At 33.4% G+C, this 62,095-nt stretch overlaps 6 protein-coding genes, 1 non-coding gene and 1 pseudogene across 10 annotated transcripts; 3 read left to right on the forward strand and 5 right to left on the reverse strand.

Annotated features, from left to right (window-relative positions):
* Nucleotides 1-539: 539 nt before the first annotated feature.
* On the reverse strand, nt 540-1,752 carry LOC110669721 (protein PLANT CADMIUM RESISTANCE 2). 2 transcript variants are annotated; one of them, XM_021831484.2, is made up of 4 exons: nt 1,466-1,752; nt 1,301-1,372; nt 1,007-1,219; nt 540-863 (listed from the first exon to the last, which is right to left on the reverse strand). In XM_021831484.2, the coding sequence occupies exons 1-4, from the start codon at nt 1,680-1,682 to the stop codon at nt 775-777; spliced, it is 591 nt and encodes a 196-aa protein (XP_021687176.2). In that variant the 5' UTR covers nt 1,683-1,752; the 3' UTR covers nt 540-774. The 2 variants fall into 2 exon arrangements, with proteins under 2 accessions (XP_021687176.2, XP_057992262.1); XM_058136279.1 differs by having other exon boundaries at nt 540-1,219.
* Nucleotides 1,753-3,052: 1,300 nt separating this feature from the next.
* Nucleotides 3,053-7,486, reverse strand: LOC110669753 (endoglucanase 8). Its single transcript, XM_021831522.2, has 7 exons — nt 7,218-7,486; nt 6,589-6,996; nt 5,649-5,741; nt 5,380-5,541; nt 4,145-4,256; nt 3,578-3,741; nt 3,053-3,467 (listed from the first exon to the last, which is right to left on the reverse strand). The coding sequence occupies exons 1-7, from the start codon at nt 7,446-7,448 to the stop codon at nt 3,144-3,146; spliced, it is 1,494 nt and encodes a 497-aa protein (XP_021687214.2). The 5' UTR covers nt 7,449-7,486; the 3' UTR covers nt 3,053-3,143.
* A 7,020-nt stretch (nt 7,487-14,506) lies between these two features.
* Nucleotides 14,507-15,567, forward strand: LOC110669739 (21 kDa protein). The gene has a single exon (XM_021831501.2). It carries the CDS (start codon nt 14,522-14,524, stop codon nt 15,218-15,220), a length of 699 nt encoding a protein of 232 aa, XP_021687193.2. The 5' UTR covers nt 14,507-14,521; the 3' UTR covers nt 15,221-15,567.
* Nucleotides 15,568-26,931: 11,364 nt separating this feature from the next.
* On the reverse strand, nt 26,932-32,670 carry LOC110669740 (GPI mannosyltransferase 2-like; annotated as a pseudogene).
* A 45-nt stretch (nt 32,671-32,715) lies between these two features.
* TRNAV-AAC (transfer RNA valine (anticodon AAC)) lies at nt 32,716-32,789 on the forward strand. The gene has a single exon. It is a non-coding gene; the product is annotated as a tRNA-Val (tRNA).
* A 1,973-nt stretch (nt 32,790-34,762) lies between these two features.
* Nucleotides 34,763-36,908, forward strand: LOC110669737 (pectinesterase). The gene is made up of 2 exons (XM_021831500.2): nt 34,763-35,689; nt 35,990-36,908. Exons 1-2 carry the CDS (start codon nt 34,816-34,818, stop codon nt 36,679-36,681), a joined length of 1,566 nt encoding a protein of 521 aa, XP_021687192.2. The 5' UTR covers nt 34,763-34,815; the 3' UTR covers nt 36,682-36,908.
* Nucleotides 36,909-38,870: 1,962 nt separating this feature from the next.
* LOC110669754 (phosphoglucomutase, cytoplasmic) lies at nt 38,871-47,195 on the reverse strand. 3 transcript variants are annotated; one of them, XM_021831524.2, is made up of 19 exons: nt 46,976-47,165; nt 46,774-46,865; nt 45,927-46,008; nt 45,170-45,225; nt 44,327-44,440; nt 44,111-44,173; nt 43,767-43,883; nt 43,545-43,645; nt 42,639-42,698; nt 42,434-42,533; nt 42,169-42,326; nt 41,993-42,088; nt 41,094-41,157; nt 40,918-40,999; nt 40,642-40,817; nt 40,466-40,542; nt 39,720-39,852; nt 39,291-39,407; nt 38,871-39,212 (listed from the first exon to the last, which is right to left on the reverse strand). In XM_021831524.2, exons 2-19 carry the CDS (start codon nt 46,852-46,854, stop codon nt 39,141-39,143), a joined length of 1,749 nt encoding a protein of 582 aa, XP_021687216.2. In that variant the 5' UTR covers nt 46,855-46,865; nt 46,976-47,165; the 3' UTR covers nt 38,871-39,140. The 3 variants fall into 3 exon arrangements, with proteins under 3 accessions (XP_021687216.2, XP_021687215.2, XP_057992026.1); XM_021831523.2 differs by having other exon boundaries at nt 46,774-47,195; XM_058136043.1 differs by lacking the exon at nt 38,871-39,212 and having other exon boundaries at nt 39,320-39,645; nt 39,684-39,852; nt 46,774-47,195.
* Nucleotides 47,196-48,468: 1,273 nt separating this feature from the next.
* Nucleotides 48,469-53,513, reverse strand: LOC110669755 (cysteine-rich receptor-like protein kinase 43). The gene is made up of 6 exons (XM_021831526.2): nt 53,242-53,513; nt 52,990-53,129; nt 52,383-52,593; nt 50,648-50,882; nt 50,381-50,531; nt 48,469-49,060 (listed from the first exon to the last, which is right to left on the reverse strand). Exons 1-6 carry the CDS (start codon nt 53,303-53,305, stop codon nt 48,611-48,613), a joined length of 1,251 nt encoding a protein of 416 aa, XP_021687218.2. The 5' UTR covers nt 53,306-53,513; the 3' UTR covers nt 48,469-48,610.
* Nucleotides 53,514-62,095: the final 8,582 nt, after the last annotated feature.

Raw genomic sequence — 62,095 nt, forward strand, 5'->3', positions numbered from 1 at the left:
TATTCAGATATATTTATTTTTTTTTTAAATATATTTCCTATTAATTTTGCCACACAAATTCTTCCAAAACTAAAAAAAAAAAAAAAAAAAAAGCCTTCACAACATTTTCCTAAAATTTTCTTCTTCATTTTAATATTCATTGATGGAAATACATTTTGTTTTATTCCTTTCGGATGATTTGGTAAGTTATTGATGAAATTATCTTTAGATCTAACATGCTCTCCCCTCGAAGGCAGGGCATGTGGCATTTTGTCTTGGACATTCAGCTTTGTGCAATGGGGGCCAAAAGCCCAAAACTAATCTTGGAAGCACCTACAACCATATACGAGTTGGCTGAAGGGTGCCATTGGGCATACCCGCCATCTCATAGCTTTAAGGCCTTGTTTGTTTTAAAATAACTTTCTTAATTGGATTATAATAAATAAATTACTTTCTGTACAGTTCAAGAAAGCGAGAGCATGAAAAATTAAGACACGCAATCAAATAAACGATAAAATACAAAGATGACCATGTCCCATTATAAAAAAAGAACAGGAAGTAAACATTGATCTTTCTTGGCTTTATTATTGAAATATGCCATGAGCCATTGATATATAAAACTGGTCAAATCAAACCTGCTAATATTAAGTAAACTACCAAATTGACTATTGATAATTTGATGATATTAAAAACATTAATAAATAAATAAAGACTTTTGAATATGATCATAATCGTAACAAGATCGTCACAACCCACGACGCTTAATAAAAGAAATAATTTAGTAAATAATCCATTCTATCGGCTCATTGCTCCTTCAAACACTGGTGCCGTCGAAGTTGCCATTGCTACTCCGCGATTTTGTCTCTCTACATTTCCCTGCCAACCTATCAAACACCCACCATATAAAAGTCCATCAACAATAACTTATATTCATCAAAAATTAAAAAAAAAAAGGCATATTTTTCGAAAGGGTCGTTTAATTTTGATGTATGAATGATAAAAAGGGAAGAAAGATTGAAGAAGTCACCGATGGACATATCAAATCCACGACTTTCAAGTTCCTTGTATTCTTGACAGAGGGCGCAAGCCTCGCAGCAGCAATGCACCAAGCAATCGTTACAAGGGCTCTCCGGAAGCATGTATTGCTGCCTTATTTTAGAGCGGTAGAGATAGGAATAAATGCAACCACACCCAGTCAACGATGCAAGCAGCCCAAAAATTGCCCCACTCGTTGCACAAGCTGAAACAAATAAATCAAATTACTGATTAATTACAACAAATTAAGATCAAGATCAATTAATCTTGCTAATTAATTACTCACCCGTGGTTCCTTTGTCTACGATTTCAGCAATCCGTCCAAAGGTGATGCAGGGGCACCAAAATGTTAAGCAGCCTGCAATATATTTAGGTTTTATAAGATGCATTATCATATTATATATAATAGAGAAGATGTTTATTAAATTCTGAAAGTTATGAATAAACTTACAAATTTTGCAATCGGAGCAGCAATCAAAGAGGCCTGAGGACCAAGCTTCATCATGATGTCCATGGAGGTGATGATCATGGAGCGGAAACTGAGGATTCTCATTGTAGTACTGGGGAGAAGGGCTCACAGGAATACCAGTTGCGGGAGCAGGCTGAAATACGGGTGTAGATGATGAGTTTGAGTTCTTGGCGTAAGGGTCTTGGTTTTGTGGGTACATTGTGAAGTGTATGATAAAAGACAGATGAAAGCAATAGATACCAAGAAATTGATGAGATTAAGGGATAAATTAAATAGGATTTTGTGGTTTATGAATGTATATATACAAGAAGAAATAGAAAATTCTTGATAATAAAGCCGCCATAACTTATTGTTTTTTGAGAATAAAAGCCACCATGACCTAGTCTAAACGTAAATGCATTAATTTAATTCATAGGACGCGGAATGAAATAGTGGAAATGTCAAAGACTTTCCGAATTAGGAGAGAGTTTAAGACACGTTGACCACAAGATCACACGGTAAGAAAGAATCAGTTGGCCATGCATCAATATATAAAATACAGATCCTTTATTAGACAAAAGAAGTTTCACATTGTGATAATTATGACAAACTTACACCTCAGTGACTAAAATAATATTGAATTTTGCAATTTGTTTTCAATATTATACATTTTTTATTTTATCATTTTTAACTTAATATATTAATATTATTATAAATTTTAGCCAATTTTTTATCTTCTTGGTAGCAAGCCTCAACATTCAACGATACATTTTATATTAAAATATGAAAAAAATTCTTTTCCCGACTCAATTAATCGTGAGTTCAAAGTATAACATATGAGATTATATGCAAAACAAGTGAGACTAATATGTTTTTGTCTTGAATTTATTATGAATTTAATTTAAATAATTTTTTTTTCTTAAAATATATTTTAAAAAGAAAATATATTTGATAAAAAATTATTTAAATTTAATTTATTATAAATATAAAATACAAACATACAACAATTTTCCCGCATTTCACTTTGATAAATTTCCAACGTTTTGGTCAAGCAATTTTGTACCATTATATTATATATAGAGTGGCCGAAAGACAAATTTTATCAAGTTCACCCATTATCCCTATATGTATATATATATTATAATCTTGAAGCTAGGTAATGTTACAAATTTTTACTTTTGATGATTTTAATTTAATTAATTTCAAATTAATTAAATAATAATTTATTACTTTAATTAATAAAAAATTTAATAAAATTTTCGTAAATATATTTATATAATATTAAAATTATATTTTAAAAATAACAACAATTATTTAGTAAAACTTAATTAATATATTAAATAATATTATAAAAATTAAATTCCCGCAAACCTTGAAGCTTGTTAAATATTCTGGATGTGTGTGTGCGCGCCAAGACTAAGTAAATGGCAGAGCTCATGGCGAACCCACCAATTCAATCGTATATGTGAGTGATGCCATATCACACATGCGCATGGTATACCAAAATCCCCCATTATTCAGTTCAATTATTGCCATTCACAGAAGCTCAAAATTAAAAAGAAAAAAAAAAAAAAGGATAAAAGAGAGGAATTTGGTTGAGCAAGGCAACTTTCATTTCTTTTGACAATAATAGGGCTAAGTAGGGTGACCAATTCGCGCACCACTTACAATATGATGAAAATCAAGAGTGGGCTGAAAAGTAAGCGAGAAGGCCCACCAATGGTGCATTGATGTAAGTTGTGGGTTCTGATTCTTGAAAAAAGGGCCTGGAATCTGGAAAAGCATCTGAGACATTTGGCCCACCTACTACCGCTCCTACGTGCACATTAGGATTTGGATTTGGACTTAAGAAATAGCGAGACCCTGCTTTACACCCTATATGGGCCGGGTGGGCCTGCACTGATGGTAAGGAGCTGCCCCTGTGGTGTATCCTCTGTGGGTAGCGTTCCCCATATCCAACCATGTACGACATCCTCATTGGATTATCTCCAAGAATGTAGTCCACCTGGTAGGACCCATAAATCAATGTTATTTCCAAAATACCCCCCTGTCCTCTGCTCACGTGATTAGCAGTCTTTCCTTTTCATATTATTTATAATGAATAATTATTGTTACCTGACGTTGAGCCAATTGCTTGAGAAGTGCAGGGGAGGCTGTGGTCTCACCACATGGCACGACCTTATTGGCGTGGCTTAGATAATTGGAATAAGCTAGCAGCAAGAAAGACAGTGACGTTACATGCTGCATGTTACTCCCTCCAGCCTTGAAGATCAGCCCACCTTTTCCAACCAATAAAAAACAAGCTTATCATTCTAATCGACGTTAATTAATTGAAAAAAAAAAAAAATCGCAAACCTGGTTGTTTTAGCCGCATAATTGCATTTTAAGAATATTCTAAAACCCAGTTAAAACTAATCCAAATATAAATAGCCCAAAAATCCCCCTCTCTCTCTCTCTCTCTCTTTATTTTATTTTATTTTTTTTTAAAAAAAGCACAATAATTCCCCGACTGTTCCATAGTTGACAAACTTTGGTAGTCACGTGCTTCTTACAATAATGAAATGCTTTTTCTCTGGAAAGCAAACGGCTCATTTGCATATATGTGTTGAGATTTAGCTGTCAAAATGATTAGGAATTTAAATTATAATGTGTGCACATATAAAATAGGGAAAGGGCAAATACCTGGAGAATATTGAACTTGAGGATGAGAAATTCCAGGCAATAAAGAACAAATGAAGTCATCTGCATTTCGCTTGAAAGATTCGAAATAGTCTGCTTTTCCCATCAACACTTCCTGTAAATTAAGTGGAAAAATACCATAAACAATTAATGCAAGTATTCACCACTTTGTCTTATATGGTTGGTTTCAATGGACATATACTTCCATCTCCTTTGCTTGCAGAAGAATTCATTCATGCACTCCAGAGTTATATTATAAATTTGTTCAAGGTGACCAATATTTTGCGGGAACAACAAATTCAGAAGGGAAATGAATTAAACTAAAAAGCTGGTAATGGGGAAGTCAGGATCACTTTCAAGAAAAGTAAATAAAACATAGAAAGGACACCGGTCAGGGCATGGGAATGGGAAGAACGGGAACGCAAGCCCCAGCCTTTGGGCACATGCAGCTCAGTGATATAGGGACCCCACGCAATGTCGTCAGATCTAAAATGAAGGATGAATAGACTTTAAGGGCACTCCCACGTTGTCACCTTTTTAGATAATTGGTTCTGAAATGAAGGGACGGGACAACTCTCAAATCTCATCCTTGCCCTTCTAAAATTCCCGGCTTTTTTGACTTTGTGTAATCCACCTTTAACTTTAGGGCAATGTCCAGATTGTATCCAAAGAAAATTTTGCCCTCACATGATATCATAAAAACCGAATTTATGCTAATCAGGTGCAATCATCAAAATTCTTTTTCTTTTTTGTCATTATCATCTGGACTATTTTAATTTTCCATTTGATCTAAATAGTAGGGTCATAAGCATCACGTCTACACGCATAACCAGGATTCAATTTTTTCATAAGCCCTTTTCCCCTTGATGAAGGCTTTATCTAGACCTTTAAACTATTGCATTTGATCTAAACAGATGGGTCCAGCATTGTCTATATAGGACCCCACTGCCACAATGCCCCACCTTCAATCATGTGCTCTACTTATTCCTCACCACGTGATACCCATAAATTTTCTACTTGAGGATAAAAAAAACCAATCAGTCCTACATAGCAAACAAATACCACGGGACGGGAGGAACAATAGTGCTAAGACAAGACAAAAGGTTCTGGTAAGCAACGACACATACAAAGGAACAACATAAATTACTCATATATAAGATCTTAATTATATAACCAGCATTTTATGAAATGCAAATCAAGTAATTAAGATGTTAATTAAGGTTTTTTTTTTTTTTTACCTTGGAAATGAGGACGTTAATTCCAGCATGCTTGTTATCCCAGCCAAACTCATTGATGGTATCTCCAGCATGCAGTACCACCTCGTTTTTCACTATATACTCTCTGTATTGGCGCCTGCGTGAAGCCTTGTGCAACCATGCTGCTCCCCAAAGCAACTCGTCCTACAAAAATATCATATTCCAAAAAAAATATATATATATATTCCACAATCAGTGAAATACTGAAATGCTCCATTTTTATGCTCATCTAACGGCAGCGGCGTTTTTACCTGGTAGCCGTTGACGTCGCAGTAAAAGGGGCACACCGCAGAATGCAGGCTGCTGCTGTACGCACCCCGGTGTGTATCAGCAAACTCGAACACCTACAAAAGTGACCATTTCACACACCAACGGTCAATTTATCGCGATATTTTCAAATTATATGTAGGAAAAGATATCTATGATAATCATCCTTATTATTAGCTCGCTATAACAAGGCCTAGGGACGATTTAATGGGGAATGGAAAACTTGCCATTTGATTCTCTAAATGTAAGAAATTAATAATTTATGCATGATCTAACGGTTTATAGCTAGCTTCATGCCACTAACTAATCATTGAGCAAATAACTTCAATGCTGACAGAAACATAGTAATTCAGTATATGCCCACCCCACACCTCAATTTAAGACAAATTCTTGTTCACATAAATTTTCTTAAATTCCTCGTCGTCCAACTTACCTCACTTGAATGTGCAAATAATTGCTATTTTCAGTTTCAAAGAAATAATTCCATTCCTAGAAAAGGTAAAAGAAAAAGAATGACAATGGTAAAGCGCTTTTTACATTGCTTTTTGTAATGGTATTATTTAATTTAATGGTATTTTTTATATAAATATTTTGAGAAGAATATTTTATAAATATTTTAAAATAAACTAAAATTAAAGATTTTTTTTTTTAGAATTATGGAAAATCGAACATGGGTCCCAAATTTAATACACATGTATGTGTGTATATATATATATATATATATATATATATATATATATATATATATATATATATATATATATATCCCAAAATTACGTTTGCAGCTGCAATTTTTTAAGTAAGGACATCTAGCACCGTAAATTTATTAGTGCGAAGTGATTTGTCCTTCTATTTTCTATAGGACATACGAGACTGTCTGCTGAAAACTAAAAAGAGAAACGATTCAGTGTGACAGCGACGTACCCTAACGGCTCGATCGAGAAGCAATCTTGAGTATGCAGGTTCACGTGATCTAAACACAATGGAAGCAGCGGCCAGTGCAGCTGCAGTTTCACCAGCCACGTCGGAACCAGGGTGGGAACCGTCGATTTTATATACCGTTCGAATCGTATCCATGTCCTCTGGCCTCTCCCAGCAGTTATGATCAGAATAGGCGTCGCCCACCTGAACAAAAACGACGCCGGGCACTGTCGTTGCCTTTAACAGATAATCAGTAGCCCATTTTACGGCCTTAACGGCGTTCTTCAGCTCAGGTCCCATGTTCCTTCCGAAGTCGATTATGCCCCACGACAGTAGCGTCGTCGTAAATGCCATTGGGAACCCAAACTTTATGTTGTCTCCTGCGTCGTAATATCCTCCCGTTAAATCTTTCTGCAACAACAAAAAAAAATATGATAAATGAAAATGCCAATAGATAAAGAAACTAAGTACTGCTGAAACAAGAAAGATTTTTCTAAAAACAGTTCCCTGTTTACATTTTCAAAGCTTCTTTTGAGAATGAGAGAATGCTAGTAGTTGTCCCAGGCTAAAATTATAGTGCAACCGGTGCAAAAACAGTGCAACGATGCTGATGAGAAATGAGTGAAGATTACCCCGACGGAGAAGCCATCGTGCAAGGCAGAATCGCGGCGCCATTTGACGCGTTGATCTGGAGGGAGCCTGCCGGAGCGCTGGCCTTCGAAGAAAAGAATGCTCTTTCGAAGAGCATCTTGATAATCATGGCCACCGCATGAAATTGGATTGACAAAGAGGAGTAACAGAAGAGAAACGGCGACGCCAATCGCCGGAAAACTTCCCAACAATGAGTGGGATTTTGGCGCCATTTTTTATTCCTGTTGTGGGTGGAGCAAAGTAGGAAGGAACTCTGTCGTGGATTTTATAACTAGAAAAAGCGTCATTGGATTCCAGAGAATGGACCAGTTAAACTCAACCACGTGGAAGAACATTACTGGATAAAACCCATATACCGATGCAAAACATGCTTGACCGGGTCCATTCGGCATTGACCGGTTTTGCTGGGCAGGAATTAGGATAATCCGTATAGAAAAACCCATGGGTAAATATGAAGAATGCCGTTGGGATACAGTAATGCGGTCACATGGATATGGAACAACGAGAGAAATGGATGGTCCACCGATCTCTTAATGGTTGACACGTGGAAGATGGGAAGGCGGGTCCCAGAAGCCACAAATGAGAAGGTAAATAGCAGAACATACATAGGTTGACGGATGGGATATGGGGGCGATGGCGAGGCAACGATTCTAAAGCGTCGGATAAGTTGACTGTTTTGGAGGTGTTGGGACTTGGAACTATGCAACATGTGAGTTTCTGTTTGGGTAGGTGGAAATTTATTACAGAATTGAGATGAAATTTCTTTTACGGAGGAAGAAGAAGAATTAATCAGTGATGTGAGGCAAGTAGGAGGTGCACTTAGATTTTGTGGTCCTATGGCACCCACGTCCATTGCCTTGCAAATCAACTAATGTCATGTATAATCTCCTTGTATATTGGCATACTTTCACGACCAAAATATTTTATTAAGTTTTAATTTCTAATAGAAAAATTCTCTTAATTTTAGTTTGATAAACATTAAAACCCTTAGGACTTATGCTTTCATTAAAATTGAGATAAGATGAGAAGGGAAGAAAGGGTATCCATGCAAGTATTGATGGAAACGAGCCCTAAAAAGAAGGGCATCCATGTAAGTATAAGTCTTTATGAGTGAAATTTATTGTATTGAACGCCATGCTCACTACCATCATCCCTCTATTTCTCTTGAAAAAAAAAAAAAAATCCAACATCCCAAACCCCACTAGAGGAACGTTGAGTGAAGCCGAGATAAACACAAGGCAAATTCCAAAATGAATGATATCTCCTTTTTGATGTCGGATTCAAATTCTTTGAAGTCATTGCGGTAGGTTTCGATCATGAATTCGAATGTCATAGCTAAGGTCGATTATAGTTAAAGAATAAAGAGAAATGGGAGTGTGCAGAAGAGGAGTGGAAGAAAGGGTGAAAGGGAATCGGGTGGGTTATGAGAAGCGGAGATAAAAAGAAAGAGGAGAGAAGGCGGGAGTGGAGCCAAGATTTGAAGTCGGAGGAGGGATCAAACAAATTTTCATTTTTCTCATTTTAGAGGAAAAAATATTGTGTACAATAATAAATTATTTATTAAAAAAAATATAATAATACGCATAAATTTTCAATCTATAACAATAATTGAGTTTGAGAAATAAAATAATTTCATAAATTATAAATTTTTTTTATAATTTTAAATTTACAAATTGTCTTAGATGAATTTTATTTTTTTGAAATGTTGCATGATCACTTATTATAAATGCTATTAAAGATATTTTTGTCAATACATGTAATTAAAAAAAAATTAATAATTAATTTTTATTCTATTTTACAATCCATCTTCATAGTTTTCATTATAAAAAATATTTTTTTAACGCTTGCAGTTACAATAAATAATATCAATACAAATTTTACAAACAAGTAAACTAACAGTTATATTAAATTTTTCTTTATTAAAACTTTTTCTTCTTTAAAAAATTGAGTGGGTCAAATTTACCCACTCACATGCATTTATTTTTATTATTATTACTATCAAAATATTTATTTTTTTGATTAAACTTAATAGAATCAATTGACTCGATTCATAAAGATGCAGCTCTGCTGCTACTGAAAGAGAAGATAGGTAGGCACATAGCATATTTTTATTAGAGAATAAAAAAGTAATTTTAATTTTTTTTAGAAAAAATGATGCCAAGCAAAATAATTATAGGTTATAAGAGTTTTTATATTCATCAAATTAAAATTTAAGTATTATATATATGCTGTTACGCACCTAAGCTCGCAAAAGGCATGCAATTTATATATATTATTTTAAAATAATAGATTGTTTTACAGAGGAATCAAATCCTGATTTTAATATCAGAGAATGATCATTCCAAATAAATGCTAGAGAGATACTCAACACTTAGATATTTGTGATATTTAGACTTAAAAAGCATTTTACTTGACAATTTTTTGAATGTTAAATATCATTAAATTATTTATGCTTATTTTTTTTTTATTAATTTTAACTAAATTTAAACTCAAGACTCTTCATATAATATTAAAAGGGGTCATCATATATGAATGAAAACGAGGGATTCGAGCGATTATATTGATGGAAACAAGCCCAGAAAAGAAGGAACTGGGAAGGGAGATACATATATTAGATAAGTGAAGTGCAGGAGTTAGGCTATGTGGTCCCTGTTGTGTGGATAACAAATCACATCCCCAAGGTTGCATCGGTGCTGTGGATGGAATGAGATGAATAATTCAGTTTATCTTGATTCTTTTGGAGGCCAGAAATCAGAAATTATATAGATCGATCCTAACAGTCATCAATATTGTATCTGTAAACAACCCCAACCCCCAACTCCCATCTACCCCTCTCCCTCCTCCCCCCCAACATGAAATTCTTGAATATCTCTCTTCATTATTGGAGTGTTGGGTGCAATTCATTTCAAATAATTGCCCACTTGCTCATTCCTCAAATGTTTTCATCATTTCAAATAATTATGTTCAGAGGATAAAGTCTTATCAGTGTATGCTTGTGATATTAGCTAACTCATTTGGATTTGCAGTGGAGGATCTTTTCTGAGATAGAGCAGTAAGAGTGCCATAAATATAACCCTTAAATTTGGTAGTCCAGTAAGGGAAGAAACTGAATCTTCCATGCCAAATAATTTACAGTAAAGGGAACAAAATTTGCAATATTATTTATAAACTTGTTAGGGAAATAGATAATACACTTTTCTACGTACATATGTAAAGGAAAAAATTGAAAGGAGAACGGGCAGGAAACGCACTTGCCAGCCGGCCCCCACCCTCGTAAATTATAAGGATGATCATATGAGGATTGAACAATCTGAGATGTGGTTAAGCAATAAAAGACAAAGTATGTGCAGATGCTGGACCTCTTTGAGTTGCTCAATTTGGCCATTTCTTTTCTCTACTTCATTCCAACTTGAACTACTTGCTTCTATCGTTGTTCTTAGTGTGTTTCATCACAAATGTTATCCAGTTATATCCTGCATGCTCGTGAATCTTACCCATTTTATATTAAAAATTGAGTGGAGCCTATTTGCTTGTATCCTGATCAGGATCATTCCAAACTGTGAGCAAGTTTATTCGAAAATATTTATAAATAAAAAAAAATAAAAAAAATATTCGCATATGAAATCTTAGTATGATATATATATCTTTATTTTGTTGATTAAGGGAAAAAGCATTACTTGATATATGCATGGTTATAACTGTACAAATAAAACACAAGAACAATGGAATGGAGTGCATTAAGCTGCAGAAAATTCAGCAAAAAAAAAAAAATCTAGGGTCCAACAGAAAGAATCCAACCATGCTGTTCTGCTCAAAACCAATATTGGGGATGCCAATTTCTTGAGCCTTGTGTTTCTTGGAATCAACCTCACTTCAAAGTAGAAATTTATATTTCCTATGAGCTTATAATTACTCTGGAAAATCTTGCAAATTATTAGAGTCTTTAGTGTTTTTCAATTAGCACAGGGCTATTTCTCGTTGTTGCTTCATCTTAAAAACAAGAAATATAGGTCTACCGTACCAGTAATTGGTAAGGAGAGAAAGGCAAGCAAGAGATTGAGATTTGAGAAGTTTGAGGTGGAGAATCATTTCTTGGGCTAAAAACCTTGCAATCTGCCAATTTAGGGCTCATTTTAACTAGGCTGGAAGGGAGTCCATGCCCATGGACACGAATGTTGGCCTTGTCCATCACCAGATTCAGGAATCGACTGAACCACAGAGAATTAATCAAGGCCTCAAGTTTTTTTAAGAGTATTTGGGAGATGGTAATCATATATTGTGGGATTTGAACTGCAACTTTTGTTGGTAGTTAGTAGTACATATATGGCATATATATGAGCTCTTATGAGAGTAATAATATATGGTACCAGACCAATTTTAATATTATCATCTTAAACTATATATATATTAACCATGTAGTATCTCTACTCGCTTACATGAATGTGATTAATCCACGCTTATATTAGGAGTGATATCTAACTAAAGTCCTCCCATAAACAAGGACAAACACAGAATTAAATGTAGAAGAAGTCAAAATTTAAATATTAATTTACTTTCACTATTATATATAATATATAATAAAGAGTATTTTATTCCTTTTATGTCACAAAAGTATCTATAAGTGAATTTATATTAAATTTGTTAATAATTTCTTATTTTAATATATAGTAGCAATAAGTTAGATATAAATTTATTTTCAATTGGCAAAATGCATTAATTCTGACTTATGGACTCATTTCCTTTAAATATAAAATTGAACTAAGAATGAATGATGCACACATCTCTTTAGAATCTAAAGTTGAACAAAAAATAAATAATTTTATGGTATGATCATTTAACTTATTATTCAATTTTTGCAATCGAGAGTCAATCACAATATTAAATATATTAACTTTATAATGATGCTCTAATAATGAGTTAAAATATTATAGAAATACCAAATTGAGGTCTTAATTGGTATTACCGGCAAAATTATATAATAAAATTGAGATATATACAATGATTTTATTGTAATTATTAATTATAGTGAATTTTAAGTGAATTTTACTATTATTAATGATTATAATTAAAATAGACACAGTTCATCAAATGAAGTTAAACAGTAGCAACAAGTATAAATGTGAGAAACATACATTGTATTGGAATTTTAGTTTGAAATTTTTAACTATTTGGGCAATTCACATGAGCAATTAATGATTGAGCTCATTATACCATAAACAAGGAAAACATTACAAAAGCATATGCATACACACACATCATTTGAAATAGCTGGTTAGTGGAATAAAAGTAAAACCCTAAAACAGTACTGTGCTTCTGAACTATGAAAATGATTTAGTTAGCTACCACATAAGCCTTTCAGTGATTTTATGTTCCTTGCATTAGAACCTCCATCCCCATTAAATTAAATAAGGTGGATGTTAACATTCTTAAAATATTATTAACGTGGGACCTTTGCCCTCATTCACGGAGTCGAATTCGCGTCCTCTTTCTCTATTTCCATTATGACAGTGATGTTTTGTCTGTGGGGAAAATGATGAAGAAAAACTTATGTTATCTTACATTTTTATGACACGATCCCTTTGATGTTGAAATTTGTCCTTGGTTTTCCTTTTTCAAAACTTAATCTCAGCCACTAGATTCTACATCATGAACAACTCTCTGCCCCACCCCCTCCATCACCTTATCCAATGGTTTCTGCTTTTATTACATGATGATTATGTTCCCTAATAGTCTCCATGCAGGCAAATCAAGCCCCTGAGAGTCAATTGCGCCGATGAGTCCGTCAATCTACTTTATGTTTTTGGGTTTTTCAAACAATTTGGTTCAACCATGAATTATTCCCTTTTAGAAATCTGCCAACTAAAACATATAATTGCGTTTCATGTGTTTAGCAGAGAAAGTCAAATCACTCCATGTGTAGTTCACTACTACTCTAGCTGCCTTCAACGTCCGAAATCCATTTTTAGTGTGATCCTCTTCTATATTTCATCTGTAGTTCTTGCTAAATATTTCCTGTCTTTCATTCACTCCTTTACGATCTTATCACAAAATGTGAAAAATTTTTCATCGTGTAATCAATATTTGCTCTTTTGTGTGATACATGTTGGGATAAATCTTTCTTCATCATAATTTTTCGTAAACTTCAGAAATACGAAAGCAGAAGCCTTTGCCTTTTTCTTTTTCTTTTTCTTTCAACTGGGTCAAACGGATCTGTTGTAGAGGTTGCATTTCTGCTTTAGGTGTTCCAAAAAAACACTGTTTTTGGGCTTCTCTTTTTTATCTTTAAACCCTAAAAGCATATTCATTTCCACAGTTAGCTGACAGATTCCGTTAACAAACTCAAAGAACTGGCATTCAAAGCAGAAAAATATGAGTATCCGATCCAAAAACTAGAGAGAATGGTGAATGGGAGCCCAAAACTAAAAGTAGCACTAGCAATGCTTCACAACTAGTTATAGTGAGAAAAGGTCCCAAATTAAATACCTAACCAACCACAACCGCTTAAACAAAGGCCCCTCGGCCACACCGGCTAGTGCCCATTAGTGCCATCGATGCTTGCATCTTATATCTAGTAAGAAGGCTGCACGCGACATTGGCTGTGGCACTTAAATGAATCGATCTCTAGTATTAGTAAGTCTAAAATACATTCTTTTAATCTATATATGAAAAATTATCTGAATATTGCTGACCATAAAATTTGAATACAGGATAATAAATTGACAAACAGTTGATTACTGCTTGTGCATGTAGATATAGTCATATAGTAGCTAGGAGTGGGTATCCATTGTTGCTTGGACATAGACTTGTAAAAGCAATTAGTTATGTTCCATGCAAGGCAACGGCCGCATTTTCAAAAGCTACTGGGAAATATATAGCCGCTTAATAATTAAAAATTTTAAATTATTAATTTAATTACACTTTATCAAAATAATAAAATTTAATTTCTCCATTATTCACTTGCCTCATTCCTCCCTGCATGCCCCATTTCTTGCCTTAAGTTTTGCCATAAAATAATCCCCCACCATAATTTCCTGTAAATTAACTAAATTACCATAACACCCCTTTATTATTAAACTATGGCCATAATTCCTCGAATCAAACTGATGAAATCACAGTATTAATTTAAAAAAAAAAAAAAATCACAGTGTTACTTGTTTTATTATTGAAAGGGTAAGTTTAACTTCTAATAGCGGTAATCATGTAATTTATGGAAGGGCGTTGGGCATAAAAGTATTTTCACTGAGACACCTGCTGCTCCTTAAATAGGCTTCAACCTCTGACGCCAATGCCAACAAAGCCACTCGCTGAGCTCAGGTTATCCTCAAAATACAATAACAAAAGCGTGGCGAAAATGAAAACACATACGCAACGGCCTCTTCTTCTCTCCCTCCTCTTCGCCACCTTACTCCTCCACCTCCAACAAATCGCCACCGTAGCTTCCCCCAGCCCCGCCTCTGAATCTAACAGCACCGATTACATCCGTACAAGCTGCAGCGCAACATTGTATCCTGAAATATGCTTCACTTCCCTTTCCCGCTATGCCACTGCTATCCAGCAAAATCCGGCCCGTCTAGCTCGAGTCGCCATAGGCGTAACCCTTTCGAGAGCCAGACGCATGACCACCTACGTCTCTAACCTCTCCCGCCAATCAGACTACGGCTCCGACCATCGCGCAGCCGCCGCCCTACACGACTGCTTCTCCAACTTCGGCGACGCTGTAGACGAGATTCGAGGCTCGCTCAAGCAAATGCGGCAGCTCGGAGCAGCGGGATCGTCGGCAGAGGCACTGAGGTTCCAAATGAGCAACGTGCAAACGTGGATGAGCGCTGCTTTGACGGACGAAGAAACGTGTACGGACGGGTTTGAGGATGTTCCGGAAGGGCCGGTGAAATCTGAGGTGTGTTACCGAGCGGCGAAAGTGAAAAAGTTTACAAGTAACGCGCTGGCTCTGGTTAATAGTTATGCTGAGAAAGGAATTCCTTGAGTAGTTTGATGAGTGGCTTTGTTTTCCAATGGTAGATACAGATTAGGAGTGTCAAGTACGTGAGTGAGCGTAATGTGTATGTAGTCGATTTTGCACTTGCTGTTTGGTGTGGTAGTGGTAGTTAGTTCATTCTTCCCTCACTGATGAAAATGAAGGGAAGGCTTTTTTTTTATTATTATTTTTTCTCGACTTGTAACAGAGTTTGATCAGTTGATTAAACTCAGAGTTTAACTTGATGCGTAGAAATTCAGAGTGGGTAAATTTCAAAATCTCCTCCAATTTATTCATTTATTTTTGAAATTATATTATCCTTTAAGTTGAGGCATGAATGAACATTGCTTTTCTAATTCTTCGCACAATAATGATGATTTATTTGACTAATCTAGACGAATAGATTGTGTTTTATGTTACTGTCAAGTCAATAAACATAATAAAGAAAGTTCAAAATTGAAAACAAACAAACATACTGTAGAGCTCTGTTTGATTGCCAAGAAAACACAAAAAAAGGTTTTGGGAGAGGAAATCCAAACAAATTTAATTGTTGATGGCTAACCACAATCACTCAACCAAACATACAGGTTGATGCTTGACAAACAACTATAAGTGTAAAAAGGATAAAAATAATTATACATAGAGATAATCAATTCGATTGTTGTGATCGGACTCTATTACATATTTTTTATGGGATTCTCTTATCTCTTTCTTCGAGTTCGAGTTATAGAAGGACAGAAAGAAACTTCTCAACTTGTGTTGTCTCTTTCAATTAATATGGCATGTAATATGTTTCAGAATTATAAGTCATTATCATTACCTTTTATAGACAACATGTTGGGGGGTTTAATTTTAATTTAAATACATGAGCTTTCGTTTTCCATAAAAAAATTTAAAGACAAGAAGGATCCCTCAGGGAGATTGCAGCAAGCGAATAATTATAAATTTTAGGAGAACATATTGTCCTTTAGCTAATGTAATCTAATCTAAATAAGAACGAAAACAATACAAGAAAATGGGAAACCAACAAACGAATTATTAAAGGGATTAGCTGGCGAATATATTGGACGAAACAGATGGAGAAGTTTATTCATATAAAATTGAAGGGTGCATGTGAACATAAAGGCCAACCACACGTTGCTAAATAAATGGTTTTGGCATCAACAAATTTTTCGGCATGGAGTTTTGGATTTATGCAAAGGAGAAATCAGAGATGAGAGCAGCCCGTGAATGAAAAGACTAGAAGAGTTATTTGAGGACAAAATAGAAAGGGCACTTGTCATTCTGCATTCCATTGCATGGCTGGCAGAAGCAGACAATTGAGACCCTAATAACATGTTACTGGTTTCTTAGGGTTCACGAGATGCAATCTTATTCTATTTTGCTTCTAATTGGGTCCCCAAGTAGTAACTCCTAGACAAATACTTCCTACCTTTGGGATTCTTGTTGCCGTTGGAATACACCCATTATAGGGTCAAGACTTATTATAGAGAGGTTTGGAAAGTGACAGCTTCCCTACAAGCTGCCTTTAATATTGAATGCATTCTTGGCTTATATTAAGGCCCATTTTCATGTGCCTGTCTATATTGCAAGTTGTAATTATGATTAAGCTGGCTCTTGAAATGGGAAAATTATAGAATGAACTGTCATATAGATAACAGGTACATTTCAATTATTGATTATATTAAAATGCATATTTTTTGAGTAGAGAAATTGAGTGAATATTTGAATGAGTGAAAGACTCAAACATAGATCTACTAGGTAAATAATATGTCTTCAACTACTGTATCAAACTAAGATAGGCTATAATAAAATCCTCCTTCAACATTCATAATCAACTGTGAAAATAGTAAAATTGGGCAAGGCTGGAGAACACAAAGACATAGAAGCATATGTGAATTCAAATTTTTTTTCTTTAGCTTTTGATAGGCAAAAAATACCCATACAAACTACAGTGTAGACACCATATTTTGGCCGACCTTCGAAGTCAAGGATCCTTTAAAATTGAAACTTTATCATCCGTTCTCGACCGATGTCCCGATCATAGATAGCTTTTCCGAACTTACCAATTGCTCATCTTAGAAACAAATCGATCTCACGTCCAAGTTAGATTGTTTTCCGATCTCTTAGTCTTTGTCAGATGAGTTCGAGTAAATATCGGGTCTCCGGACCATCCAATCTTGCCTACAAATGTTTTTCGATATCTCTATGTACAAATTTCGCAGAATTTTATTTGACTAATGTTGTGATCGGGTTTCTCGCTTGAATGTTCCAGATATTCCTTAAAATGAAGTTAAGGCTTTCTATCCAGTCTAATAATGGTTCCGATCTTAAAAATTCAAGTCAGTGTCAAATTTTTACAATTCTAATATTCTAAAGTTTCATCAGGTATTTAGTCATAGCTCCGTCCGATCTCATATTCTCGTATAATATTTTTCCGATCTGATGTCTTTCGATTAATAGTCGTTCTTAAGTTTAATTCAATTAAGTACTCAAACAGTTTGGTTTGGACGCTTTCCGATCTCATCAAGAAATTGAACAAAAAAACTTCAATTCATTTCAAAATAAAAATGTACAAGTCATTCGGCAGGAGGGTCTCCCCCAACCTGCTCTCCGAATACATTATCAGTTCTCTCATCCTCTCTCTCTCTCTCAGGCTCCTCCTCGCACTCTTCCTCACCCCTAGGGACAAGATCCACCATCCAGGAGAAGTCTTCCTCAGGATAGCGCCTTACAAGCTCGGCTAGAAGATCGCTATGCGCATTCATATAAGCATTAGCTTCCTTCATCATGGCCTCTTCTTCTTTCACTCTGATCTCCTCGGTAAGGCGAGTGACATCGGCAGTTCGGCAGGCCCGAGCTTCCTCAAGTTCTCGCTCCAGTTCGGCTATCCTATCCTCATAAGATTTCGTCTGATCCTCAATCTTGACAATGTAGTCTTGAGCAGACGAAAGTTGGGATTTGGCAAAAGCCGCGTCCTGGACCGCCTTCAGAATTTCTTATCTCAAGAGATGAGCCTTTTCTCTGATTAGATGTTGATTCACAAGACTCTCTATGCTCAAGCTCATTATCTGAGCCAGGAGATCGTTAATTCTATCTGGAGTCAGCCTATTTCAATTGTCCTGGAAGCAGATGGTGGTTCCCAAAACTTTGACCAGGCTAGGATTCCCCCGAACCGAGCAATTATTCTCTAGCGATTGGATGAGGACCTGGACACCAAGAGAGAGGGTCCTCACAGCAGGTTGGGAAGACCCTCTCTCAGCACTTGAAGAGACCGACGGAGGTGGCTGTTCATTCTGTCGAGGAGGGAAGGAGCGATCTCTATCTCTGGGATCAGCTGTCCCGAAGGTCGGGACGAAGAGCAGCAATCTTCATTTCTAGCACATTCCGGGCGACCTGTAATACCCCTCACCCGTCTACAGTGTAGCCGAGCAAGGCATGTCACACGGAGTGTCAGAGCACCTGATCTTATCTGATTTCATTATAGTTCTAGATTTACTTGTTTGAAAACTTTATCTGAGGTTTAGGCTATTTTTACTGTTTATGAAAATCTGACTAATTTGGAAGATTCAAAAATTTTAATGATAATCTAGCAGAGTGCCGGCAATAATTTAGACTAACAGTTCTCCTGAACGTGCAGAAAATAATTTCAATATATACTCAAATTCATAACTCAGATTGTCTTAAAGCATTCTCATCAGTTTCTCAAACTCAATCTCATTCAGAATCATTATGATTACATAATCAACTCAGATATCATAATTTTTATATTTCATTAACGTATATAATTTGCCAATTAAGTACATAAATTTGTCAAGAGGATATACAAATGAAATTATAGTTACTAATTCACATTACAATAGAAGCAGTTATTATAATGTACAGATTAGAAAACATGCTTAAAATGAGCCCTATCTACATGCATTACTGAGGAGGTGACAATCTTGAACTCTTCTGACACTTCTGTAGATCTGGACTCCAAAAATCTCAGTCGACTGGTTTTACCTTCAGTACCAAAAATCTGGACTACATGCATTACTGGTTTTACCTTCAGTACCTGCGCGAGGAAGCAATTCCATCGCGCTAAGCATTTCTGCTTAGTGGTGCAATAGTATAACAAGAAATAATATATACAAATAAAGAAAGAAATAAATCATAATTCAGATATCCAGGAATTCATTATTCTAACTGTATTATATTTTAAGTCTCTACTGTTCTGCAAATTGTATCTTTGTTATGTTTCTATTGCTAATCTTTTTTACTCATTTCATTCAATGCTTAATTTAATTGTACTGAAATTTTCGTATACTTAACTTAATTTAACTGCCTGAATTAAATAATGTTTTAATTGACTGCCCGTGTAGCCTATACGCTGACCAGACTGGATAAACGGATATACTAGCACTGGGTACCTAGTACCTCGGGCCGTCACACCATCAGTCACAAAGTGTCTCTTGGTGTGCAAACAGTGTGGCTAAAAAGCCATAAAATCAATAAGGCATTAAGCTGAGTATAATAACACAATTCGTATAGCCGTAAGCTATTAAAGTCACAGTGCGGAATAATAAGCCGTAAAACACAGTATGGCATGAAGCCATTTACAGAACAGCTGTCAGAATCCTATTGGCATGCCAACCTATCCAAACTAGTCAACTAGGCAAATTAAGGCATATTACAAGATTAAATATTTATTTCTTTATTTTTAGGGTTTACTGGTCATTATACAATTCACTGGTCAATGAAAATGTTGACCTTTTTAGATATCATGGATAAGTTGATTCTAGTATCAATATGTCACAATTTATAATTCAATATGCTGTCAATATAATGCAATTTACCCTTTTCACAAGTTGGCATTCATTGCCAAATTACTTCAAGCATCATTTTATGTAATTGTTAAATTCTCAATTTTTGTGTGCTAGATTGGTCTAGCTTAAAGTCCTATTTCTCTTGGTTTTTAGCTTCTAGTTAAAGAAGCAAAATTATAACTCTATGTGTTATTGCACTCTGGGTAAAATTTTAAGTCATTCTGAGTTGTATAGACCAAGATATGGTCAATTTATTAAAGCTGGACAGATTGTACATTTAGTGCAAAATTTGGTCAATTTTAGGTCACTTTTAGTTCTGGCAGTTTCGGTACCCGAACTTGTGCAAGCTATTTGACTTGGTTCTGGCCATTTCTGGGCTTTGGTGTCTTCATAAGAATTATGGCTCTATGTTTTATTGCACTCTGGATAAAATTTCAGGTCATTCTGAGCTGTATAAACCAAGATATGGTCAATTTAGTAAAACTGGACAGATTGCACCTTTAGTGCAAAATTTGATCAATTTTAAGTCACTTTTAGTTCTGGCAGTTTTGATACCCAAACTTGTGCAAGCTATTTGACTTGGTTCTGACCATTTCTGAGCTTTGATGTCTTCATAAGAATTATAGCTCTATGTCTTATTGCACTCTAGGCAAAATTTTAGGTCATTCTGAGTTGTATAGACCAAGATATGGTCAATTTACTAAAGCTGGACAGATTGCACTTTTAGTGCAAAATTTGATCAATTTTAGGTCACTTTTAGTTCTGGTAGTTTTGGTACCCGAACTTGTGCAAGCTATTTGACTTGGTTCTGGCCATTTCTGGGCTTTGGTGTCTTCATAAGAATTGTAGCTCTATGTCTAAGCTATCCATGGTAAAAATTTCAGATCAATTGGACCTGTTTTGCGTGAGTTATGGTCATCCTAATGACTACTGTTCATATGGTCAAAAATCTGGGTTTGCAAGGTTGCCATTTCGGATTTGGTCATTTTTAAGGTCAGTTTCTAGGCAGAATTTTGACAATATTTCTACATAAAAGTTAGCCTATTTGGTGTTTAGTTTCACCCTCCATTGGCCTCATACCAATTGGATTCACAGTTTTGCACTTATGACCTAATTTAGGTGCTGCCAACATACACAACCTGCATTTGAACATCACACTTTCAATTTTGACAATCCTCCTCCTCCCCATACTTCAACATTTAATCATGGCACTTCTATATATATTGTACACAATTTCAGCAAGCATTTTGGGCAGAACACTCAAGTGCTCAATGTACACAATACACCATTAATGTTTAACATTTACTTCAACCCAAATTCAATGTACAACAACATATATATCACACATACACTTTCATGGCAATTACACAAATTGCCCACCATTCAACACCATCATATTTCAATGATAAATTTCATAAACTCACACACGATATTTAAGGCTGCCTAACATGGCAGTTTACTAAAGCATCAAAGTCCTACTATTAAACCCTTAATTCAAGCACTAACATACACATACTTGGATATTAACTTACCACAACTTCCATTCGAGTTAATCAACCTTAATTCCCATCTATTAAATATAAGAATAAGTCACTAACCATGCATTTTCATGGCTGCCAAAACTAAGGTTCACCAATACTCAATCATTTTCTCAATTTTTCTTAGCAATTCAACTTACTCAAAGCTCAACACAAGGATTAGTGAAGGAAAATGGGAAGATTAAGCACTAACCTTTATTTGGAGCTTGCTAAACCTCACCAAAACTTTTCCTTTTTGCTGCCTATGTGTTGCCCATGATGTGTAGACTAACTTTAATGAAGAACTCTTGAAGAAACTAGGGCTTGATCATGGAGGATTGGAGCTTCATGCATGAATGGCCATGGAGTTTTATGGGAGAGCATTTTCGGCCATGGATGAAGAATTGAAGGAAATGAAATGAGTTAGTGGAGAAATCTGTCCACTTTTTTATGCCCCATTATCTTTAGGTTAATTAATATATATTATGCTCCACTAACCTTAGGTTAATTAGTTTAATAATCCACTTTTAATTATTCCAAATTATACCACTCATTTTTCCTTAATTGCATTTCATGTATAATTTCATTTTTCATGAAATTTTCAAAATTTAATACTATATATTTTTAATGGACATTTAGGTCAAAAGTCCACTCTAGGTGTCGAATGACAAAAATGCCCTTCTTCGGGTTAAATTCGGACTTTTTTGATACTACCGATTTACTCATTGTACCGCCGATTTCTTTAATTTTCGTTTTTCGTTTTATTGACTCACTAAATTTTCTTTGATATTTCCAATGTCAATTACACCTCAGTACACCTTTAATTAGGTCTCAAAAATATTTTTCGGGGTTTCTCACAGTCCAGGGCTAGTCAACGATCCTCGCCGTAACTTCTCGGTGCGGTCACCCATCGCTACGGGTTCGGCTCATTTAACTTAGTCACATTTTATCTCTTTTATTTTTCCTTAATTTTTCTCATCACATATTTAATTATCTTATACTTTCTCACAGTCAATTAAGTGTAATTCTAGATATTTCGACTTTTCGGGGTAGGCATCAGCCGTCGGAACAGTAGGATGTACGGATTAGGAAATTGAGGATGTTACACGACCTTCCTTTTTCACTTGCGACTCTCCTTCGCGCCCTCGCCTCCAGCCATATCTGCATAAAAAACAAGTTAGTAAGATTACCTAAGTCAGGAGGCTAAAGATTTAGGTTATACCGATCCCTGGACCAAGGTCAGAGAGCTGCAGCTCATAATCCTCATTGGCGATATCTACATTAGCCATCACTTCAGTTCGGCCATAACTGTATCTAGACATGAATATTTGCGAGTAGCCGCCTGATCTTTCAATTCCTTTACCACGACATCTTCGTCTCTATTTAGGGCGATCTTCTTTGGGACTGAAGGGACCAGGTACTGCCAACTGCATGGAATACCCTCAAAGCCATTCGGGATATTACTCCTCAAAAGAACTGGTTCTTCCAATTCTTCAACGAAGAAGGGAGATCGGTAAAAAGCCCACAATGTGGCTTGGCTTGGAAAAACCAATACTCGTCGTCCTTTCTTCGGGAAAGCCTATGCAGCTCGGCAAAGACCTTAACCGTGGGCTCCAGTCTCTTGACTCGGCAAAGGCCTCTGAAGGCTACTAAAGTCAGCCAAGAGTTCAGATGCACTTGAGTGCTGAGACATGGTGAAACTTTAGGACGGCCTTGTAAAATCCATCCAAGGGAAAACGAAGCCCGACCTTCAACTGCTCCTCATATACTATGATGAGATCGCCTTCTTCAAAGAAGTGATCGGCCCGAAGATCACCATGGCATCTGATCAGCTCAAAAGAGTCGATCCGCAGATTGTACTCTTGACTTATGGATTGGAGATTGGTTTCTCTTAGGACTGACGACAGCTCATCAACTGGCAAGTTTTCCTTTCTCGAAAACGTTCCTCGCTTTGGTCTGGTAGCCGAACAAGTAACCGGAATGATGGTTGTGCTGCATTGTTTGCCTGGTCTAATCGCGTCGCCTTCTTCCGAAGTCCATAAAATATTGACGGAAGGTGGGCTCGCAGCTCTCTGACCCTCGGTACCACTCATTTTCAAAAAACAAAAAGGAAATTAACCGAGAAAAGATCAGAACCCTTACCGGAGTATAAATCGGTGCCTGAGAACTTTAAAAAGCAAGAGGAAGTGCTAAGATTGCTAGGAGGAGGTCTGAAAATGACATAAGAAAATAAATGACTCACCTTTCCCCTATTTATACCCGTTTAAGCATTAAATGCTCACGAAGTCCCAAGCGATGCATCGGTTAGCGGAACCAGGCTACCTCCTTGACACGTCGTAAGAATGTTCCAGAAATGTAGTAAAAACTCGGATAAATGAGAGCGGTCAACTGAGGTCATCGGATTGAACAAATTTCCAAACATACGGATCGACGAATAGCGATTCGTCTAGGGATCAGATCGGGTACACTTATCAGATATCAGAAAAATAACCAATGCAATAACAAAACAAAACATTCAAATAAAATTTTCATTTCATTTCTAAAAGATCGGATTACATCATTTGGGCGATCTCAAAAGATCTAATTACTTCAGTTGGGCGATCTCAAAAGATTGGATTACATCTTTTAGGCGATCTTAAAAAGATCAGAAATGAGAGAGATTGGGAAATAAGAGGGGACCCGATGCAAGAGATAGAGATCAGAATAATGACCCCAAAAGGGATGGTCATGATGGGAAGATCGGAAGAAACAGGAGACGACCTATAGAGATCAGAGAGCGCAAGGGGTTAAATAACTTCCGGTCAGAATTTTCAATTAACTCTCTTCATCGTCAAATCCGAGTTAGTTAAAGCGTTGCAGGCATGATCAGATCCTCAGCACACATCTCATTTGCAAGGACGCCCTCCTAGCCGCCAGACGCCAAAACAGTTAAAGTAGCCCTGTACATCTCGATCTCTACCATTGATCATAATCGTAAGGATGGATTAGAAGCCCTCGGATCAAAAAGCAGATGACAGATTCGACGCTTTTTATTCCTAGCATTTGGATCCATTTCATAAGGAGAGCCCCTCGACCGTTGGATTAAGGGGAGAAATGACAGGTATTCTGAATGGAATCCTGACTCTCCATTTTGATTGTCTTTAATTCTCAGACATCAGATTATGTCCTTTTGAATCTTAGCCTTCCGTCTCCCCCTGATAAGATCCTGACCCTTCATTTTGGACACCCGTTCCCTATAAATACTTGCATGCAACACTGTAAAAAAAGAAGAAGGTGGTATTATCGTGGAAAGACTCTGGACTTTGATTCAGTCTTCCTACTTGTCATTCGGAGCTTTCAAAGTGTTGAGAAACTTTAGAAACGAGTTTTCTGAAGTATTTCATCAAAAGAAGCTCTAAATCCTGAGATTTTTCATTTTCAGTTCCTGTGAACCACCCTTTGAAACCATCTTCACTCTGCCTCATTCCCACCGCTCTAGTATCCATGCATTACCTTCCGAGTTCAACTTTGTTCTGACCTATTCCCATTACTTCGGGTAAGTTCGAGTCCTGCGGCCGTCAGCTTTCACTTCTGCAAGATTTATGGATACCGGAGTCAGCTCACTTGTCTCCTCAACTTTCCACAGATAAGCGTCTAAACTATCATTTTGTTGAAAACCCTTGGTTTGTTTTCTTCAATTTTCTTTTAAAGTTTCTTTTATATCCAGTCGCATTAAGTCTCAGAATAGGTTATCTAGGCGCAAAGTTATTTCCTGTGCCTTCTTTTTCTATTCATTCGCAAATTCCATTTAAAATCACTTAGTTTTCATTCCTTTCGAAAGTAGACATTCAAGTCATAGGCGACTTGTAAATACTCAAAAGAATATAGGCAGGGGTACTTTAACATAAGAATTTTGGTTTGAATAAATGAAAAATGATAAAAGAAGATAGGTGTAGCAAAGGTCAGATAGGTTGGAAACGAGATTAGGTCAAATAAACAAGTTATCAGATCGAGCCTTGGAACGAACCCAGGGGATAAGATAATAGATTGGGAATTAAGATAAGTTCGGATCCCGGGCGAGCGACTAAGAAGAGATCGGATGTCACAAATCAAAGAGTTTGGATAAAGCGATCATGCGGAAGATCGGCAAGAAGTTCGGTCTTTCGTCCACCATCTAGTCATAAGGTACCGTAGGCTAAGAAAAGCTTTACACGGGTTTCTTGCGCCTACAGTACTTCATTCCCATATGAAAAGGGGTCAAGAAGGACCCTTTACCAGAATCCTTAGTTCAAAGTTCTTATAAAACGCCATTCTAATAAACACATTAAAGAGATCGGGAGAGAGTTTTTACCCGAACTCAGTCTAATTTTTAACGTAACATATTAAGAGATCGGGGGAGAGTTCTTACTCGAGCTCAGCCTAATTTTTAAACGTAATTTATTAAAGAGATCAGGGTAGAGTTCTTACCTGAACTCAGTCTAATTTTTAACGCAACACATTAAGAGATCGGGGGAGAGTTCTTACCCGAGCTCAGCCTAATTTTTAAACATAATATACAAAAGAGATTAGGGGAGAGTTCTTACCCGAGCTCAACCTAATTTTTAACGCAACACATTAAGAGATCGGAGGAGAGTTCTTACCCGAGCTCAGCTTAATTTTTAAACGCAATATATTAAAGAGATCGGGGGAGAGTTCTTACCCGAATTCTCAACTTAAATTCTTAATACTAAGAGATCGAGGGAAAGTCCTTAACCGAGTTCTCAACTTAAATTTCAAATACACTAAGACATTGGGGAGAGTTCTTACCCGAATTCTCGGTCAAAATTTTAATAAAATATGTGGAGATCGGGGGAGAGTTCTTACCCAAAATCTTCCGCTTAAATTTTAACATAATACATTAAGAGATCGGGAGAGAGTTCTTACCCAAATTCTCTTAGCTTAAATCCAAACTAAAAAAATCACAACTTCAATAGTCGAATTAACCCCCAACAAAATTCATTACATAACACTTATTCACTGAAGGGTCATCTCATGCCCTCGTGCTCTTGAGCACCCCTAAATAATGAAATATCAAATATTCCTTTTATTCGCACAAAGGATTAACATCATCATTCTAACCCCCAAAATATCAAGTTATAAAGAGCATAATATTAAATCTGCTTACCCTCGTTAAGGGACGAAGTAAGGTGCCTAACACCTTCCCCACCCGTATACGGACCCTGAACCTAGAATCTCTGTTTTCAAAGTGGATTTTAATTTAAAAAACAATGATTTTCTTTAATTCCTCTCAAAATTAAAGTGGCGATTCCTTATTTTTCCCACTTCGGTGAGAATTTGTCCGACGACCGTAAAACCCTTGCAACATACAGTGAATCGAAAGTTATACTAACAGTAATATAATTAAGATCTAGAGATATAAATGGAAAATTTAACAATTTATTTCTTGATTTGTTTTATTAAAAATTTTAACATTCATGATGGTTGATGAGAATACAAGATAATACAAAATGTGATGGCCATTTCATGGATTGTATCCGAACAGTCCATTAGCTTTGGAACAGGGCAAAGATTTCATCAGTAAGAGAAACTCTAATCTTGCTCAAAAGGACAATGCACTGAAGTTTTTTCAAGTGAAAGGATAAAAATTTGAAAATAGTAGACCGCCGAGAAGGATGTAAGGTGTAGAATATGCCCATGTCATGTACCCCCATCTCTTACTAGTACCATGGGACATCATGGCTATATATGATGCAAACTAATATAGGGGAGGACTTGCAGACAATCGTGTAGTGACCTGCAAATTATCAAAGCACCAAACACAATAAGATGACAAAAGAAAACTTTATCCATCTTTTCGTGGTGAAAATTAAGCAAAGAGTATCTAGTTGTTGGAAATTCCAGATAAATCAAACTACAACCAGATAAATGTGTTACTTGATCTGTCATCCAAACCAATGTAGACCTAGTATATATATTAATTTACAAATTCAAACAATGTTGAAAGCAAAATCAGCTGCTCTAGTGGACCATACATATTGGTTTTTAAATCTCAACGAACTTTTAAATTGTCAAACTTTATTTTGATTCTCCAAATTGGAAAATTATATTTCTGTTATCTAAACTCATGAGATTTGAATCAAAAGGCATAATATTAAGTTCTGTAGTTCATTCTTAAAAAGTGACATATAGCGAGGAAATCACAAATTCATTTTCTCATCACTCATGGAAGGTTATAAAAGTGATGCATGAGCATCCCAAGTCCTATTCAGTTTAGGATTTTATTTTCTTTTCCTTCTTTACTAAAGATTTTTGTCCATTAAGGCTTTATTAATTAGGATTAGTTTTCAGTATTTGAATAGGATGTCCTACCTATCATACATAAGGTTGTTGGTTAACATCATCATCATTTTTTTTTTGTACTCAGAATTTTATTAAGAGATAAACCCTAATTATTTTTTCTTTGTTGCAACCACAATCAACCTTATTTTAGCCCTAATTGTTCACATCTAATTGTCTAAAATCTACTGCTATGTCAAAATGGAATAAGAGTTGAAAATCCTGCATTCCCACAAGAATTTTTGGCTAGGAAACTATGGTCGGCAGAGGTAGAGGCAACCAACCCCTGAAGTTGGCTGAGATACGGAGAATGATGGGGGACTTGACTTAGGAACTAGAGGGAGCTTGAATGGAGTATCTTGAAGGCGACCATGATCCCCTTAAGATTCAAGATCTTAAGATTGAGAATGTGAACCCTTTTAATGAAATTGGACCTGCAGATTGAGCAGCAAGAAGCCGATTGGAAGAGTGGTGCCCTGGATTTGAATGGAGTTGTAAAAGTTGAAGTAGCTGATTTCATGCAAAGTTACATGCGAAGGATTATTTTGATTTAAAAGCCGGTTTGGAGAATTACTTCGAATGGAAGCCCATGGTAGAAAATTCAATGATGCTATTTGTAAAGCTTAAAAAATGAAGGGCACTAAACTTCAATGGTGGAAGAGATTGAAGAGCAACATGCATGAAAAAAACAAGCTTAAGGTTAACACTTGGGAGCATTTGGAAACTAAGCTATGAAAGCAATTTTTACCTGTTGTTTATATAATGAAACTATATTAGGAGTTCCATTATTTAAAGCAAAATAGCAAGTCTGTTAAGGATTACATTGCGACTGCGGAGTTCAACAACCTGGCAATTTGGGTCGGACTATCCTAGAGTAACCAACAAATTACTTCTCATTATCTTGCTGGTTTGAATCATTCTATGAGAGATGATTAATTTGTTTGTACAACATAGAGGATGCTCACGAATATGCTTTAGCAGTTGAAAAGCGAGTTTCAAGCCATGGTGCTAGAAAGCTCTTATATGGCACCAATTGATAAAACAATTCTAGAGCAAGAAGTAGTTATCAAACGACGCAATAAAAATATTAAGGGGATTATGTAACCAACAAAAATAATGGGGTGTGAACAATATTGAAAAGAGTGATAAAGGCAATAGTATACAACTCAACTCAACTAAGCCTTTATCCAAAAAATTTGGGGTATAAAGGCAATAGTATAATGGACAAAATAAATTTGGTTCTTCCATAACTAAGGAGGCAGCAATACCTAAATTTGATGTTTTACGTTTTTACTCATGGAGAGAAATGACATACTTCTTTTGCTTTCTCACAACAAAGAGTGAACCTAGTGGAATTCAAGAGTTGGAACTAGTTTGTAATGACTTTGATGAGGAGATAGAGGGAGTTGATGTTCACCTTGCAGAAGGTCGTTAGCGGTGCGAAGAGTGATGAAAACAACAAACAATAATGAATAGGATGATTAGTTTTTAATTCTTTGGATAAGATTTATCCTACAAAGTATAAATAAGGTTGTTGGTAAAGATCAATAGTTCTTTTAAAAAAAAGAAAAAAATTTATCAAGAGCTTTTATGTAAACCCTAATTATCTTTTCTTTATTCCAACCATAATCAACCATATTTCAACCCTCATTGTTGAAATTGAATTGTCTTAAACTCTTTTGCTGCATCAAAAAGTTAAGAGAATGAAACATTAAGCTATAGGCCTCTAATTTACCACCTTCTAGAGGTATTAATGATTGAACAAATTGAATTTACTAAAACTAATTTACTGCTACTCCCACAGCTTTAAAACAAAAATGCATAAGCTCCCAATGTCAGCAGACTTATGACAACAAGTTCGACAAAAAACTATTATCACTTGCAAACTACATTTTACCTTCACAAGATCTGCAATAGGATCAACCAATAACAAAATTCCCAAAATGATAAAAGTTCATTACTTTTAAAATTAAGTAAGTTCAGTTCAGCATGTTGAGAAATATGCTGCCACTTAACAAGGATGAGTCTAACCTGCACATGCATGGCAAGAAATGCAGTGGCTGCCATGAATCCCAAGTGCAAAGTGCATGGAATGATAAAGGCATGGAAGCATTCTAGTTTCTGGAATGACATGTTCTTTTTGGAGTGCAGGATAATCATCCCCTTCAATCATCTGTTTCCTTTGCCTAAGATTATGATTTTCTGTAACAAGCACATGGATTGCTTTGAAAATATCTGTTGAAACATGTTTACATCCAATTCACTAAAACTGATAATTCTGTTGGGAAGTCAATACACAGCAAAGGGTAAGCATGCTTATTAAATCACTACATTGAATTCCATATTGGCAATGCATACGACATGGATGCAAACATATATATATACACATATATGCACTGATGCAGGCAAGAATATAGGCAATACAATGATCTATGAAGCTCTATAAAACAACTCTTAAAAAAATGGATAATTCAAACATTGATTTCAACAAGAAGCATTTACAATTCATATATTATTATTACAGGAATTTAAGGCAGTTAATATTGATCAAACAATCATTTACAAGTTTTCATTTTGTACTTTGAGTCATATAATTTACATGTATTAGTCTGTACCTTGCATTTTAGTAGAGAATTTATCCTCTGAGTTAGTAACGTTTTGTCCTGGAACTGTATCTGGAGAAGAAAATGAATCTACAGACCTCTTTTGGCTATTAGGAGCTTGAAAACCCAAAGAGAAAAATATCTCAGGTTGTGACCTCTCATAGTGGAGAACGGAGACAATCGCCAAAGACAGTATTGGGGATGCGAGCAGAAATCTGGCAATTGTTCCAACTGAAAATATTTCAACAAAACTACTTTCCTAGGATCAAAAGACCCACAAATGTTAGAAAACAAATTGAGAATTCAAACATATTAATGGAGGTATGAACCAAAGTCAAACCATGCACAAATATGAAATGAAGTACACAATCTCAAATCATATCAAAACCTATGGAAACTTGAGAATACTAATGGATAAAATCATTTTATATAAGAAGATAATCAAACATGCTAGCTATCAGCTATGGAATAACAAAATCTTGATAAGGTTAAAAAAAAAAAATCTTGATAAGGTTAAAAAAAAACTAGCTTCATTAGGAATGAAAATTTAAAACCATTCCAGTTGTCAAAAGGTAAAATGAAATCTGACATACTCGATTTTTAGCATACTACAAAAAGACTAACATTGCTATTATGTTATAGGAAAATAAAAGGACAAGGGACTATTATTGGGAGTTCAAGATGAATGTACCAATAGTTACTCTGAAAAAAATTGCACAGCATATGTATTTTGGATTTGCACCAAGGCCTCATTTCATCCAGGTCACATCCATGACAAATATTGTAGTAGCCATATGCTTGAAAAGCAATAAAGGGAAGAAAAATACATATACAACGAAATGCTCCAACTATAAAAACCTTTACTGCCAACTAGCATAGAAATAAGATATTACTAAGGATACATCTTATCCCGTGTGTCAAAGCAGATTGAATGTAATTTTTGCAAGAACCATAAACAAAACTTGCAAATAAAGGAAAACAGAAACTTAACAAAGCATGTTTTTTCAGGAACACATAATGATAAACTTGATGGATTGTCTGAAAACAGAAATAACCAGCATTAAGCACTCCATTAGACCTTGCACAACCAAAAAGAACAAACAACGGAACCTCAATATTACTTGCACCAGATATTAATTGGTACAACCCTCCAAGTGAGAACGGAGAATACATACTCTCTGAATATCTGCAACAGAAGGGACCTGTGACATTGTCATTGTAATTTAATTTATCAACATCTCACCTACAAAGATAAACTGCTGCAAGCACAAATGCACCATTATTAATCACATATCCGGGCAATGCCAGCACAGCTCTGAGTCCAATAAGAGGAACTAATGGTGCGAAAACTGAAACAATAAATTCGACAATTAGAAACTAGAACAAGCAGTTCAATTTGTGATACAGTACACGAGGCATAGAAATCTTGGGAGAAAAACAAACCGGTACGAGACAAAGTAGACGCTATCCCACATAATCCTGTCTTCAATTGCAGAGCCAATTTGTGACAATAGAGTCTTTTGGTTATGATGATGAAGGGTGAGGGAGTTTGAAGAGAGGCAATTAAGGTTCAGGGGAGAGGAAGTATCATAGGGATGAACAAGGGTGGGCCACAGGACAATAAGTGCTATAAGGAGGAGTCTAGAGGAGATGGCAGTTTTGAGGATTTGGTTTTGGTGGTTGTTGGGTGGATTACTCGGTGACGATTTCAAATTACTTGTCATCTACTTTGGACTGTACTGGGTTCAATTCAGGACTTATAGAATTGGGAAGAATTGATATAGATTTTGATTTTTTTTCCCCTCTTTTTTTGGCCAAGTTATTGCACTCTTTGTCTGACTCCTCTCAATCAAGATTGCAAATCCCGAGGAAAAAGATTTAGCTATCATTGCTGATCACAGAGCAGGGAAAGGGGAAGAAGAATAAACTGACTGGGGATTTGGGGTTGCATGTGTTGAGCCATGCGGCATTGCTTCTGTGCTTAATAAGTTATGCTCTTGTTGTCGAGTGCCGTGCAAAAACACTCCACATTCTCTGTCCACACAGAGTAGAGGTAGCAACTCAGTAAAAAAAAAAAATATTACAGGATACAAAGAATAAATTATTTTGTACATTACACTCGTAAAGCAAGCTCCTCCTCTGCATCCAAGACGACAAGGATAAAAGAAAATCATCGGAAAGTAAGTTCTTAGCATAGAATTAGAGAGAAACTAATTAGCATGTCGCAGTAGACAGAAAGGAGCCAAAACTTGCAACGTGACGGTGTCGTGGTGTAGTTGGTTATCACGTCAGTCTAACACACTGAAGGTCTCCGGTTCGAGTCCGGGCGACGCCAATTTACTTTTGTTGGACTTCATATTTCACGGCCCATTAAGGCCCATTTCTTCTGTACCGCACAGATTTAGAAGCCCATTTTTTATGGTCTCGCTTACAAATTTAACCCAATTGTTAATATCGATTAAATCATTTACTTTTTTTTAATCATTATGTGTATAGGAGACTGATTGAGCTTATACGCGGACAAGAAATGAGTGGGCAATGGCATAAAGCGTGAAGTGGCTTTTCACAAGAACATGATAATGAACAATAGACCACAGCTTTTCCACACCTAAAACTTAAAAAAAGGGGGAAATGAAATCCTATAAACTTCGAAGAATCACGAGTTCTTTCCTTTCGGCCATTTGGAAAGCTCTATTTTAATTTTATTTGGCAGATTTTTCACCCTTTTCTTAACTCCCATTAAATGCACTAAGTTTTACATGTGATTTTGAGTTTTAAAAGCATTGACTCTGCAAGATTTTTTTTTTTCAACTTCAATTGAAAATGTCTAAATTTCAATGGAAGTGAAATTTCAAAATAATTTTTAAAATTAAAAATAATAATTTTATAATTTTTTTATTTGTGGGGAAGAAAAATAAGAGAATTAAACTTTTTTACAAAAACTTATTTAAATTAAAAGATGCATATTTGTCACCATGCAAGTTCATTCTTGTGATTAGAAAAGTGAACAAGATTTTGACTTGCTAGCTAGATTTTAGGAAGTAATATAATTGAAATATGATGATTATATTAATAATTAATGATTGAAAGTATGGATAAATTAGAGTCAAGTGGAAAGAAAATAGAAGTGAGACTGAAGCCTGAATTTAACATATGAGTAAAACATCATCTCATTGTACCAAGTTAGACTAAGTAAGTTTGTCTATTACTTATGATTGACCCATTTAATTTCCTTTCCAAAAGATAATGATTCTGATTGTTAAATATAAAAAAAAAAAGAGAAATTTTTACTTAAATTTAATTTATCATAAATTTAAAATATAAAATATTTATTAAATATATAAATATCATATATTTATATTAAAAAATTAATATTCCCATTGTCTTGTTTTCTCCAATTTTCTTATTAAACAAACCACATGAAAATGCTAATGCCATAATCGATCTGCTTCTATTAAAGGAGCTGACATTCAAAAACAACCATCTACTCTTCTTTCTTTCTTTACCCAAATCTCTCACAACAACTCTACAAGATTCTTCTTCCATGTAAGTCCCAACATGTTTTTGATTGTTTGAGCTATCGTGTTTTGTATTGCATTTTCTTTAAATTTTTTTTACTTAATATTTACAGTCCTAAGTTGAGTAATTTAGAAAGATTGATTGGCTGCAATTTAGTTGAATGCCTTATCCTAAATTTTTCCTGAATTTATAATTAATAAAACTGAAAAAACTTGCCTATAAAAAAAAAGAATAAGAAGAAGAACAATAAGCAATTTAACCTGAAAATAAATATTTTTTAATTTGGACCAGCTTTTAAATTTTCTTTTTTATTTTTTTATGCAGAAGGTGCATGCCAACTGGGCTGTACTAGTCCTTGATCCTTTAGAATAGTTTGCAAATTCCTGAAAAATCAGAAAAACAAGTAGCAAGACATTTGCCCCACCTTAAATGATAAACTTCGCGATAATATACAATTAGTCGTCCCACAGGCTTAAATCTGGGAAGTCAACATCTTTGGTGTTAACCAACACATCATCCGAAAGAGAAAATAACCATAATATCTTGGGAAAATTATTAGATATACTAGGTATATATATATCATCTCTTACAATTATATGAGATTTATTCTCTATATTACGAGGAGGTTCATTTTCTTATAAAAAAAAGGGTTATTTTTTAATGTTTTAGGTATATCTAATAATAGCCAATATCTTGTACCATGCCACCCACGGCTTTGTGTCCTTGCATATCAAGGCAACTTGTGGCCTATATATACAACCCTTCTCTAGCAATCCTTTGATCATTTGAAACTAAAGAAATTTCATTCTCTATCAAGTCTGCTTTCTGTTTGTTTTCTCCATATGGATAAGGCTCTTCTAGCCATTTTTCATTCTTGTTTTCTTTATTATACGTTAGGGTTTGTTCATGGTATAACCTCATGTAGTGATGTCCCTTTTGCTCAAGTATGCAACGATTTCATTGGTCAGATTCCTGTGCAAACCCAACATCAAACACCCTTCATGTTTCGCGATCAATCCCTTCTGGTGACTATGAACCAAGCCACTCTAGCTCACCAAGTGATCTCAGCTATGGACTTGAGTTCATTTGATCACAAAGCCAAGTTAGCATGGGCTGATTGTTTGGAGCTATACGAGGATACAATCGACCATCTTAATCGTTCAATGAGCTCTAGAAATCCTATAGACTCTCAAACCTGGCTAAGTGCAGCAATCGCTAACCAACAAACTTGCCAAAATGGGTTTATTGATTTTAATATGACCTCTCATTTAGAGTCTTTGCCATTTATGCTGATGAGTAACTTGTCAAAGTTGCTTAGAAATTCACTTGCCATAAATAAGGCTATGCCATATAATACCAAACAACTTGGTGGTCGGCGATTACTTGCCTATGGATTCCCATCATGGGTTTCGGCTAGCGACAGGAGACTTCTTCTCCACTCATCTCGGGGTGCACCTGCAGCTGATATTGTAGTAGCTCAAGATGGGTCTGGTAATTTCAAGACCATATCAGAAGCTGTGGCTGCATCGGCTAAACGAAGAAGTGGAACTAAGAGATTTGTGATATACGTGAAAAAGGGTGTTTATAAAGAGAACGTGGAGATTAAGAAATCAATGAAGAATTTAATGTTTATTGGAGATGGGATTGATGCTACCATTGTTACCGGCAACAAGAATGCTCAAGATGGCTCCACAACTTTTCGTTCTGCGACTTTTGGTAATTCAGTTTTAATTTCTTTTCTTTTTTAATTCTCATTTATAAACTTAATTATAAAATTTATGGATAATTTAAAAAAAAATCATACATTTTGGATTTGTGACATTTTCATCAAAACTAAGATATATACTGCATGTGCACGCTTGCAATATGCATGCAAGGGAGGTAATGCATATGTATGTACAGTTTTATTTTTTTTTTAATTCACTGTCATATTAACTAGAAGTATATTTACAAAATAAAAAAGAAAAGGAAACATTATCATATACTCACAATTAAACATGTTTATGATCTCCCCAGCTGTCTCCGGCGAGGGCTTCATTGCCAAGGACATGACATTCGAGAACACAGCAGGACCACAGAAATACCAAGCGGTGGCACTCCGTTCCGGTTCCGATTTCTCAGTCTTCTACAGTTGCAGATTCAAGGGCTTCCAAGACACTCTATATGTACACTCTCATCGACAATTCTACCGCAACTGTGACATATATGGAACGATAGACTTCATTTTTGGTGATGCCGTTGTGGTTTTACAGAACTGTAACATATTCGTTAGAAAACCAATGAGCAGCCAAAAGAACACCGTCACCGCCCAATCAAGAAAAGACCCTAATGAGAACACAGGAATAGTCATCCATAACTCGCGTGTGATGGCAGCTTCTGATCTGAGACCAGTGCAAAGATCGTTCAAGACTTATCTGGGAAGGCCATGGAAGAAATATTCAAGAACTTTGTTCATAAAGAGTAACCTAGACGGGCTTATTGACTCTGAAGGTTGGCTACCATGGATTGGGAATTTTGGTTTGAATACTCTTTACTACGGTGAGTATATGAATACTGGGAGTGGAGCAAGTACCGTAGGGAGAGTTAAGTGGGCAGGATATCATGTAATAACAAAGGCAACGGATGCTGCAAAGTTCACCGTCGGGAACTTTTTGGCCGGAGATTCTTGGATTTTGGCCACCGGCGTGCCATTTTATTCTGGTTTATAAGTGAGTTACGAAGGAAAGGAAAGAAAAGGTACAGGCTAAGATGGTGTTTGTCAACTGTGATGGGATAGTGACCTGAAGTAGTTGAAATAAATTGCTAGACTCTTTGCTGGTTCTCATGTAGATATAGTTACCATGGAAGTTGGTAAAATTATCCATGCATCATATGAAGTACTTAATTAGTGTACTTAATTATATCTATGTATACCAAAGAGCAAAGATAGAGATGACTTACTTTGTAATAAATTGCAAATAGAAAATTTTTATTTCCTTTTCGGAGAAATATATAATTGAATAGTTGTCTGGCACCAATTATATGGTAAGAATTTTCATCATTAGAATAATATTTATAATATACAGGGAAACAACTGCACTATGAGTTTATAAAGAAATTGATAAACTGATTAATTCGATCAATTTTAATAAATTTAAATTGAAATTAATGATTTTATATATTTAAATGTTGATTATGATTTAAAAATAATTAAAAATTAAAATTTTGATTTGAGTTTCAAATTAACATAATAAAAATCGAATTCAAACTGAATATATATATATATATAAAAGAAATATATAAATAACTTTTTTTTTTATTTTTATTGAATAATATCTCTTAAATTAATATTTTATTTTCAATTAATGTATGATAATATGTTGAAAAAAGTTTAATAAAAGTTAAATTATAGAAGCTTAAAAAAATATTAAAATAAATAAAAATATCAAAATTAAATTTAACCTGATTAATATGGAAATCATGTAAATGTGATTTTTTTAATTTAATTTATTAATTTTGATTTGAATAATATTAAAATCGATTTTTTTGATTTAATTTAATAAAATATATTATATCATTGAGACCATAGCCAGACGGCTAGTGGATTGACAAGTCGCACCATATGGATCCAAAGAAAAATTAAAATTGACAAAAGAAATCTTCTGTTAATGATGCATACAATAAAGGGCAAATTATTTGGCTCCCACTGTAGAAGCCACGTGGAAGACATTACGCCTTATGTTTAGATGATATGCACAAAGTTAACTAAGAGAAATTATTTACTCACAGTATACACATTGTGTTTTACAATTATATAAGAGATCCCTTTTTACATATTTTTATAAAAAGAAGTATTATTTTCATGTGCTTTAAAAATATTTTATAATTTTTTTCTTACTTAAAAAAAAAAAAGGAACTTTTAGATCTCAGTTCACTCTCTCTTTCCCGTTCTCTAGCTTCACCTTCTACATCCTCACTTTGTTCCTCACAAACATGTGCACCATCTTAAATTAAAGCCGTATTGAAATATCACAGCAAATCTTAATAAAAAAAAACTAAAATTAGCTCATGTTCAAAATTATCCCAACAAAAGGGACACATAAAAGGCCAACTAAACATTCTTAGTGATATCTCTTTTTTATTTTTTTTTGGATGATATCTCTCCATTTGCCTTTTTAGTTTTGTGGGTTTGTTGTTGACTGTAAAAAAAAAAAAAAATTAATAATAATAATAATAATAATAATAATAATAATAATAATAATAAAAGATGAAATGGGCATTGCTTTCTCTCACACGTAGAAACTAAAGGAATTTAGAAATAGACGAGTGTTTGACAGAAGCTAGGTGCAGATGAGAATCAATTAAAATATGTTAGAATAAAATTAGAGAATAGTGAAGTTTTGAAGTTTTATTGTTAAATATTTAATTTTATTCTTATACTTATTGGAATGTGATTTATACCATGATTTAAGTTGTAGTTTGACTTGTTCTTTTTTGGGCTAAATTAAGAAATTTAATCTAAAAATTTATAAGTTTAATTTCTTAATTTTTTTAATTAATTTTTAGGCTAAATTTAACTTGGATTAAAATTTCTAGACTAATTTTAGTTGAACATCTTCAATAGAAGAGTGAAATTACATGCATGTAAAAATAAGAAAAAGAGGGGCCAAGGAGGGAGAAACAAGAAGCGCGAGAACCATCAAAGATTATTAATGACAACAAACGAGTCAAGAACGGCAAAAGTGGGTCAAGGGGTAATTTTGTCATTTTATAATTTAGCACAAGTTATTACTCTGAATTTAACAAATAATGCTCTATCATTATCACCACCTCAAAAAAAAAAAAAACCAATAATTTTTATGAACCAATGCATGTCATTAAGGAACAATATCACAAGTAATATATTTTAGGCTCAAAATAAAAAAAATGTGAATAGCATTAAACACCCAGAAATCAGATATGTTGCATTATTTTTCACATCAAAAATTTAGATCGGCATGTTTTATGGCACATTAACTCTCATGCCCTTGGTATCTGCTGCAGAAAGACAAAGTACATGTAGGATACAAGGTCAAGGACCACCAATCAAAATAAAAATAAAATAAAAAGCTTCAGCTCTTCATAGCCATAACTTTTTTCTTGTTCAAGAGGACATTCAACCTCAATTTTTGAATGTAGCATTGGTAATCTATGTAATAACAGTTGGTGCAGATCGCCCTGTGAACTCCTGCATCTTAGAAAGTTTGAGAGCAACCTCAACCTGCAAGGAAGTGAATAAAAGTCAGCATGCTTGATAAGATGAAATTATAAATAATTAGCTTGAGAATTTATATCTTACAAGAGGAGCAAGTGCTTCTTGAGAATCTCTTCCTGTTTTTGTTGAATCCTTCTCATACTGTTCAATGTAGAGTCGGATGGTTGCACCTTCTGAGCCAGTTCCCGAGAGACGGAAAACCTGTATCAATGTTTAACAAGGTGATAAAAATTATAGCTTACACGAATTCCGTAACTGATGCCATTCGTTTTTTCTTTAATCAACCGAAATTGACACCAAATCCATGGAATATTTACTTTATGGAACAAATAGACAATTATCCCCATATAATCATAAAGATTCAGCAGTCAATTCCAAAAAATAAGTTCCACTAACAAAGCCTTGCTTTGCCCTCCCAATTATCATGCCCAACTCAGAAATATATATATATATATATATATATATATATATATATATATATATATATATATTCACCGCTAGGAGCCAGCATACCAGTCGAGAGCCATCCTCAAACAAATATCGAATACCCTGATGCTTTGAGACAGAACCATCAACAGGATCTTTGTATTCAAACTCATCAGCATGTACCATCTTTGATACATCTGATCTTATCCCCTTCACCATCCTATATATAAAAAAAATATATAATAAGTATTTTACAATACATTATACTTGCATGGTATATGGTGCATGATAATATAACACAAATAAGAATTCAATAAAAAGAATAAAAAATGAACAAGTTTCAAATACTAGAGCAATGATAAATTGGATGATAATCATCACTACTTATATCATACTACAAAACATTTTTTTTAATTGATTTTATGTCCATTTCTTGAAAATGCTCTGTTTGAAGCAATGCAATCATTAGAATATTTCACAACTAGCTTGGTTCTGAAACCATTGATTTTGGGACAAAATCATGGATTTACAAGACTAGAGTGAGTTTTAATTTTTAAATAATTTTGGTGGTGTACCAAATTCCAGAAAACTGAAAAACCTTAAGCAAATTCAAAAGTGTATAGACTTAACCATAAAATGAACGAAGGCAAGGTATTAGGAACATCATGTATTCAGCATTTTGAAGCCGTAACAGCAAATCAATGTAAGTTCAAAGAGATTGGGTCATTCAAAAAACTGCTGAATAATGTAGTAGTATGCCATTCCAAACACAGTAGAAACTTATGTGATGCAGAATTGCAGACAGCAGTTTCAAAGTAGCATAAAAGACATACTCGTTAACTTCGCCAAGGGAAGACTGCAGCTTAACCAAGTGTGCCATTAGTTCCTTTGCTGCACTTGCATCAACATTCTTCAAGAAAATTTAGCCAGTTAGATGTCAATCCAAAGATTTGCAGCAGCTAGAAATTGGATCAAGACATGTAAAAGGAAAAAAAAAATAAAGTCATACCTCATAGTCATATCGAGTATAATAGTGGCGGCCATAGGTAGCCCAATGATTGCGAACTATATCTTCAACAGTCACAAACTTTCCTCCATTGAGATTTTCCTTATTTTTATAAGCCAATATAGATAGCCAAGCCAGAACCGCCCATATGCCATCTTTCTCACGTATATGGTCTGAGCCTGTTAACAAATGTTATTACCACAAAACAATTATTAGAATTTGTTAAAAATTACGTATATAAGAAAATTTTCCATATAAACGGAAACACAAAGCAATAACCTGTTCCAAAACTTTCTTCCCCACAAATTGAACACAATCCTGCATCCATCAAATTGCCAAAAAACTTCCAGCCAGTGGGGACCTGGCATTGAACAGTAAATAACCAAATTAAATGCCTTGAGGCTTGAATGCCAACAGCAGGGAAGAATAATAAAAGATTTTGTGAACTAGAATACCTCAAAAAATTTCAAATTCAGATGCTTGGCCACAACATCAAGGGCAGCTGATGTTGGCATGCTCCTAAAAGTGCCAATAATCAAGATAAAGCACAACTTGACACAGTTCAATACAAACAAGATGCACGCAGGAAGAAAAAATGAAACACCAAGCAAGCAATTTAAGCTGGTTTAAATAAACTGCAGCAAGAGGGAACTTAGCACATGCCACAGGTATGGACTCTCACAAATGACAGGGAAAAAAAAGGCGACAACAATAAGCAATTTATAGTTTGCAAACAATCTGCATATTGAAAATTCAGATGACCTAATTTCAGAACACATAATTTGCATTATATGGCAATTTAAGATAACGAGACGAACACAACTGTCTCCAGCCAATATTTTTTTCTATAATTGGATAACTAATACAAGCTCCCTCTGCAGGAGGTCTTTATCAATTACTCTCCTCCCTCCCTCCCTCTCTCTCTGCTACATCAGAAACTTTTCAAGGAGAAGGGGATATCAACATTTGAACCGTTACGAGATAAGCACTCAACTACTATGCTAATGGCCAATGACAACTACTCCCTTTACTCTCCCTCCTGTTCTTCTATAGTTTCTGAAATGCAAGTTGCATGAAACAGGCCTTGATGCCTTGGCAAACATAAGCTTAGCATGTCAATAACTAGATACACCTTTCAATGTAGAATTTCAACTGCCTCAGCTTTAGTAACAATAAGCTGACCAGTCAACCTGAGAATGTTATGCCTAATATTCTTCTTTAAATTTTACATAAAAGATGAGATTTTAAAGCTAAAGGGAAAACTATAGGCTGCATCCATTAGGATTTACTGTTCCAACAAGTAGCAAGTAGACTATCACAGAGACAAAAGAAGCTGAGCAGCACAATGCAGTACCTGGCAACCCCCTTCAGACCAGCAGAGAAATAAGGTATGGCTTCAACTGCATTGGCAGCAATGATTGCAACAGAATCCGATGGAGTAACAAAGAACCTAAAATATTCATAAAAGTTATAAACATGACCATTTGATCAGCATCGGATTTTTCTAACATGAAAGCAAGACAATGCTACCTTTTACCAAGGATCATGTTGCGATCTGCATCACCATCAGCAGCAGCACCAAATTCTGGTGGTTCAACTTGAGAGCTTGATTTACTCAATCCCAAGCGAGCAACCAACTCTTTTGCATAAGTAAGATTTGGATCTGGGTGGCCCCCTCCAAAGTCCTCCTATTTGCATCAGTCAAGTAGAAGCAATCAGAAAAAGTAAATCCTTATGGTTCAAAAGAGAGCTCATTAATCATTAAGATACCAAGTCATCGCAAAAATATCAAGACCTTGGGTACACAGTTCAACAATGAGCTCTCTTGTGCACCTAGTTCCTCAACAAAAATGGGTTTTGCATATGCCCCAGCAACTCCATGTAATGCATCATAACTTCAACAGAATGGCACATGACAGGCATCATCAAATTGAATATAATAGCATATGATAGAAACACAATATTTGTCAAAAGTTGCCAAAAAGAGGCCAGCTACGTACCAGAATGTGAATTTTGGAGATGAAAGTAGCTTCCTTATAGACTCAAAATCAAAGATAGATCTGGCAATTGTTTAAGAAGTATTCATTATTTTGAAAGAGCATAATGAACATTTGGATTGCAAAATTGTGAATAACAAGATCAGATAATCCTTGAACAGATCTATTAATCACACAATACAATCTAGTAACACTTCAGAATACTGCCTGATGAATAAACGGAATATTCCTTATAATCATATGCATATTGTAAACAAAGAAGACATGGTGTAAAACCTTGATACTTGACTTTGAAGAGTAAAAGGACTGATATGTTCCAACAATTCTATAAGACAAAAAGGTTTTAAAGAAAAAAAAAAAAAAAAAAAAAAAAAAAAATCTCTTTCATAATGTACCCAAGGAGTGTCATAAAATTTATGTTGGTGCAATTTCATGTATCTTCTTCCATTCTAGTGATTAAGAAGTACATCCATGCTCATAATCATCATGTTTTAATTATCCTGTAAACAAATCAACATCATGCAAAATTCTGTACCATGAAGAGAAACCTCAAGGCCACAGAAAAGCTCAAAAAGTTTACAAAGCTTGCACACACAATAGCATAAATTGAAATGAGAATGCCAGAATCAGGAGCTATAATTCTATTTCTTCCTTTCCAAAAGCCATATGAATTCTATTTCTTTCCGCCTCCAATTTACAACACTAGCCATCTCCAATAAAAAAAATTAAAAAAAAAAAAAGAATAAGACAGGGAGAAGGTGTGGGTGTTTGCGAGTGTGTGTGAGTGTGTGTTTGTGAGAGAGAGAGAGAGAGAGAGAGAGACAGAGAGAGACAGACAGACAGAGAGTAATTATCCTCACATAAATACATCTACAGAGAACATGGAGATTACACAGAGAACAAACTTACTTCATCAATTTCACATAATCGCTAGCTGAATCAAAGACCTCAACATCAAATTGTCCCTCGGGCCCACCAAAATTAGTTACACCAATTGCTGTAATATCCACCTGGACAGAAAAGGAAAAAAATTGCGAATACAAACAGATTTTATGAAACAGTAATTTTGGCAGTTCAATGAAAGTAATAAGGGGGAAAAGAAAGAAAGATTGCAGAGGATGCAGGAAATACATCAGGCAGATCAGCAATTAGGTACTCTTTTATTGTTTTTGTGTTCTCATAGATCTTGTCTGTGATCCCCTCAGGAGCAGGTCCACCATTTTCCATGTTATATTTGATACCAAAATCCTGCAATATAAAAATAAAAAAAAGGAAGATTATACGACCTCCCTAAGATAATTGCTTAGTATAATTCATAATGATTTCAGACACCAAATCTCTGCCTATCCTACTTGTTAATACTGATGCAAGTTCCTATTGCTGTTCTTCCGCCTTAGGGAGGAATTGTGTCCCCTTTCATTTTGTCATGAAAAACAAAAGGTAAAATGGAGCAGAAAATAACAGTTGCCATGTACCTCATGTGGACCACCTGGATTATGACTTGCTGTCAATATAAATGCTCCTGTTGCTTTCGATCCCTGACATTCAAGTTAGAAATACAATCATTATACATATCAGTACAGCTATGTGCTTCAATTATACATATCAGTACATCTATGTGCTTCAATTATACATATCAGTACATCTATGTACTTCAATTATGAGCTAGCTTGTAGATCAAAACCACTTACATCTATACCAACTCTTTCACGGATTACAGCTGAAACAGCAGGAGTTGAAAGTAATCCATTCTGACCAACCCAAACACGCCTTACTCCATTTGCAGCGGCCATCTTAATAATAATCTTCCAATTCAATGAAACAAATTTGAAGCCATATGGTTATGTCACTAAGCCATCTTGCTGAATAGTTGCATGCACACACACTCTCAGACACACGCATATATATACAAATGAGCCCACCCCTCCAACCAAAAATAAATAATAAATAAACAGAAAGAGAGGGGAAAAGACAGGAATTTCATATTAACAGGCTGCAATAATTTTTGAGGTCATAAATTAACTCAATCCAGCAACAAACAAAACAATGAACTCAATATCACGCATTTCACAAGACATTAGAACACAGCAGAAGAACCATAGGGTTTGGACATAGGCTCCAACAAAGAATTTACAGATTAAGAGGTTGCAACTTAGTTATATATATATATATATATATATATATATATATATATATATAAGAAGTTTGGAGCTTATATTCAATATAAAAAATGCAAAACCTGCAAAATGCAATATGTTTAATGTGCCATAACCATCCAAATATTAGCATATAAGCACAGTAAATGAGCCCAAACACACACCCAAAGCAACTGAAAGTCCTTAAAACCATTCAATTAATACTGGAAATATAGCCAACAGAAGCAAACTCAGTGCCCCCTCCGTCCCCCTCCCACCCCCACAAACCCCCCACCACCACACCCCACCCCGCCACCCCACAACAACACCACCCAAAAAAAAAAGATCATGACATCGGAGAGCAATTCTGCATTCACATCCTTTTATGCTATGTGGTACCTGAATGGCATCCTTTGAGTAATAGCGACCATCACCAGAAACAACAAGTGTAGCACCTGGTTACAATGGAAAAGCAGAAAAAAAATACCCATAAAAAGCTACTCTAACCACTTATCATACATTAGGCCAAAAAAAAAAAAAACTAAAATTATTTGTCCAACATGACACGCATAACAATAGAACAGCTTTACTCTAAACATTTCACAGCAGTCAAATGCCACTGCAGTGGTGATGGCAATGCAATGGCTACTATAGTAACTTGAACTGACAAAAAAAAATAGGAACATCACAGTAGAGTACTGAATATAGAGTTGAATTCCTCTTCCAATGCCAAATTACTTTGTCCACCTTACTATTTTGGAACATCCCAAAAATTGCCCATCATTTTTTTTCCTATGATGGGATATGATGAAATTAACTAGATAAACATGGCTTCAATTTAATTAAACTATAAGAATTTGCACTCTAACAAGGATGAACACATGCACAAAAGCATCTTTTAGGGAAATGAGCCGTAGGACAAGATGCAGCACATTTTCCAAAAATCAAAACTAAACCCCATGCCAGGAGGATGAACCTCTAGCTGCTTAATGTTGCCTAGCCCATTTCCAAGTGTAAGCCTTCACAACCAATCATTCAAACTATAGAGAATCCATATACACAAGCACAAACTCTTGCACATAAGCCTAGCACAAATGATAAAAATCTAACTCTAAATTTCATAAGTAAGCCATAAAATTGAATAACAGAATCCCACCTCTAACTTTTTCTGCAGCTAGGGCATTGAATGTTGATTGAACGAAATTTTGCAAGTAATGAGGCTGAATGAAAACTTTCACCTGAAAGAACCAGCCACCATATTAAACAAGGAACAGCTATATAATGCCAGATACAGCAAAATATCAGGGGAACATTCTGAGAAGATAGATATTTCACATTCCAGCATCCGTTGTCTAACCTCATGGTGTTTAACTACAAGTGGAAAAATATAACTCAATACATTGATTTGGAGAAATAAATATGGTTATGGTTTACGGAGACAATTTCTAAACAGTTTAGCCCACCACTCATCTTCAACAGTGGATATTGAAGATTACGAGGAAATCTATAAACTATGCAAAAAAAATAACATTAATTTTTTTAGATGGATCTAATTTTTAAAAGTAGAATCGTATAATTCAAAGTAATTTACAAGGACAAACAAGTTAGATAGTCTTGAGAGTTTTTGGTGCAAGTCAATTTCAGATTCAAATGAAAATGATACAACAAAATCTTGTTTAAGCAACCAACCAATAAAATTTAGAAGATGCAATGCCACAGAAAAGCAAATCAATATGGGAATCATAAGATTCAATTACAAATAAATAATAATCGATTAATACAGGATCATAATGGATTTTCAAGCACAGATCAGATTCATGCATGCTGATCTAAAAGCATTGGCTCCAACGCCATCAACTAAGCAATAAAATGATCGAACAAAACGGATCTGATTCCAAATTACTAAGAAAAAAGAGGATAAGAGAGCTGAAGATAAACTAAATTCGATGAAGTGGAATCTCAAGGATAATAAATCGAGAATTGGATTAAAAGGATAAGAAAACCTTCTTGCGAAGGCCAGAAGTTCCCGGTTTCTGGCCATCGATGGGCATAGTCTCCACTCGCGAAACCTTGAACACCACCATTTCCTCAGTCCCTGTTTATCAAAATCGCAGTGCCAGAGCTGTGTGTGAGATAGCAAAAAGAGAGAGAGAGCTTAGAGATAGAAGCAGAGGGACAAAAGTGGGGGAAAAAGTAAAGTGATACAGCACTGACTAGGACACGCGCGCTTGAATGGCTAAATGAAGGAAAAAGAGTGAGCCAGATGTCCACGAAACGCTGTTGTATTGAAAGGAAGGGAAAGCATATGACGAGGATTATTCGATTCGATGATGAGCGATTTAAAGCCTCACGTATGGCCTGTACTTTGGAGCCATATGGTTTAATGGTGGATCAACAGAGTGGGGAGGAGAGCGCTTCCCACGGTTTTATTTTTTATTTTGCTTTCATTTTTGGTACCCCCGAAATGCGACTGTGACATTTAGGCAGACCTGAGGACCGGTCGGTCTGAGAGGGAATCGAACCGAGACTAGCCGTTAAAATCACTGTTATTATAAACTAATTAATTAAATCTATTGACATTATCGATTGTGAAAACTCGTCTCATGTAGAATTAGATGGCGAAATTTGGATCATATTTCGGCCTTATGTGGTGACCTCTGCCTTTTGTCAAATTTGGATAAATGGAGTCAAACGTAAGTCGTTCTTCTCAAAGCCAAACCCACTTGATTACATTCTGAATATCATATATCATGAGTGATTTATATTAAAATTAATAAATGAAACTCACAATACTTTAACATTATGATGCGAATATTGAGATTAATAATATTGTGTTCTTTAATATAATAAATGTTATTAAAAATATAACACATATGTTAGCGCTATTAAACTCAATTAAGAGTTTGACCCAACAAAAAAATTGAGTTGATGAAACACTAATTTAATTAATGTGTCATTAGTTAAATTAGTGGGTCACTAAAAGTTAATTAAATTCATATTAGTTAAATATAATATTTGTTAATACAAGTAGATATGTTTAATTAATTTTAATTATTTAAAATAAAACTTTCAATGTCTATTAGATCATATTTAAATTTTAAATATTTTTTTAATATTTATAAAAGTACACAAGATATTTATATAAATGAATAAATATCTTTTTAACATTTATTAAATATTAAATAAAAATAAAAAATAAAAAAAAAAACAGTTTTTTTTATAAAATTTATCGTGCAAATAAAAAGGTTTTTAATGGGTCAATTTCTTTTGGATCTAATTACTTAACAAATTTCAGTTCATTGGATAAGGCTTGGGCTTCTAGTTATGGTCCACAAATTATGGGACAGTCCGCTATCCATTGATCAGATCAATGGTTCAACCAGTCTGGTGACGACGACTTAATAATATATTTTCTATTTAATACTACATCGTTTAACTGAGAGGAGGACAGCCAAATTGACAATGTGGATGTACGTATATTGTTTTGCAGAAATGGTGGATATGAACGTTCAAATTTTTGGTTTAATTAATTTATAATTACAATGATAAATAAATATAAATTATCCAAATAGACCTACTAAACAAATTTTAAAAATATGAATTATGATAAATTAATAGTGTATAATTTATGACACTTCCTGAGGATAATTAGCTAGTTGGAACCTTAAAAGCCAAATTTTGTGAATGCACTTTCCATATTGCATAGCTTAAAGAAGCCGAGGTTCAATCCAATCTTGCATTTATCAACTAATCGTTCATTAACATTTACACTCTAGAAGACTAAATTTTATATACCTATCATACAAAGAATATGTATCCAAAATTTCTATTGAACTAAGCTTAGCTTTCTATGGGACGTTTACCATGAGGATCTAATCTTGGACTGGTACGAGTCGATGTAGATGCCGTAGCTGTATTAGTGTTTGAGCTCGAATCAAATGTCCGAGAATGGGAATCTGAATCACCGGATGTTCCGGCAGAGGACATTCCAGCAGTGGATGACATTCCAGCAGCAGATGACATTCCGGCAGCGGAGGACATTCCTGGTGGCCTGCGAGATCTTCTATATCTTGAACCGGGTATTCCAGGTCTAGTTGGTTCTTCCAGATTGCCAGGTTTCTTTGACAGCATGATGACTATGCGTCGCATATTTGGCCGTAGCTGTGGATCACCTTGTGTGCATAGCAGCCCCATATGAATGCACATTTTTACTTGGTCATTGACTGCTGATGATGCTAATGTTGGATCCATCGCCTCCAAACTCCTGTCCCTTTTGTAGAGCTTATATACCTGCACCAACAATAAAATCATGCTTAAAATCAAGTGGAGGACAGGTATATCATAAGAGCAGCAATATGCAAATTTATAAAGGGTTTGTTCAGTAGAAGCCCCAAGAGCTTTGTAAGGTTGCCCCCTTTATGCATTAGCTTGTCTATGCATGTTTTTATGACAAGCACACAAATCTAAGTCATATGCAACTAATAATATAGAGAAAAGAAAAAACAAACACAAGATTTACATGGTTCAATTGTAAAGTCTATATAAACGGGTAAAACAAGAGCAAAAGGTTCCAATATAATGAAAATAATAGGTTAAAATCTCTCAAAACTCACCAAATCCTAATCCTAGTAGGTTTATCCAAATCTCACAATCTGCCACAATAAGCAATATTCAATTCCTACAGATCGGCCTGGTCTCTATACTACCACTATAAACCTCAATATATATCTCATTCAAGTCGCAATGTGGGCTTTTTGGATCAGATCGAGACCAATAAAAACATTTTTAAAATACAAGCCACATCGTAACACAAGTTACACAAGTTGATTGCATGCCATTTTTTTTTTAACCAAAGAATTGCATGCCATTAGCTGCTAATTTGGGCATCCTCTATTCAACACCATTTCATAGATTAAATGAAGCTTTGATCTAAAAATGCCCAATACAATACAAGAAATCAGTGCTCTTCCTAACAAGATCATCCACATATGGTTCACTCTTTTTTTTCTTAGCTCAAAAAACAAACAAAAGGATTTGGCATGTGAAAAGAATGTAACAACTTCCATCATGTCCCATTTTTTATGTTGCCGACTTCAAGGCTCACAGGGAAACCAGACATGCTGAGATGCAGATTACAGTGGTTAATTTCCTTTACACTATGTTTAGGAGTTTTTGTTAATTAGGAAAAGAAATGATATGATTAATCTAAGGAATAGGGAAAAAAAAAAAAGAATGAAAGGTTGAGCAATTTCTCATGTTAGGAAATTCAAGGGATAAGAAAGGATTTGCAAGCATTAAGGGTATAATAGTCATAATCCAAAATATTTTCAAAGTTATGGGAGGGATAATGGGAAAGTAAATAGGCTCTAAAAGGAATCACTTATCCCTCATACTTTCTTTTCCCACTAATGAACTCCCAAATAAGGGATATCACTTATCCCTTTGTCTTACCATTTCCTATCTCTTCCTATCCCTCCAGTGCACAAACTACCTAATGTCTCCTCTATCTCTCTCACTCTCTCAAAATAAGGGTCCAACATAACTATAAGTCAGTAGATAAATGAATAATGAAAATGATCACTAATTAAACAGATGTAATCAGAATCTTACCCATTCAAGTAGATTTTGTGCATCAACTGATTGATTAAATGTTGAATTCCTCTGCCCACTGATAAGCTCCAGAACCAAAACCCCAAAGCTAAAAACATCTGCCTTCACTGACAAATGCCCATGCATGACATATTCTGGAGCCATATAACCACTGTTCACAATTAAAAGCACATCTGTTATGCTTACTGACCTAAGAATTTGGACAATATTATAATTTAGTTTTAGCAATAAAAATTGAGGCATTTAGTACATTTATTGAAAACTTACTTTGTGCCCGCCACGCGGGTATTGACATGCGTTTGGTCTTCAGGGAAGAGACGAGCCATACCAAAATCAGCAATCTTAGGAATCCACTTATCATCGAGTAAAATATTACTAGCCTTGATGTCACGGTGGATGATGCAACTGTGTGAGTCCTCATGAAGGTAAAGCAATCCCCGCGCAACACCAGTTATTATATCATACCTCCGCTTCCAATTGAGCTGCTCTCTCCTATCGGATTCTGAATCAAAATAATCTGTGTAATCTTTTTGTTGGGAAGATTAGAAATATAGATTCCTAATTAAAAAAATTTTAAAAATAAAAAAAAGGTATGATGATTGATGACCATCATATCATTTCTTAGTTTTTAGTTTATCAACTTTAGTGGTAAGAGACAGGTTGAAAACTAGAGGGATTTTTGAACATTCCAGCTTTCTTTCCACTCTCAGCATCCACAATTTTGTTAGAACTGGTCAAATGAGTGCTTGGCATACAAATTAAGAAATGAGATTTAGAGAAAGAATAGTCAAGACCTCATGAACTTTCTCCCTCATGAGGTTTTAATTTAGCTAGTGAGTGCTTTCTTTACAAGAAAGAAAAATTTGTCCGGCATTGAACCAGAATGTTGGTACCAAAGATTGTGGAAGCAAACCACCTGTATTTTATTCTAAGGTCAGAGATCATGACCCACATAACTAGAAAGATAAAAAAGGCGAGCTGGGATAAACATCTTCAAGAAATAATTAAGAAAAACTAGAACAAAATGTTGAATTATCTTGTGTTTCAAGAAACAAAATTTTAACTTGTGCCACTATTGCTAGTTTATTGTTAACAAAATTTAAATCATAAATGTGTCAAAAAAAAATTTGTAGCATAGGTGTTTCAATACACAAGTTTGCTATTATTTCATCAAAAGAAAGCTTGCAGACTACAGAATCATTACTAAATATTTTCTTCACCACGTAAAAATAGAACAAACAACTACTGAAAAAACTGTTTCATCAAAAAATTGTCTCCATCATTTATAAATACCAATTTCAAGACTCTTAATATCAATCATCTGCAACCACCTCTAACTTAGATGATTGCTTACAAATAACTGTATTCTAGACTTCATATCAACATCTAAATGCTTATTGATGTAAATTGTTTAGTCATCTACGCCAAGCAATTTGCATTACATTCATCAAGTACAGAAATTCTCTAAAAAAGAGTTTGAAAGTAAATAAAAAAAAAAAATTGTTTTAATCCACTCAGGTTAATCAAACCAAATTGATAGAGAAATGAATTCATATATTATGGCATTTTGGAAAAAAAAAACTAAAATAATAATATCTTAAATTTGGTAAAGCGATCAACAAGACAGAAAAACATTTCTGAAATTCTACAGTTCACTAATACCAGACATATAAGTTATAAAATACAACATTATATGTTGGGAAATTCAGATTGCATGGCTTTCATTAACATGAGCCTAAAAGAAACCATTTGATAGTAAAAATTACAAACAACTATAAAGGGGCTTGTTCCTATTCCTAATTTGCTGGCAAATAAAAAGCACCCAAGCTCCTTCAAGAAGTTCAAAGATTAGCAGAAATATAAACTAGTACATTGCAACCGAATAACTGAACTTGGAACTTAAAATTGTTGGTGTGATGTGATTGAACTTCATTCCATTACTTATCCCATTAGCTAATACCGGTCAAAAACATAAATCAACAGAAAAGGTGCTTTTACTTACTGAAGAGAAACTTGTCAAGACTCTCATTAGCGACATATTCATAAACCAATAGCTTCTCTGTTCCATATGCACAATATCCTAACAAATTTACAACATTCCGGTGCTGGACGCGTGCTAAGAGCTTAGCCTCATTCATGAACTCTTTCTTCCCTTGATTTGAGCTAAGGGACAACTTCTTCACGGCAATTTCTCTCCCATCGGCCAACTTCCCCTATTTATATCATTGACAAGTTAGAAGAAGGCATAATTGTGTTCTTTGGCTACCAAGAGATCCGTCAACTAGGAACTCTTCAAGATTAAATTATCAAGTTAAGGGGAAATTTGTAGAACATAATATTAATTAGAATTTTGTTAAAATGTTACAGACCACGTGTCTGTTCTTTCTTATATGAACCAAGCGTATAAAAATGCCAAGGACACTAAAATAATAGATAAACAAAATTGAACAAAAGACACCCAACATCCCATCAGTTCCTGAACACAAAACCCCAACAAGCCATAAAACCTTGTTCAATTCCATTCACCAATTTTCAAAGTAACCAACTAGAATTTGGGGTTCACCAGTACACCCAATTAGAGAGAGGGAGATAGAAAGGAAGAAGTTTACCCTAAAGACAGGTCCAAATCCACCTTCACCAAGCTTGTGAGTTGGGTGAAAATCTTTGGTGGCAGAGACTAACGTCTCAAATGCAAACTGCTTCTGTTCCTGAGCAGCAATCTGGTCCAAGTCCTCTTCACTTTGGCCCTCTGGTTAATCAAAACATAAATGAAGAAAACATCATAAAAATCAGCAATTTGGTCAATTATGCAGCACATGAGAACAAATTGCTAAAGAAAAGAACTGGGTTTTGCCAGTTACCTCTGCTAGAACTCAACTTGAAGGACTTCAACAGATTCTGAAAGAAATTCATGGACTTTGGCATGGCTTTCAAGAATTGATAAAAACCAGTCCCATGAGAAAGCAATTGAAAATCTGAGCTCTAAATTTCAGGAGAAAAATTTCTGATCTTGATTTGTGGTAAATTTTTTGAGTTCCAGGGAATTGGTGAGGAATTGGGAGGAAGACAGAGTAAAATGCTTCTGAGAATTTCTTTAATTTTCTGATAATTTTGAAGTTGTTTTCGTACTTTTTTTTGGTTTATAAATGAGAACGGAGACATCATCTGAAGGAAAATGAACGTGTTGACCTGTGACACGTATATTATTAACATTGGAAAAATTATTATTCAACTTTTATATTTTAATAAAATTAATTATTTACCCTTTTATTTTAAAAAATATATTAATCAATTTATATTTTTTTCCAATCATTTTAAACATTAACGAAAACTTAAAATTTCAAAATACCTCATAATAATAATTTTTTTTATCCATTAAATATATTAATTAATAAAGAAACTTATTGTAAATTGAATGTATGAACTAAAGAATATTCAAAATAAATATAAAAATTAATATATTTTTTAAGATAAAAATATTAAATAAAAATAAAAAATTAAATAATAATTTTTCCCTTAATTTTCTTTTTAAAAAAGAATAGTCAAAACAGCAAAAGATCTTTTCCCGTCGCATGGAGAAAGCAAGAGTTGGCGCAAATGCAAAATGTGTCCTTCGCAAGAAATTTGAAATCCTCGCTTTGCAAGAAAGTTTTTGCTGTCTGCAGCCAATTTGAAATTTTCAAATTAGCCATAAAAATTAATATTTATAATCTCTAAAAAAATGAAAATTCATATTCAAGTAATATAAATATTTCGAAACGAGCACTGTACATCCTTTTTATACAGATTTTCTTGACCTTAAAAATAAAAAATATATATATATAAAAATATAAAAATAAAAAAAGCTGCATTTGTGACACTTTGTAGATAGCTGACCCTCTCCCAAAGTCAAGAGGGAAGTTAGAAGTTGATGTAACTTGTCTGAATATATTAATATATTCTTATTTCACTTCTGATTTTCAAAGATATATATAATTTAAAAATTGATGGACTCAAATCTAAGAAATGACAGGTTTGAACCACTATTCTTTTTTCTCTCCTTTACTTATTTATATACATTGTCATTGTCTGTTTAATATTATTATTAAAATTATTATTAAAAATTTTTTTTTTAAATATATTAATTAAAAAATAATTAAAAATTAAATTTAATAAATTTTAATTATAAAAATATTAAAATAATAAAATAAATTTTTTTAATTATTTTTTTTAATAATATTTAAAACTTTTAAAATTCAATACCAAACAGCTCGATAGCTTACATAATGATTTAGGATGCTAAAAAAGAAAAAGTCATAATTAATATAAAGATGCTATGTTAAAACTTTCGATAAAAAAATATGTATATGCATGTCAAAACTTTGACTTTTTGAGTTAGTAGCCCAAGGTTTATTATATCATGGCAACTCTCTCCTATCAACGCGTAAATTATAAAGATGATGTTTCAACTAATCCTCTGTATGGGAAGAAGTAAAATAAAATTTTATAAATTAAATTTTTTTTAAAGTAATATTTTTTATGATTTTTAAATAATTTTAATATTTTTATAAAGACGATGAGGTTTTTTAAAATATTTAGGAGATTTCAAAGATAAAACATTATTAACTTATCAATTTCATGGATTGAAAAATTAATTTTTTAAAAGTTTTTAAAAACATCTAAACACCGTACTTTAAAAAAAATTTCGCTCTCTCGAACAAAAATTTAAGGTTTTTTAAATTTTGAAAAACCTCTAATTACTTAAAAAAAACTCCTCTAAACAATGGCTTAAGGATATAAAATAATAAAGCAATTTAAATTTTAATTTATAATATAAAATCTCTCAAATTTTAATTTAAATAACATAAAATTTTTTGTTTTACTTAAATTAACGATCACAGAGGGATTTCATTTTTCAAAATTGAAATTTATGTAATCTACTATTATATATCTCTAAATTGAGGAACTGTTTATATAATTTAGTCATTACAAGTTTAAATACCGTGCGATACTACTAATTTTATTATATTTACATTTTATAAATAAAATTATTATCTACTAATAAAATTATATTGCATATTAGTTAAATACATAGAGGTTTGTTTAACATCAACTAATGCTAATAGTATAATATTTTTTTAAAACAATATAATATTTATTATTCACTTATTGTAATACATTGACATATAATTTAATAATAAAATAAATTTAATTATAAAGTCTAATTATAAAATAATAATAATAATAATGATTAAAAAATAAAATTAATTAACACATCTAAAAAAATTAACACTTTTCTCATAATAATAGATTTAATATATAGGATTAATGTCTATGCGCATTGCTTTAAAATATTTTTTAATCATTAAAAAATAAATTAAATATATTTTAATTACATCAAAATTTAAGAGTATAACTAACTTAATTATTTGTTACTTGTACACTTTAATAAATTAATCTACAAATATATATTATAAGAAATCAATAGATATTATTTTAAATATTTTTAAATAACAATAATGATGATAATCAAAATCGCTCTATTTTAAAGTAGTATTTATAATAAAAGTAAAATAAAAAAAATCAAGAAATATTATTAAAGTAGATTAATAATTTATTATTATACTTTTCTTATAATGAGATGAAACTTTGATATTTTATTAATATAATATTAATATAGAGTAAAATTCATTTTATCATAAAATAAAGTCATTTTAAAATGAGTCAACACTTTTTATTAGTGCTCGATAATCTATATGTCTTATAAAATAGCTTAAATTAAATATATTAATTCACTTTAAATTATAATGATGTTTAGAAAAAATTATAATTTATAAATAATATAAAATAAAATTTTTTATTAAATTAGTAAAGTAAAAATTATACATATAAATAAATTAAAGTAAGGTCAATAAAAAAAAGCTTTATTTTTTTATATATATAATTGATAAAAATTTAATAAATGTATTAAACAAATAGATTATATTTTTTAAAAAATTATATTTTATTTTTTTAAGCTAATAAATGGAAGATTTTGTTTTTTCGTGTATGAAAATACAATAGGCACGTTACTGAGTAGAAATCTTGCCAAAAAAAAATTGTGAATAAGAGGGCAAGTTTATTTTAGGTTAAAGGAAAAATGATAATTTCACTTTTTTTAATTGCTTTTTTAATAATAATAATAATACAATATACATAAAAGGTCAAGATTATCCTCTTTGATGGGTTATATTCCATGGATTGAGAAGGGTAAACCTGTCATTATATGCATGAAAACTATTTAAAGGAGCTGAATAAGAAAAGAAAATTACGGGGGTGTTTGGTTTACCTGTTGGATGTAGCTGATAACTGATAGACACCCAAACAAGTAAAATATAATATTTGACAAGCTTACAAAAATAGAGCTGATAACTGATGGGCAACTGATATGATACCCATCAGTTGCAGTTTGTATCAGCCCTATTTTTAGAGCTGTTTCTAGCTGATAGTTGATTTGATTTTATTTTTTATTTTAATCATATTATCCTTTTTTTATTTAACTTAAAAATTAATATTATTAATATTTTTATTTTTTTACTTATAATTTTAACATTTTAATTAACGTATTTCAACTCTGTTGAAATATTTTTTATTAATAATATAAAATATAAAATATTTATTTATATCGAAAAACTTAAAATTAATTATAAATTTTTCTATTAACAATAATAATTATTTTATTATTTTATCTATATTTTTAAAATTATTTAATTATCTAAAAAAATTATTATTTTCTTATTTCAATAATAAAATAAATAATATAATATAAAAGATTAATAATTATATATTTATTTAAATAATATAATATATTAATTTAATAATTTTATATTTAATTTAATAATAAAATAAATAATATAATGTAATAAATTTATAATTTTATATTTATTTAAATAATAAAATAAATTATATAATATATATTCTTTCATTTCACATATTAATAACAATAGTTAAATATAATTTTACTAAATATTTAACATAAAATAACTATTATCAGCTATCAATTATCAATTATCAACCAATAATAAAAACTATCAACTATCAGCAATCGACTATAACGGTTAAACCAGCCCTATATATCCCTTTCACTGGAGCGTCTAGCAGATGTCATCACTTGATCATTCAGTCAAAGTAAGGGAAGGGCAAGATGGTAATAATGGTAAAATTGTCAGCTGCTTTAGTTATACAAGGAGGGATAAAATTGTACTTTTACTGTTACAGTAAAAGAGTTGCCTGTTTTAGTGATATATAATATAATGATATTTCATATTTGACTAAAGAAAAATAAAATAGTTAATTTCATGCATATAAAAATTAAATTGAATTAGTGGTTTGAGAGCAGATGCCATCACTAATTACCTGCAAGCCAGGGAATTCGGCTGCGTAGACAAAGAAGTATCATGGACAAAAAAAAAATGTGATTTAATAGAAAATGATATAAGTTGGAATTATGCTGCTGTGGATGTACCTCGTGGTAAGGGAGGTCTTGCTGGATTAGCTAGAGACCAAGCTGGTAATGTCTTGGACTGGTTTGGCCATGTCTACCAATCTGTGGTGGACCCATTGGTACTCAAGAGCCTCGCATGTAGAGAGGCAGTCATGTTGGCTGTTAGGAAGGGTTTCAATTCAGTCATAGTTGAGGGAGATTCTCTTATGGTGAACCAAGCACTGAATGGGCACTCTTTTCCGCTTGTCATTCATGCTATCATCTCAAATATGAAGGAATTTTCTCTTAATTTTAATTTTATATCATTCACCTTTGTTAAAAGGACCAGAAACAAAGCAGCCCACTCCTTAGTTGCAAAGATGCTTCATGATATCTCTTTCTATTGTAATCCCTTAGCACAATCAAACTTTGTACTTGGCCTTGGGCCTTTTTAATCAATGAATTCATCTTAAGAAAAAAAAAAAAAAAAAAAGTCACTGTAGTGGTCCATATAAAACTCAAAGAAGGACAAAGTACCATTTTCTGCTGAGTGCTTAATCTTTGTGGCGTGTATGTAAAATTGTCAATATATGTACTACAATAATTAAGGAGCCTTTTAATGGAGTCCAATTCTCTGTTGGTTGAAATTGGCACATCACTACATGACATCTTCATCAGGACGTGCTAAATGAGTTGCTTGCTCCTTCAGTCTTCTTAACTCTTAATTTCCAAATATATAATCGCATCATAAGAAACTTCACTCGCATTAAAATTATGAATAACACTAGGTAGAATAATTGTAATAATCATCTTATTTGAAGTGGAATTTAATTAATAAAATTAATATTTTAAATTCATAATATTCATAATAAATTATTAATATAAATTTTGAATTCAATTATCATATCATTTAATACTATCTGAATCAATTTTATTTTATATATTTTAATTAATAAATTATAAAAAATATATTTTTATTAATAATTTATTTTTAATTAATTATTTATATTATGAATTCTAATAATGAGTAATTAATATATAAAATCTAAACTTAATACGAGTATTATTTAGTAAATCAAAATCTATTCCAAATTTAATTATATACTATATCTAAATCTATATTAATAAAATTCATTTGATTAGATAATAAAACTACCTGACTCATTAGTATTTTAATTGAAATTTGGTGACTGAAAGGACTTTTTAAATTAAGTTGAATAAATTAATTGAAGGAAACTATTACCATGACAATAAATTTAAATTATTGATTTATATGATAGTCTATAATATGTATTAAATAATTAAATTTAGGGCCAATAAAGGACTAACTTAATTGATTTTCCTCTACTTCTAAGATGTACGAAGTGGGAAGATTTCGAAATTAAGCTTCTTTGTATACCTATTATAAGGTTATTTACCTTTATAATGAAAAATGAATAGAGTTACCTTCTATTGTGTAATCTATTAATTATTATTGAACTCATTACACGTCTATTGAATAAAATAAAATAAAATAAATAAAAAACCAAAGTTTAAATGAATTAACTATCTAAATGAGTAAATGATGCTAACAATTCTCTTAATTAAAATAAAATGAGGCAAAATATGCTATAAAGCAATTAATAAAGTTTGAAGATAATGGTAGTGGAGGTGTATTATCATGACATGAAAGCGAAGTTAGCTAATTGAGTACAAGATAATGGCCTAATGGTTGAGGAGTCAATGGCCTTTTCTCAATAAAAACAAGAATGGGAAATGGACATGCATAAAGAGAGACCATTTTATGGTTATATGATGAAAAATTCACATTTTATAACTTATTATAAGGCAATTTGATGGGATTTAAAGAATATCTTAGTTTCTGAATGTAATCAAGTGGGAATAGTGGTCTAGTATGTCCAAGCATAAGGACTTGCAAATATTCTCCCTCTCTTTCACTATTTTAGATTCATTTTATATTAATTTAAGTGCCTATAATTATATTGAAACTAAGTTAAATGGATGTTGAATTTTTCCATTCTGATCAACTTTATTTAGACTAATTTGATTAGATGTCTGTAGTAAGAGATAACGTTTCTTTCCTTCTTTCTATTAATTACTTGGTATTGCAAGTCTTTATGGAATTTTTTGTGGAAACCTTGAGCTGGCTAGGAAGGCTTTTTCTCCTAAATGAACAAAAATCTAGAAGGCTTTTTTGCATAGTTAGGGTGATGTTGCTATCAAACTTAGAAACTACGACGAAGTCAAATAAGTCTTTGAAGATAGTCTTCTAACATGGACAAACAATCTCTTTCATTTCTCCTTTTTGGTCACCTTTATCATTAAGAAATTCCCTATTGCTACGTATTGTTTTTCCCTTAATATGTTATGTTAAAAATAGGCACTCTCTTTCTCCACCAAATCCCTTAATAGAGCTGATCCAATTTTGATTTATTTTCTGTGTCAACCAACCATCACCTACAGGTTTCGACTCCTATCAATGGCCAAGGCACATGATGAAGGATAACCCCAAAAAATTACGAGACGAAATATCTGAGCCAAATATAGGGGCATTGTGGATTTAATAGAGACCTCATGAACAATAATTCAACAGATAAATTTCGAAAGCTTACCAGTTAGAAAACAGAGTACATATTTCTTCAAGAGGATGTGTTATAATGTTTACTCTCATAAATAACAAAGATCGATCTATTAAGGCGGCTTCATTTCCAAGCACAGAGGCTTCTTGTTGGACTAGAACGAATTGATGGGTACAGATCCGTCATTGTCTTCTATAAGAATTATTCAAGATGTTGGCGCCTTCCTTTCTTGGAAAATCAACAACTTCCCAACGCGTTAATTTTTGAGTTTCTAATCTTTCTTTTTCCTAATTAAATATAAATTAAACAATTTTTTTTCTTCGAAGTAAACTTTTTTAAAAATATAATATTCCTGAATCTTGAATTTTATGTAAAATATTTCATTATTATAGCAGTGCTGTCAAATCTCAATCTCTTTTTGAAAAATCTTCTAAAATTCTTTCAATCCATGGAGTAATTGGTGAATCGATTGATTTATGCTGAGTTTAATAGATTAAAAAAGTTTTTAAAATAATATTAATGCTGGAATTTTAATTTTAATTGTTTTCACAATATATATATAAATAAAATATTATTATTTAAAATATTTATAAATATATCAAACTACTAATTATGATAAATCATTATTATTATTATTTAAAGTAATTATAAATATATCAAAATTTTTTAAATATTTATAACTATTTTTTTTTATTATAGAGTACTCTGACAAAGTCTACTTATTTTAATATAAATCAATTTACTTTATGTCAAAAAAAGTCTATTTACTTATAATCTATAATAAAATTATGAAATACATGATTATATATTAAAATTCACTAGATTTATTTTGATAATTTACTGATAATATATATCAAGTTATTAATTTTGATAATTTAATACATTATTATTAATTAATTAAATAATATTAATTACATAACATATATTTAATATTTATTACTAAACAAACCAGATGAATGGTATATTAGTTAAATCTCCCAAATTCATGATTTTTGTGATTATAGCTTTTTTCTTAATTAGATAATATTTTCTATATATATATATATATATCATTTGGAAAAAAGAAAGCTCCCTCACTTTCTCTCTTCTCTTACCATTTCAAAAGCCCATAAAGAGAAAAATCTTTGCGTTTTGAATGGTTAAAGTTTTGGCAACCCAAAGGTCCAAGAACTGGAAATTTCCGACCTTGATCCTCAAGAAAGAGTAGAATAGTTTTTTTTTTTTTTTTTGAATTACAATGTTTTGCATTAAACAAGCCCATAGGGCAACCCATACATCAGATCCATACAAGGCTTTGAAAAACAAATTCGACCCATAACAAGGAACCCAAACCCAGATAAACTCAACCCCAGCAGCAGGTTGCTTACTTTTTCTAAGCAAAAGTTGGGTATAGTCATGGATGGGGTCATCTTACCATCAAATTCTTTCATAAACATAATGAATGCCACCTAACCCTCAATTCTTATTAATTGATCCTTTTAAGCACAGCCGAAAGTTGTTAAACCAAGGCAGTCGTCTAAGTAATTATAGCAGCTGCATTTTCTATCAAAAGGTGAAGGGGGGAATTGGGTTTTTAAAAGAATGGCTGCTTTCACATGGATTTGCACGTGGAAACAATATATACATGATGTGTCCGTGCGTAAATTTGGAGGATGCTTATGGAATCTAATGAGTGAGGAAGATGTTTAGTGGGTC

The sequence above is a fragment of the Hevea brasiliensis genome, chromosome 15, assembly GCF_030052815.1.
Source record: "Hevea brasiliensis isolate MT/VB/25A 57/8 chromosome 15, ASM3005281v1, whole genome shotgun sequence".
NCBI lineage: Eukaryota > Viridiplantae > Streptophyta > Magnoliopsida > Malpighiales > Euphorbiaceae > Hevea > Hevea brasiliensis.

Bases quoted from the DNA above. Each gene is read 5' to 3' on its own strand.
- LOC110669721 (XM_058136279.1), bottom strand. From the start codon at position 1,682: ATGTACCCACAAAACCAAGACCCTTACGCCAAGAACTCAAACTCATCA. The intron at 1,373-1,465 runs GTAAGTTTATTC...AATATATTGCAG, and splicing joins CTGCTCCGATTGCAAAATTT to GCTGCTTAACATTTTGGTGC. The intron at 1,220-1,300 runs GTGAGTAATTAA...TATTTGTTTCAG, and splicing joins CGTAGACAAAGGAACCACGG to CTTGTGCAACGAGTGGGGCA.
- LOC110669753 (XM_021831522.2), bottom strand. From the start codon at position 7,448: ATGGCGCCAAAATCCCACTCATTGTTGGGAAGTTTTCCGGCGATTGGC. The intron at 5,542-5,648 runs GTAAAAACGCCG...ATATTTTTGTAG, and splicing joins GCGACGTCAACGGCTACCAG to GACGAGTTGCTTTGGGGAGC. The intron at 3,468-3,577 runs GTAACAATAATT...GGGTCCTACCAG, and splicing joins AGCAATTGGCTCAACGTCAG to GTGGACTACATTCTTGGAGA.
- LOC110669739 (XM_021831501.2), top strand. From the start codon at position 14,522: ATGCCAACAAAGCCACTCGCTGAGCTCAGGTTATCCTCAAAATACAAT.
- LOC110669737 (XM_021831500.2), top strand. From the start codon at position 34,816: ATGGATAAGGCTCTTCTAGCCATTTTTCATTCTTGTTTTCTTTATTAT. The intron at 35,690-35,989 runs GTAATTCAGTTT...TGATCTCCCCAG, and splicing joins TTTTCGTTCTGCGACTTTTG to CTGTCTCCGGCGAGGGCTTC.
- LOC110669754 (XM_021831523.2), bottom strand. From the start codon at position 46,854: ATGGTGGTGTTCAAGGTTTCGCGAGTGGAGACTATGCCCATCGATGGC. The intron at 45,226-45,926 runs GTGGGATTCTGT...CATTGTAACCAG, and splicing joins AGCTGCAGAAAAAGTTAGAG to GTGCTACACTTGTTGTTTCT. The intron at 42,089-42,168 runs GTAGCATTGTCT...TGAATATTTTAG, and splicing joins AACATGATCCTTGGTAAAAG to GTTCTTTGTTACTCCATCGG.
- LOC110669755 (XM_021831526.2), bottom strand. From the start codon at position 53,305: ATGCCAAAGTCCATGAATTTCTTTCAGAATCTGTTGAAGTCCTTCAAG. The intron at 52,594-52,989 runs GTAAACTTCTTC...TGATATAAATAG, and splicing joins GATTTGGACCTGTCTTTAGG to GGGAAGTTGGCCGATGGGAG. The intron at 49,061-50,380 runs GTAAGATTCTGA...TTGTTGGTGCAG, and splicing joins CACAAAATCTACTTGAATGG to GTATATAAGCTCTACAAAAG.